Genomic DNA, 67,575 nt, shown 5'->3' on the forward strand with positions numbered 1-67,575 from the left:
GACCAGTGGCTATTCCAGTTTATGCCTGAGCATTCTAAACTGTGCTGTCCAATATGGTAGCCTTTAGCCACATGTGGCTATTTAAAATCAAACTCAAATTTCACTTTTTTGGTCACACTAGCCACATTTAAAGTGCTCAATGCTACATGTGTTAGATGATTGTCAAGAAATATGAAGGGTCGCTTTTTTTTACCACAGTTGCAAACTAACAAGTTAGTCTGACCATTTCATGGATGCTGGCAGAAGACATGAGACTCCTGGGTCAGAGACAAAGAACTTTATTATTTATAGCAATATCAGTAACCAGAGTATCAGTATTTTCTTGCTTCAGTTTCCTGAGCTCCAATTCCCACAGGACAACATGAATGAGGCCAAATGATACCCACACATACAGTGGGTTGCTGTACAAGAAAGGAACCCTGAGTTTAGGAAACCTGGTTCTTTTGCAATGTGCAGTAAGCATCTGCCCTTTGTGCTGGAGGAAGACATTGTCTTCCAAGACTGCTGGTTACATATTAATACAAAAATCCTTGAAAGGTGTCCAGAACAAAGGCAGTGCCTCTGCTTACAAAATGTGTAGAAATGCGGCCGGGCACGGTGGCTCACACTTGTAGTCCCAGCACTTTGGGAGGCTGAGGAGGGTGGATCATTTGAGGTCAGGAGTTCAAGACCAGCCTGACCAACATGGTGAAACCTCGTCTCTACCAAAAATACAAAAATTAGCAGGGCGTGGTGGCGCCCGCACCTGTAATCCCAGCTACTCGGAAGGCTGAGGCAGGAGAATTGCTTGAACTCGGGAGGTGAAGGTTGCAGTGAGTCAAGATTGTGCCACTGCACCCCAGCCTGAATGACAGAGTGAGACTCTGTCTAAAAAAAAAAATAAAAAATGTGCAGAAATGCACGAGACCCATGGGGAATTGTCCCCCAACACAGTGTGAATATGAAACATTGCCATCATTGCAGAAAGTTCTATTGGACAGCAGAGTTCTAGGGAATGTGGAACTCACTTATTTGCTAGGTCCTTTCCATCATTTCTGAATCCTGGCCCAAGGAGTCACAGAAAAATAAGCAAGCACTGCCACTTTGTTACAGGAAAGAGGTTCTGATCCAGACCCCAAGAGAGGGTTCTTGGATTTCACTCAAGAAAGAAAAGCAAAGTGCAAAGCAAAAGCAAGTTTACTTAAAAAGTTAAAAGAATGGCTACTCCACAGACAGAGCAGCCCTGAGGGCTGCTGGTTGCCCATTTTTATGGTTATTTCTTGATAATATGCTAAACAAGGGGTGGATTATTCATGTCTCCTCTTTTTAGACCATATAGAGTAATTTCCTGACATCGCCATGGCATTTGTAAACTGTCATGGAGCTAACGGGAGTGTAGCAGTGAGGATGACCAGAGGTCACTCTTGTGGCCATCTTGGTTTTGGCGGGTTTTGACCAACTTCTTTACTGCAACCTGTTTTATCAGGTCTTTATGACCTGTATCTTGTGCCAACCTCCTATCTCATCCTGTGACTTAGAATGCCTTAACCATCTGGGAATGCAGCCCAGTAGGTCTCAGCCTCATTTTACCCAGTGCCTATTTGAGGCGGAGTTGCTCTGGTTCAAACACCTCTGACAACTTTGCATGCTCATGTGTAAATTTCAAGGTGTTTTCCTTGAGGCGGATGTTCATCACATTATTATCACTGTCTTTCTGAACTCAGCCATGAAAGGCTGCGTCTGATTTCACCTGCTCTGTCCTCATAATGACACTGTGAGAAGAGGAGGTCGGAGTAATCCAGGAGGGGCAAAGGGCTCTGGCAAAGGCCCAGAGGTGGGGTGAGCAGGGCATGGCTGGAGGGGCTGGGGGGCACACAGGTGAAACGACCAGGACACTCTTAAGTGGTCAAACACTCTAGCAAAGCGAACCTTTACAGGCATCAGGATCACAGAGGAGTTTGAGAGAGAGATTGCTGAGCCCCACCCCCAAGGGCTTCTGATTCACGAGGTCTGTGGTGGGGCCTGAGAATTTGCATTTCTAATAAGTTCATAGGGGTTGCTGCGCTGCTGCTGCTGATCTGGGGACCACATCGTGAGAACCGCTGCTCTAGTGTGATAGATGCACTTTGGCCAGCATGCTAGTGACACGTGGATGGACAATTCTTTTATTTGTTTTAATGCATATTGGAAAAATGCAACTAGCACATCAAACTAGTTATATTTTTAAACAATAAGTAGATTTAAGAATATATTTACATATACATGTAGCTGTATGTAGTATGAAGACTGGCGAAGATGGTGATGGTGCTACGGGAACGATTGAGGTTTGGGCAGTGCTGACGCAGGAAAGGGCCAAGAATGGGATTCAGATAGGCTCCAGTCAAATTCCATTTCCACTGTGTGATGGCAGATCCAGCCTCTCAGCTTCCTTGTTTATAAAATGGCATTACTACGTTTCCATGAGTGTTTCTCAGGATGTGTGAGGATCAACTAACTAACAACTAACTAGCTCCTTGCCCTCCTTTCCATCCTTCCCTAGGAGGAGGGCACAATCCCTGCCCCTGGACTGTTCTCATTCTAGGCGACAGGCTCTGTCACCTTTAAATGCCAAGAAATTGGGAGGGGCTATTAGAATCCCAGGTCCCCACCCTTACGACAGAAACCACCCCTCCCTCTGGCTGAAGCCTGAGGATTCCGGAAGGGGAAGCAGGCTTGGACTGGGGAGCAGAGGGTCCCGCAACCGTCCCCCCGGATGGGCAGGCACAGACCCTGGGCCCCCAGCTCGCCTACCTCCCCGGGCTCAGGCTGCACAGTGCAGTCCTGTGGGGCAGCAGTGCCTTTTCTAATCTTCCTGTCTTAGGTTAATATCAAAGCTGCTTGGTGAATCCTGAGCCTGTGCCCATGTGAGGTGGGTGGAACTGGGTCTGGCCTAGAGAATCCATCCAGGACCAAATACACGTTCCTTTTTCAGGGGCAGTAGGCCCCGTCACAGGGCCTAGTCTTAATGGTAGTGGGGCAGCAGCCAAGAAAACAAATGACTTAACAAGGAAAATTAAAATATTCTTGGGATCGTCAGCATGGAGAAACCTCTCTGGAGGCGCCCTCCAGGAAGCTCATACTCCAAGCAACTGGTCTTGCTCCTGTCCAAAGGACTACTAATGGGAGGGGTGACAATGGGAGACAGGCAGCGTTTTAAGTGAACCCCTAAATCCATGTTTTTGGTGGAGCCGTCTAGATTCTAGTGGTGTTTCCATCCCAGCATTCATTCCACAGGGCTTTCTGCTCCCTGCCCTCCTCATTTTAATGATCTCAGACAGACATAAAAATGGCTGAGCTCAGCATAAGTGACTGAGACATGACCATTGCCTCAGGGTCCCTGTGGACCCCAGCTGGGTACCATGCCGCCCTAGGTTCTACTTTGACAGGATAAAGTGAACTCATATATTCAGTTGTTTTAAGTGAGCTAACGCTAGGCAGTGCCAGAGGACGAAGACATAAATCTTTCCTAGAGCTCAGAGTCACTGCCAAACACCTTGGATAAAACTTTCTGCTTGTTCAAGATGGTTTTTCCTCCCCTCTAAAAATGAGGAGGGGAAAAGTACTAAAAAATCTAAGGGGCTAGGGGGAGGGTGTTAGCAGATTCTGGGACTGACAAACTTGTCAACGCTTTGGCCTCATAAAAATTCTTTTTGTAAGAAAGGCAAACTTTTAAATTGATTTTTTCTTACTGCTCTTAGTGGGTGCCGAAGGTGTCACTGGTCACCTGGTCTGCCTGTGTGTTACCTCTGGCTGGGGAATGAAGGCTTTTCTTATATCTCCGCAGGCTGCATTTGCATCAGAGGTGGGACAGCTTGTTACATATCACCCTTGGCTGTGATCATAGCCTCCGATGCTTCTCAACTGGAGCAAACTCAAGCAGGCTGTTTGAAAACATTTTGAAAACCTCCCAGCCAGAAAGAAACCTTGTTCTAGCAGTGCAGAGCAGCTCAGGGAAGAGGCAATGAGTGGTGTGCCCCACATGGCCTCCATGTGGCTGAGAATGAACTGCTTTTTTCCCTTTCGCTGATTTTCTTTGCAGTTTTTATTCTTTGCAGACACTTTATAGCAACAGACATGTGAAAGAAAGTCACCCACACCCTTATCAGCCCTATAATTTGTCAAATGGCTTTGTGTTTCTAAGTTTCTTGCCTATACACATACCTTTTATTTTTATTTTTTTATTTTCTGAGACCGAGTCTCACTCTGTTGCCCAAGTTGGAGTGCAGTGGCGTGACCTTGGCTCACTGCAACATCTGCCTCCCGGGATCAAGCAATTCTTGTGCCTCGGCCTCCCAAGTAGATGGGACTACAGGTATGTGCCACCATGCCCAGCTAATTTTTGTATTTTAGTAGACAAGGGGTTTCACCATGTTGGCCAGGGTGGTCTCGAACTCCTGACCTCAGGTGATCCACCTGACTCAGCCTCCCAAAGTGTTGGGATTACAGGCATGAGCCACTGCGCCTGGCCTGTACACATACTTTTAAAGCATAACTGTGACCAGGATTCTAGCACCGCTAACTCCGCTGTCCCTTTTTTCAGCCAAGAATCCTCACTTCGATCCGTGTTCTAAAACTTTCCTCTCAAAGTGTGGTCAGGAAACTAGTAGCAGCACCACCCCAGACCTACTAAACCAGAAATCTGCAGGTTAATGAGATCCCCAGCAGATCATATTTATGTTAAAGTTTGAGATAGAGTGCTCTCAAACAGAGATCCCCAACCTTTCTGGCACCAGGGACTGGTTTTGTGGAAGACAATTTTTCCACGGACAGGGGTGTGGGGGGAGTGGCTTCGGGATGATTCATGTGCATTACATTTATTGTGCACTTTTAATTTCTATTATTACATTGTAATATATAATGAAATAATTATACAACTCATCATAATGTAGAATCAGTGGGAGCCCTGAGCTTGTTTTTTTGCAACTAGATGGTCCTATCTTGGGGTGATGGGAGACAGCGACAGACCATCAGCATTAGATTCTCATAAGGAGCACGCAACCTAGATCCCTCGCATGCACAGTTCACGATAGGGTTTTGTGCTCCTATGGGAATCGAATGGCGCTGCTGATCTGACAGGAGGCAGAGCTCAGGTGGTAATGTGAGTGATGGGGAATGGCTGTAAATACAGATGACGCTTCACTCGTTCACCTGCCACAAACCTCCTGCTGGGCAGCCCAGTACCAGTCAGTGACCTGGGGGTTGGGAACCCCTGCTGTAAAACACATTAGCTAAGACGAAACTCTACTATGAATTGGGGTTACACGATTTCCTCCTTCCCTCCCTCTTGCCATAGCTGTGGAACATCTGGGGGGTGCTAGGCACTGGGTTGGGTGCTGGGCCTGACAGACAGCCAGGTCCATTACAAATGGTCTCTACCTTCAAGCCATGTAGGCCCGTCAGAGGCTGAAGCATGATAGCTCTGTGGTGTCAGGGAGGAATAGGATTGTAGAGCTGGAAGAGTCCTGGGGAGGTGGGGCCCGGGCAGGTGATATGGCTTTGTCCACAGCCACAGAGCAGCTTCATGGGCAGGCAGGACTCGAGCCCAAGCTTCCTCCCCTCATGTGCACTCACTCTGCCAGCAGAATTTGGACCCCCGGCAGACAAGTTGGCATAAGGGGATGCACAGAAATGGAATGCCCAAGCTTGCTGCCAGGTCCTCCTCCATCAGGCACGCCCCTGGAGACCACCTCAGCGCCAACCCTCCCTGCCTCTCCCCTCGGCTGGCACAGCCTCTTGCTCAGGTGTCTAAGGGGCTTTGCTCCTAGCATATCTCCTGACCTTTTTGAGACAAGAAAGATCTAGCATTTGATTCAAAACTGTAAAGAAATCTATTCTCCACAAAGTAATGTATGGACTGAATACATTACTTCTGCCAAATGGATGCCATCAAATAAAATATCAGAGGAACTTTTGGAAATTGGTTAAATGGATCTAAAACTAATCTTGAGGAATAAACTGGTAATGACATTTTTTCAAATACGAGAGATTATGAAAATAGCCAAGAGGGGGGAACAAGTCCTTAAAATAAAACACATTGTATAACAATAATATATAAAACTGCGGTGTTGGCCCAAGAATAAACTGGAATTAAGTAGATACCCAGAATCTTGTTTTATGTGTCGAGGTATATAGAAATTTAATATGATAAGGAAGATATAAGAATAGGAAATAGAGGTTTCTCAGTGTACACCTCACACCAGAACAAATTACAGATGGACTAAAGCTGAGTATCTTTTTAAAGATAAAAATCACAATAACTAAAAATAAAATTAAACATGTTTTCTAGAGCAGTGCTAATATTCTAGAACCAGTAGACAATCAATTATTGATATATTTCATTACAAACAATTAAATAATTTTGTGTGAAACAACTATAACACATTTTAAAATGCAGTCAGACTGAGACAGACAATATGTTGTCAGTAAAATAGAAGGTTCGTGTCTTTATTTGGATAAATAAATTCACACATGTATTTCACACAACTTGACAAGGACAACACTAACATCCCACAAGATAAATGGGCAAAGAACACTACAGATGCTTTTCAAATGATGAACACTTTAAAAAATATAATCTTGGCCGGGCGCGGCGGCTCACGCTTATAATCCCAGCACTTTGGGAGGCCGAGGCGGGCGGATCACGGGGTCAGGAGATCGAGACCACGGTGAAACCCCATCTCTACTAAAAATACAAAAAATTAGCCGGGGGTGGCAGCGGGCACCTGTAGTCCCAGCTACTCAGAGAGGCTGAGGCAGGAGAACGGCGTGAATCCGGGAGGCGGAGCTTGCAGTGAGCCGATATCGCGCCACTGCACTCCAGCCTGGGTGACAGAGTGAGACTCCGTCTCAAAAAAAAAAAAAAAAAAAAATATATATATATACATATATATTCTTTGTATTATATATAAATATATAGATATATTCTTTGTGCTAAGAGAAACATAAACCAAAAAAGTTACCAAGCAATTTTAAAATGAAAATATCCCTTGCTGGTAAGCCGAGGTGAATTTGGTGTGCAACTATATATTGATATAGCCAGTCTATTGAATGCAATGTAGCTCTAACAAAATCTGTTAAATGCTGTTAAAATGCTTCTAGTTTTTGACCTGGTACTCGCACTTAACGTCTCTAATCTTAAGAAATAATTTGGAATATTGGGCGAGAAGATATTTGCTGCAGCATGATTTATAATTAAAGCTTTGGAAAAATGGACATCCCATAAATGTTCAACAAAGTCAGCTATATGCATATTCACTAGATAGGACAATCTGGTCAATTATTATTTTGAAAATATAATCCCAAAGACTGTGTGGCAACATGAAAAGAAAAACACTTGAATGTTTCAAATAAAAAGATATAATACTATAATTAACCACAGATGTTTATATTAAGAACAGGACTGTATCAAGCTGATAATTTTTATGATAAAGTCATTGGATTGTTGATATTTTGCTCTACTTTGCCGTTTCATTGTTTTTATAATATGAACATTAAATTAAAAATAATCCACATTCAGCATAAGCTTGGTATAAAGAGATGGTCACATGGGGAAGGAACCAATGCATCTGAACGCTAAGACAGGGTGCAATTAGAAGTTAATCACCCCATTTTCATTTGTGGAAAACAATCTTCTTTTGTGCAAAGCTTCTCAGACTCATGTTCCTCTACCTGTGTAGCTATTCTGTGTAGGGTCATGGAAACATGGTATCTTAGAATGGACAGAGGCTCTGAGATCATTTTATTCTAAACTCCTGGTAATTCAAGAACCAGAACTACAGCATCTATTACAAGTAACTATTCATCTTCTGATTTATTGAATGCTCTCATGAATGGGGAGTTCACCACCTCACAAAGCTGCCTGCTCAGTCTGTGCCTTCTAAATCATGCCTGAGGCCATTATACATGACTATACCTCCGAATATAACAGAAAGCAGAGATTTCAAGCCATGATCACACACTAAGGAACTGGAGTGAGGCAGTACCATTCTTTCTAGCAATAGAAAAATATTAAGCTCAAAATAGGAGACCATCCTCATTTATGAAAATTATATTCTAGAAACTAGAATAGAGAAACCCATGGTTATTCTACTGAATAGAAATAATTATGGGCAAAGGTTAATTCCCAAAGAAAAATGCTGCAGATAGTTGCTATGCTTCTCTAGAGACTTACGAAAACTTTCAGTTCTTCTGAATACAAGAGGGAGAGAGCCCCTCTTCAGAGCTCATCTTTACTGTATCAGAGCCTCTGGCTGTTTCTAACCTCAGCAGAAGTGGAAGGCTGATAAACTGGTAAAGGAGGGCCAGGCAGTTCCAGACATGGGCCCGTGGGCCCTGCCGTGGGTTTGCCAAACGCAGTGGGACATCTCTCAGCCAAGAATCATCCCAGTTCAGGTGTGTTTTCTGTATTTCACTAGAAGAATCTTAAAGTTTAATGTTTAAAGGGGGATGGAAAATCCACATTAAAAATGAAGAATGGTGCTTCAGCCCCACCCACATTTAAAACTGATAGTTTGCAAAGCAGTAAGAGAAACCAGCCAATGGCCCAAACAGCATCTCTCCAGGCAGACACCAGGCAACACAGTGAGGGGCAGTGAAGGAGGGTGCGGGAAGTCCAGGCCCATCCTTCTGAGGGACTCAGGTGGCACAGGAGGGTGGCAAGGGATAAGGCAGAACCCCGAGGGTGAAAACATCAACCTGGGGATGTGAGCAGCAGAACCGGAAGAGGAGTCAGCAGACAGAAATGAGAAGGGGAGGCTGGATGCCACGGCTGACGCCTGTAATCCCAGCACTTTGGGAAGCCAAGGCATGTGGATGACCTGAGGTCAGGAGTTTGAGACCATCCTGACCAATATGGTGAAACCCCATCTCTACTAAAATAACATACAAAAATAAGCCAGGCGTGGTGGCATGTGCCTGTAGCCCCAGCTACTCGGGAGGCTGAGACAGGAGAATTGCTTGAACCAGGGAGGCAGAGGTTGCAGTGAGTCGAGATCATGCCACTGCACTCCAGCCTGGGCAACGCAGTGAGACTCCATCTCAAAAAAAAAAAAAAAAAAAAGAAGGGGAAATGTCAAATTCTCTCAGCCACGGATTAGCAAAAGTATAGAAAATGTTGGGGTTGAGTGCCTCTTGGATTCTTTCTAGGGCAAAAAGTTGGTATTCCCTGTAGCATAGAACAAGACTGTGATGATTTCATCGTCTGTGGGTTAATATGATATGAGGGTCTTGGATATACATCATTATTCCCCAGAAGTAATGGAAAGTTGAAGTGAGAGGGTTAGGATTGAAGAGGATCTGACCTTTCTGTTACTCTCTTGGGAAAAGCAGTTATGTGCCAGATGGCTGGGCTCCTGAAGACCCTCCTGCAAAGCTGAGCATGATGGGCTGTCTGTACAATGTGGGTGAGAACATAGTAACGCCCCCCGCTTCAGAGAGCAAAGTGCAGGCCCATCCCAACAGCTGGACTGTCTCTGCATGGGTTCTCTTTCTAATCTAGGTCCTGACTTGAATCAAAAGGAAGGAGACTGAGCCTCTCAGAGGACCAGGAACCAAGCCAAGGCTTGACAAAACCAGCCTCTCTCTCTCTGGTGTCTGGAAAGGTACTGCTCACCACCCACCACCCCCATCACTCCTCTAAGATTTTCCACTGTTGGTCATATGTGCAGACACTGCCAGCAGCTTTCATGGTGACCAAGCTTTGCTGAGGAGGATCAACACTTTCTCATGACCAAAAGCAATAATGTCTCTTGAGAAGCAGCTGTCACACATCCTACCAGACTATGACCAACTTATTTGCCTTTCCTATTATTAATGGTTGCCTTAGATCCAGCACCTAACATCATAGCAGCCGTGTTCCAGGTGAGGTGTTCACTCACCCACTGGAAATCACAGTCCTGCTCTACGTAATCATGAATTTCAATATGCTAACAGTATTAAGCTGGCCAAGATAAACTTAATAGATTTGGTTTAGTATTTGGTGCCAAGAAACATACAGCTGATTAACCCAGCTTACAGTTGCACTGAGATCACCTGGTGTTTCCTTGCCTCTCTATCTACTTTGTCCTCAGGCAGGCATTGAGAGAGATGACCTTGGCCAGGCCATGCAGGAAGACAGGAAAATTGCTTACAGCTCTGACAAGGAGCTGCACCCTGCAAAAAATAGCCTTTGGATTGTTGACTCACCAAACCAGCCAGTTTGTGTTAATGCAGCTGTGATACAGGATGGCTCTGCTGCCTCCTAGGTGGCGAGACAAAGGGACGTGAGGAGGGGGCAAAGGGGAACGCGGAAAAATACCTGGTGCATGCAGACCCGCAGGAACAGCTGCCAAACAAAAATTACTGAGGACATTTGTGAGGGTAACTGGCGGAGATCTTACCAGAGATTTGAACTGGAAAGGGAAGTGGTAAGGTTTTATTTAGGACACCCCAAGGCTGAGCTGAGCACGGTGAAAAGTCCAACTCGATTCTCGAATAGTAAGAGAACAAAGTGTCTGGAAACACTTCCCATGCTCATTCATCCTGTGCCATATAATGGGGGTTCAAAACTAGGATGGAAAACCTAAAAAAAAAAAATTATTAGTGAATAAGGAAGTGGCAAAAGAAAAAAAATTAACTCAACAAAGACAAAAGTTCCTTGGGCACCTAGAATGCACTGGGCACTGTGTTAGGGGTATTGAGTAGACAAGAGTGATCACCAGCTTCCAGTCCAGAGAGGAGGGCAGATGTAGGACAAGGAGAACCAGGATGGACACCGAGCAGCGGGAGTTCCGCGTCTTACAAGTTCTGTCCCCAAGGGCCTCTCTGCCTGAGGGTCTCCCCAGGGATGGCCGTCTTCATTACCACTGCTCTACCTGCGCCTGCGGCTCCCTTATGGAAGTGGGTATTTCTGGGCCCTGCCCTCGGAGAGTCTGGTTTCATCTGCATGGGGAAGGAAATCTGTATTTTTTTCCCCGGGCTCTCCAGGTAATTATGATGAGCTGGGTCTGGAACACTTCCTCTCATAGACTCAGGTTAGAAAGTTGCTGGGTGGCACAAAGTCCATGCTGAGAAGGCACAGTTGAATACATCCTGCTCTCCTGTAGGAGATCCTGAGTGTCCTCTCCTCTGGGAGCCGGCCTAGATGGTGTTAGGGTCCCTCCTCTGTGCTACACTAGTGACCTGGGCCCGCTTGCTTTAGCACAGTCTGTTATCATGCTGGCTTATTCTAGGTCTCTGTCATTAGGCTCTGAATTCCAACATGGCTGTTGTATCTCACTCACCTCCTTTTCCCTGGTGTTTAGCATAAAGGGTATACAATAAATATCTGTTGCTAAATGAGGCAGCGTGGTTTTTTTTTGAGATAGAGTCTCACTCTGTTGCCCAGGCTGGAGTGCAGTGGCACGATCTCGGCTCACTGCAATTTTGGCCTCCCGGGTTCAAGTGGTTCTCCTGCCTCAGCCTCCTGAGTAGCTGGGATTACAGGTGTGCACACCACCACGCCCAGCTAATTTTTGTATTTTTAGTAGAGAAGGGGTTTCACCATGTTGGTAAGGCTGGTCTTGAACTCCTGACCTCGTGATCTGCCCTCCTTGGCCTCCCAAAGTGCTAGGATTACAGGTGTGAGCCACCGTGCCCAGCCACATGATGATATTTATGTATTTCTGAGCCCTGCTCTCTGGGAGAAAACATGGGCAGGGTGACATGGAAGAGGAATATCAAAATCGATATGCCAGGAACCACCATCCCACTGATGACAGGGCCACTCACTGCAGCCGCTGGTGCAGTTTGGTGCCGTGACAGAGCTGGTATTGGCGCTCTGGCTACAAGGTCTGCTCCAGCTTTCTGGGAGACTCTCCATTTACCCGTTTTCTCAAGCTCACTACACTTTACTTTTGAGTAGGAAATATGAAAAATTAAAAAGTATCTTAATGGGACTTGTGGGAAAATGTCCAGGATTCTCAGACATACCTTTAAATTCTTAAAAGCAAAAAACTTTTGCTCTCTAAAATGTTACTTCTTTAATAGGGTATGTGGGTTTTTTTTTACCCTCCCCTGACTGCTTTTAAGAAATGCCCATAATACAGCCACACTTCTAGAGACTATGAAATAACTGATGAGGGAGTAAGTCTTCTCTAATTTGAAGAGAAGCAAAATAGAAAAATATTCTGAAGTTCTGTATGTCCCTTGAAACATTAAAGAAGCAAAATACTCTTTCTTTCAAATGGTTTCACTTTTTAAAAGTTTTAATCTGTACTTTCACTCAAGAACATGCATGTGCATGCATGGGGGAGTTTAAGGCGGGGAGCAGGGAAAGGCGTAAATGGCTGGAAAGGGCACCTGTGAGTGAGGTCTGAAGACATGGGGCTTTTTCCTACCCGCTCAGCTTCCAAAATCAGCGAAGCTCTACTGCCCTCTCGTGACACAGTAAGATGCTCCCAAGAGGCATGATCTGCTCAGATTGTATAAACCAAATCCAAAAACACCCCCATAGCCCACATTGAGACATTACATGTACAAAGATTAGAATAAGAAATAATCTTGCTTTTTTTTTATTCAAAAGGATCACAAGCTTCACATCAATTTGGTTTCAAAAAGACCTCATGTCTTAAAACGAAGTACCGTGACATTTATTTTGCCATCTGTGACAGTTTCACGTTGAAAAAGCCTCAACATAAAAGAATTACCTTCAAAACCCACTGAGACATTCTCACATAAACTAGGATACTGCATAAACAATAAAGTTCTTTCTTCAATAGTCAATCTTTTCAATTTCATCCATGTCTTCAGCATTGAGTTGCTTAATACTGCTGTCTAAAAGAACAAAAGAGAACAGAACTAGTCTTACGTCAGGGTCTAAATGGAACTTCATTCCATCCATCTTTCTGAAGACAGTGATACCTTGTATAGAAAGCCTTGGTATAGGAACATAAGGAAGGAAGGGTGCCAAAATCACTGACCAATACTAACTCAAACAGCATCAAATGCACCAGACCATGGAATGTATATATCTAGATACGCTGGGGCAGAGAAGGCCAGAGTGGAAGTGACGAGAGCCTGGGAGGGACTGAGGCTCCTCTACTGCAGTCACTTCCTGAGACCAGGGCCTTAGGAGCTCACCATAGCAACAGCGGCCTTAACGCATCTTCCTCGCCCTGTCCTCCCCAGTTAGCCTAACACAGGGGCACTTAACCTACTTCCCCGAAAGGTTGGTGGATGTGCTACACTCAGTCTGCCAACCTGTGAAAATTATATTCCAAATGGCATGTGTGTGCCTATGTGCACTTCCCTGGGGACAGTACTTATTGCTTTCTACAAGGTTAAGTACCACTGTCCTGGAAGGTGTTCCTTCTCCCCTGCTCCCCAGCCACATCCATGGGCTTTGGGGCATGGGACAATTTGAGCCATGGGACCTTTTGAGTTTCCATCAGAGAAATCTGCCAATCCAGAGTTCCAGCAGGCCATCATCAGAGCCTGCCTTGTTTAGATGGGGGGCTGGAGGAAAGGTCACGGACTTCAGAATTTAGGACTTTCCTGTTTGGGAGGGTGGGCAAGAGGAGGGAAAAAGGGTAAGTAAAAGAGGAGAACTGAAGAGAATCTTAAAGGATGTTAAACTTTGCTTAGGGGATTTCTTTATAAGATATTAAAATCTGCTCCTGTAATCTGCTCTGCCTTCACAAGATGTGAAATTCTGACTCTAGAATGAGTTATAACACGTAAATCTGAGCTCATATTTTTTTTTTTGAGATGCAGTCTCGCTCTTTCGCTAGGCTGGAGTGCAGTTGTGCGACCTCAGCTCACTGCAACCACCGCCTCAAGGGTTCAAGCGATTCTCCTGCCTCAGCCTCCCCAGCAGCTGAGACTACAGGCATGTGCCACCACGCCCAGCTGATTTTTGTATTTTTAGCAGAGATGGGGTTTTACCATGTTGGCCAGGATGGTCTGGATTTCCTGACCTCGTGATCCGATCACCTTGGCCTCCCAAAGTGCTGGGATTACAGGTGTGAGCCACCGCACCCGGCCTGAGCTCATATTAATTCTACTTGATCAAAATAATTTTTAATTACCATATAAGCATTATTTAATCATCTGTCTCATATTAGAACCCTGGTCCTGGTGAATTAGAAGCCTTCCAGCTCATGCATTCTGCTTCCACTACTCTCATGAGCCCCTGGACTCCAGCTCTCCAGCACACATCATCACTGTCAGACTGGCAGGTCTATAGTTCATATTGTGAGGGTGGTGCTACTTACTAAAGTGATCCTGGATTTTCATGAGCGAGGGCAGCTTATCCACTTCAATCATGTTGAAGGCAAGGCCTTTTTTCCCAAAGCGCCCTGTCCGCCCTATGCGGTGGAGGTAGGTCTCATAGTCTGGCTCCTCTCCTGGTTTTACAGGGAGATCAAAGTTCACAACAATTGTGACCTGCTTCACATCAATCCCTAGAAGAAGAAAAACACTGTAGGGTCCTGCAATGCTTTCCTCAGTACACAGGCCATTCAGCTACCATGTCTGCCAAGGGAATTCCTATTTATAGAGAAAATTTAGAAATCCAACCTGGGCTTATGTAACTGAGACAGGTACTTTGGTTAGGAAGTTTGCTTGCATGCTGTGATGTCTATGATAAGAGTGTCCATAGAGAATGCTACAGAAATGTAAATATACACAAGGGGTGTGTGTGTGTGTGTATGTGTGTGTGTGTGTGTGTGTGGTGGAGAGGTGCCCTCACCAAGCCCACAGAGCCACCCTCTCCTCTCTGCTCCTGCTGTGCCAAGTCCCCAGCAGGCCCTGTAGTCTCATACCCGCTACCCATCATGGGGCTCTGGCTCTGCTCCGTTTCATGGCTACTGTTCTGGTCAGGTCTTTTTAAGCCCTTGCCTCAGTGGTTACAACAACTTCCAGACTGGTTTCTCACCACTCTCTTCCCTACTCCTCTCATCTCTCCTATGATGGTCACCACAGCAATGTCCAGCACACTTAGGTTCAAAACCCACTGCCCAAATTGTACAGGAAAAGTACAAGCAATTCAAGACCTCAAACCACCTAAAGTCTCATCTCTTTCTCTCCTGACTCTCAAATACAACACTCCAGTCAAGGTCTGGCCATTTCCTGAACAAATGTAGATTCCCATTCAACTGAACTGCTACCCTTCCTGCAAAACTTCTTTTTTTTTTTTTTTTTTTTTGAGACGGAGTCTTGCTCTGCAACCCAGGTTGGAGTGCAGTGGCACGATCTTGGCTCACTGCAACCTCTGCCTCCCGGGTTCAAGCGATTCTCCCGTCTCAGCCCCCTGAGTAGCTGGGATTACAAGTGCCCGTCACCATGGCTGGCTAATTTTTGTATTTTTAGTAGAGACTGGGTTTCACCATGTTGGTCAGGCTGGTCCTGAACTCCTGACCTTAAGCAATCCACCCACCTCGGCCTCCCAAAGTGTTGGGATTACAGGTGTGAGCCACCGCACCTACCCCTGCAAAACCGCTTTCAGATTGAAGGCTGCCTCGGAAGACTTCTGCACTTCCCCTCCCCACTGTACCTTCCTTCTCAACATTAACAAGCTGTCCGGGTCAGGATCCTTGTACTCCTTGCACTGTGCCTTGACCTGGAGCTCTCTGTGCCTTCCTTCCTCTAGGGTCTAGAGTTACACTGTCCAATATGATAAACGTTAGCACCATGTGGCTATATTTAAATTAAATAAAATTAAAAATTCAGTTCCTCAATCACACTAGCCACATTTCAAGTGCTCAAGAGCTGATATGGTGAGCGGAAAAATTCAGTTCCTCAATCACACTAACCACATTTCAAGTGCTCAAGAGCTGACATGGCTAGTGGCTACCAACTGAAGAGCACAGAATAGAACATTTCCATCACTGCAGAAAGCTCTATTGAATAGTGCCAGTGTAGAGAGGCAAGAGCCTAGGCTGTGAGCTCCTAAGGGATAGGGACATCATCTTTTTTTCAGGATGCCCTTCCCAAGAGCAGAGCTCAGCATCCACTCCTAGCATGGCAGGTTGTCAGTTCTGTGTGCTAAACTAAGAATGAACTAGGAAATGTGGTTTGAGTATGGGGTCCAAGCGATGATTTAGGAGGGACGAAGAAAGCAGGAAGGCCCTTCTCTTGAAAAAACAAAGGATTTTTTTCACCAGTAGTCAACACTTTTAAAAATAGAAACTCCAGAGAGATGCTCAACTTCATTAGTTATCAGAGAAGTGCAACTTAAAACCACAATGAGATTCCAGTATACAGCCACTAGAATGGGTAAAATTAAGAGTGACATTAGCAATTGCTGGCAAGAATGCAGAGCAACTGGAAGAGTTTTACAGCTTCTTATAAAGCTAAACGTACACTCATCATAGGACCCAACAACCCCACTCTTAGATATTTACCCAAGAGAAATGAAAGCATATCTCTAAATAAAGACCTGCACATGAATTTTTATTACTGCCTTGTTAAATATAGCCACAAACTGAAAGCGATCCAAATGTCCATCAACTGGTGAACAGATGAACTATCAATAGAATACTATCAGCAATTAAAAGGAAATGAACTGCTGGTGCATGTAACAATACTAATTAAATTCATTAGTATTATTATGAGCATTATGTCAGGTGGAGGAAGTTACACAAAGGCTATATATTGTATGATCTGATTCCGTGTCTCCAAAAATATGGAGACAGAAATCTGATCAGAGTTGCCAGGGGCCATGGGATGGAAAGGGAGACTGGCTGAAAAGGAGTGTGAGGAAACTGGGGAGATGGAGATGCTCTGTATTTTGATGACAGTGATAGCTGCATGATTGCATGTTTGTTGAAACTCACGAAACTGTACACTTAAAAAGAATGCATTTTATCATATGCAAATTAGAACTCAAGACCTGACTTTAAACACACACCTCGAGCACAAACATTGGTTGTTATGAGAACCTTCTCTTTCCCATCCCGAAACCTCTGAATGATGGAAGCTCGCTGCTCCACGGTCAGCTCCCCGCTTAACAAAGACACCTGGTGGCCATCCTCTATCATCTCCACGGTCAACCACTTAGCGTTTCGACGAGTCTATGTAAAAAAGCAAAAGCCACCACAGCACCCCAAGATTAAGCAAAGCAGCCTAGCTGTGCTTGTGACACCATGCATGCAGGGCGGCGGTGGGAGAGGGCTGCAGAGGAGTTGAGCTTCACCTCTCCCTCAGTCCTCGAGGGCCTTAAAATATGGCAGGGCATCCTCCCTCCATCTGTGTTTCTAAGGCTCACATCCTCTCCACCAGTCAGACCTCTGGCTTTCTCACACATGACATGGAGAGAAATGTGCTACATCTGCCTCACATGTGCTATGATGACAAAATGATGTCATGTAACAATGGCAACAACAGACACTCTAAGAGTACTTACTTCCCATGTGCCAGGCATCTGGCTGAAATCTTTATGTGCATTATGGTAAGGGTCATGTGTTTTCACAACAAATGAGTGAAGTAGCAACCTAATTTCATTAAAAAAATTAAAAACAGGCCAGGTGCGGTGGCTCACACCTGTAATCCCAGCACTTTGGGAGGCCAAGGCGGGTGGATCACCTGAAGTTGGGAGTTCGAGACCAGCCTGGCCAGCATGGTGAAACCCCGTCTCTACTTAAAAAATACAAAAATTAGCCATGTGTGGTGGCAGGCGCTTGTAATCTCAGCTACTCGGGAAGCTGAGGCAGCAGAATTGCTTGAACCCAGGAAGCGAAGATTGCAGTGAGCTGAGATCATGCCATTGCACTCCAGCCTGGGCAACAGAGCGAGACTCTGTCACAAAAAAATAAAAAATAAAAAAATAAAAAATAAAATTAAAAATTAAAAACAGACAAAACTCCCAAAGCTTAAAAATGTTATGTAACTTGCCCAAGGTTGCATGGTTAGCCAGCAGCAGAGCTGAGCTTTCTTTTATTGTACAAATAAGTTTTTGGTGCTGTCCGTGTGCCAGACAGGTGCTGGTCTAGTGCAGTGGATACGGCAGTGAATGAGAGAGGGGAGACCCTGCCTGTCATGAAGCTTAGAGTGTTTACGGGGTAGTGAGAAAATAAAACAGATGAACATGAGAATGTCAGAAAGCAAAAACAAACATAAAAATGGGGTGCTGTTCATAGTGAGTAACATCCTTCACCTGATAAAGGGTGTCTGTACAAGGTACAGTAAACATAAGCTGAAATGGGGAAGTGCTGGAAGCAGTCCCTCTAAAAGAGGCCCTGTGTTTAACATCACTTTGAAGATCCTATTCCATTACTTAACCTTTTTACATTTCACCCGTAAAATACAGGTAATTTCTGTTTAGAGCTGTTCTGAAGATTAAACTGGAGACACACAAGAAGTGCTGAACATGGTGCCTGGCTCTAGGGCACTTATTATCATCCCCCACCTCGGCCTGTAGGCATATCTGGGCTCGATGAAGACACATCCACAGAGTGTACCTGGCAGAAGATGATGGCCTGACCAATGGTGATGCTGCCATAAATGTTGCACAGAGCTTGGTATTTGTCTTTCCTGTGCTCACACAGCACGTAATATTGCCGGATGTTGTTCAGTGTCAGCTCCTCTTTGCGTAACTTGATAACATTAGGGTCAGGGATGATTCGCTCAGCAAAGTGCCACACAGAGTCCTCAAAGGTTGCTGAAAAGAGGAGCATTTGGCATTCGGAGGGTAGAGCTCTGTGACAGAGGAGAGAAGGCTGTCACCGAGCTGCCATCCCGTCACTCTTCTTCAAGCACTTCATGCCACTGCCATCAGCCACTGCACGCACCCCTGTTCCACGTGAGGTGCTGCCTGCAACGACCAGCTGTATCTCCAGGCAGATAGCCAAGGTCCTGCCCCTCCTTGCCACCAAGAATTTAGAAAAGTATATAAACAGAATGTGGAGCGTAGGGCAAAGTTTAGGTATATATTGTGGAGGGTCTGAGGTTTCTCATGCCAATTTCCTCCTTAGGAGAGGCAGACTCAGCCACAAGAAGGGTAGACTAGATGCTCTTTATAATCTCACACAAAGGTAAATGGAGATGAAGGAAACAGAGCCAGTTATTTGACAGCAGGCATTATATATCTTGGGAGGGAAAGAACAGCCACAACTAACTTGATTCAGAATGGGAAGAACTAGATACAAATTAAAGGGGAGCAACAGGGGAAAGTACAGTGACCAAAATGTACGCATTCTGAACCCAGAATGAATACAGGGCTGACTCACATAAAGTTAAAAAACAGGTGAAATAAATTTGTGGAGTTAGCAGTTAGGATAGAGGCTAATCCTTGGGAAAAGAGAGGGACCAGTGAGCAGAAAGGGGTTATTAAGGAAATTCTAGGGTGCTGGTAAAATTTTATTCCTTCATCTGCGCTGCTGTTACAAGAGCATGGCTTCTTGTGATAAATCACTCAGTGGTACACTTAACATTGGTGTATTTCTCTGTATATATTTCATACATCAATAAAACGTTAACTTTTTAAAACAAAATAAATGAGACCAGAGGCAAATCGGCTCTTTTGAGAGACAGAGAACTTTGAAGAATAAACTGTTAGTGCTAAAAGGGAGTGAAAGACCATATAGTCCAGTGATTCTCAAACTCAATTTTAAGCCTAGGGTCTCGATCATCAAACAACTATAATAGACCTCTGGTCAGTGATGTCAGACTGTCTACCTGTGTTATCTTCTCAGCTGCTCAAATCCCACTAATGTGATCATAAAGAGATAAAAAGAATCCACGAAAAACGTGGAGAATGGGAGAGGAGAAACTGCTGGATAAGTTATCTAAATACATTTTTGGAAGATGGAAGGGGTGGTAAATGAGAAAGTGGATGAAGCTACACCATGAGCACTGCAGAACAGAGTGTTGATGAAAACGCAGCTAACTGTTCCCTCAGAACCACTGGGAGGTCTAGGATCTGCGAGCTCCAGGAACCAGAGAATCAGGGGGAAAGAACTGAAAACGGCATATGTTAGAAAACATGAGGAAAACTCTGCATTCCACATGCTAGAGCCTCTTGGCCACCTGCTGGGTCACAATCCTGCATCTGGAGAAAGATGGCACAAGGATTTATATCCTAAGGCTTGGGCCATTTTACTGGGATAAATATTGTGGAGCAGTAGTCTAGTTTGAAGCTTAGTGAAAGTTTAAGAGTTCGGATTGTTATTCACAAAGAAAAAATTTAAACAATACATAAGGAAAGAAAACCATGGCTGTTCTGTAGAACACACTGGATTTTGAAGACTTAGTATGAAAAAATAATGTAAAATATCTCTAATAATTTTTATATTGATTACTTGTTGAAGGGATATTTTGATACAATGGGTTAAACAACATATGTATTTATTAATTTCATCTCTTTCTTTTTGGATGTGGCTATTAGAAAATTTAAAATTATACATGTGGCTTGTATTAAGTTTCTGTTGGACACCACTGGTTTAACCTGTTTTAAGCAAATGGAAGGAAGACTGTAACAATGGAGGGCTGACCAACCAACATAAATGCTCTATCTAATTATTACTTAATATTCTCTTGAGTATAAAATAAAAGAGACTTTCTTAGAAAGCCCTTTTTGGGGCCAGGCATGGTGGCTCACACCTGTGATCCCAGCACTTTGGGAGCCTGAGGCGGGTGGATCACTTGAGGCCAGGAACTTGAGACCTGGCCTTGAACTTAATGTCACCCTGATATCCAGGCTTTTGTTTATTACCGTTTTTTGGTCATAAACAAACTAGCCAACATGGAGAAACCCCATCTTTACTAAAAGTATAAAAATTAGCCGGGTGTGGTGGCGCGTGCCTGTAATCCCAGTTACAGCTACTCTTGAGGCTGCGGCAGGAGAACTGCTTGAACCCAGGAGGCAAAGGTTGCAGTAAGCCAAGGTGGTGCCACTGCACTCCAGCCTGGGTGACAGAGTGAGACTCTGTCTCAAAAAAAAAAAAAAAAAAAGCCCTTTTTCACTACTAAATATTTCCTGGAGTTTTGAATTTTTCATTTGCAATTATATAAAACAAACCAACTTATTGGTAAGAGGATAAGAGGATGACAAGAAGGGAACCTCCTTTGATCTCTGCCCAAAATTATTTTAAATAGGAAGGCTGAGGCAGAAAATATGTATAAGGAGCAGGTGGATCCCCCTACTTTAGGTAGTTAGGCCTGTGGAAGCAGAAGATTAGATGTTTATTCTGTGCAGAAATTCCAGATTTGGGGATACAAGCCTTAGTAGAAAGTGGGGGCAAAACATTTGGCTGAAAAGAGGAGATCGAGTGAAAATATGCATACTAAATGGGACGGCCCTCTCAGCCTATTCCCCCGCCTTGCTCCCAGAATGTCAGCAACCAAAGGTCTAGCCCCCAGAAAAGAGAACAGAGACATTACATAGTCCTAAAGACCTCCAGATGACAATCATCACACAGTAGGGCTTCCAAAGTTACAGCCCCAGCCATGCACACAGAACTGTCCATTGGAATTTTAGCTTCTCACCCTAGATCATGAAAGGCTAGCCAAGTGTCACCACATATGAAGAGGAACGTTCTGCTATGAAAGAGGCTGTAGCAAACAAAAAGGAAACTTGGATAATTCACAATGTTAAAACAGAAAAAATTTTAAAATACTAGAATTAATGTTCTCAGAGAGACAAGATACTGCATCTGTAACGCAAGAAGAGGAAGCTCTATAAAAAAAATCAGAGACCACCACCAGTGTGATTGAGACAGACAGAAGCGGAATGCTCAACGACCCTGTTATTTTAATGACAACTGGAAGGAAACACACAACAAAATAATAACCCTGTGTATGATTATTTCTTCTATTTTATATCATTTTTTTTTGGATTGTTATGATTGTGCCCCAGATGGGCTCTCTAAAAAGTTGGTCACTCTGGGGAAAGAGATAACTGAAAAAATTTTCCCAGAACTGGCAGGCCCAGGTTTTGAGAATGAAAGGGTGCAGTATGTGTTTAGTATGATGAATGAAAAAAGACCTGAACCAAAGTATGTCACTGAAAAGTTTCAGAATACCATAAAGAAGACTCCAAAGGCTTCTAGCGAGAGAAAAAAAAAGGTCATAAACAAAAGCTTGGAGATCAGCGTGATATTAAACTTTTCAGTAACAACAGTGGAAGCTGAGGATATTAATTATAAAGTTATTTTTAAAAACTTTTCTGTTTTCAATATTTCTCTGAATTTAGAGACAGAATGACATAGGATTCCTATCTGGGCAAACTATTAGTCAAAAGATCAAATTTACAGGTACAATAAGGACATTTTCAGACATGTAAGGGCTGAAAAATGAATCTCTTTTATATTATTTTTCAGGAAGGCATTAGAAAATATACTCCAGCATACTGAGGAAGTACTCCAAGAAAAACGACCCAAGATATAGGAGATTTAAAATTTAAGTGAGCAAAGGAAAGACCCATGATGACAGCTGTACAGCAGATCTACCAGACTGAAGCTGGAGAGAGGGAACTTGGAATATTGGCAGGAAAAAACAGATATGGATGGTTTTTTTTTTTTTTTTTTTTTTTTGAGATGGAGTCTTGCTCTGTCACCCAGGCTGGAGTGCAGTGGCATGATCTCGGCTCACTGCAAGCTCTGCCTCCTGGGTTCATGCCATTCTCCTGCCTCAGCCTCCTGAGTAGCTGGGACTACAGGCGCCCACCACCACACCCAGCTAGTTTTTTTGTATTTTTAGTAGAGATGGGGTTTCACCGTGTTAGCCAGGATGGTCTCGATCTCCTGGCCTTCTGATCTACCCATCTCAGCCTCCCAAAGTGCTGGGACTCCTGGCGTGAGCCACCGTGCCCAGCTGAGAAATGGATGGATTTTTAAATTTTATTTTACTATTTGGAGATACCACAGACATATGATACATATGATAGAATAGTTAAGGGAAAATCAAAGATCCTTACACAGTGATACTAACAAAATGAAAAAAAAAAGCAAAAGCAATGATTACTTCTAGAAGAAAAAGCTTTACAAGAAAAACAGCCCTTTATATTAGTGCCATCTGTATCTGTGGGCTCTGCATCTGTGGATTCAAACAACTGTGGATCAAAAATATTTGGAAAAAAATTGTGCTCGTACTGAATGTATACGGACTTTTTTCTTGCCATTATAAATAATCTAGAAATGATTTAAAGTACACAAGAGGATGTGTATAAGTTATATGCAAATACTACAACATTTTACATCAGGGACTTGAACATCCACAGATTTTGGTATGTGCAGGGGGTCCTGGAACCAATCCCTTGTGGATATGGAGGGGCAACTGTAATTATAATAATATGCTGTTTGGCTCAGCAGTGAACAATACTTACACTGTCACATGATATCAATACTGACAGTTACTGTAACCTAATTCATGACATAATTACAGAGAGGTGATGGGGGGACAGGAAAGGTAGAATGGGTGGTGTTTTCAAACAACTCAATTCCCACTTCCTATAATGGGAAATCAGTTGACAATGACTATACATTAGGAAACAGCAGTATGAAAATATTATTTAAAGCTATGAAGGTTAATATCAGAAAAGAGAAGTATTCTCTTCAGGTTGGAGCAAGGGTTTACTGTTTTTCATTACAAGTCTTTCAATACTAATTGAATTTAACATTGAGTATGTAATACTTCATTAAAAAATACGTGATACAGATTCCTAAATCCCACTTACAGAAACTGTCATTCAGTAAGTCTGAGGCTGGGTCCGGTAATCTGTAGTTTTAAATCCCTCAGGTGATCCTGATAGAGAGGCCTAGGAAAATGACAGGGCTTTTTACAAACTAGAGGGAAAGTCAGGACTAGATTACCAGTCTCCTGATCCCACATGACTGTGTCCTCTACTTTATCTCAATTATCCATTGTATTCTCACCAGGCTTTAACAGATCCTCTTTAGAATTTTGGCCAAAATATAGAACATATTGGCAAATTTGGTGCAGATGCATATATATTAATAGAGTCCATCTGTAAGCTGTGTTGCAGAGTAAAGCACTCAGGCAAGATTACAAACTGAAGAAGCTGGAAAACTATAGCAGTCTGAGGGGCCCTTGAACTGGTGAAAATAATGTAAAAACCCACATTTATTTTAGAGGTGAAGGTGGTGAGGAGTTAAGCAATAAAGATAATGTGGAGGAGTAAACAAATGAAATTCCCCATCTGGACAGAAGGCTGAGGAAGAGAGGAGGACTCTGAAGATTACCTTTGAATACGAATACTATGATCTGAGAATCCTTGGGTGTCAATCATCACATCTGCTTCATCCAGGACAAACACACGAATCTTAGTCAAATCAATCAATTTTAGTTTAAAACACCAATCTAGGACAGTCCCAGGAGTGCCAATTATAATCTGTTTAGTGATGTCGGTGCCTCTGGGAACTGGGGAGAAAAGGGTTTTAAGCATTCTTTCAGATGCAAACAACTCCAACGGGTCACAGTCCAGGGCAGCGCAATATAAAGCTCATAAGCAAAAATATAGTTTGTAATAATTTTCCAAGTGGAAACCCTGAGGGTCATTGTGGTTTTTGATTCTGCAGAATTTTTAGGATAAATTTCTGACTTTTTTTAACTGTGAAAAATGGCACTTCCCCAAACAGAAAACAACCAAAATGTCCATCAATAGGTTACATTAAACAAATCATGAAATATTGGGCAGCTAGTCAAAGGAACAAACAGTATGAAAAAAAAGTCCTCCCATTTTTGTAAACACTCAATGAAAACAAATATAAATATGGGCATTTGTATGTGCTTGTATGAGCTCAAAAAAAAAAAAATGCAAAAAACAAAGGCTTGCCTGTTTACTATGTGATCTTTGGGACTGCGTTTCTGGAAGGCAATGAAGAGCAACTTTCACTTTTAATCTTTTTGTCTTTTAAAGTTTTTTCCCCATTATAAGCTTATAATAGTTTAATGAAAAATCCAAAAATAAAAGCTGTCCTGCACAAAACCACCAAGTGTCGCAGCAAGGACAAAGGCATCCTCTTGCAGGATGCGGAAATGATGTGGCTAACATTTAGTGGGTCCTTACTACGAGCCAGGCATTGTGCACAATGCTTTACCGACGTCATCTCAATTCTAATAACAACTCTATGACATGAGTGGTATTATTTCCCCCATTTAGAGATGAGAATGCCAAGAAGTTATATAAAATCCTTATTAGTGGTGAAGCCAGGATTTGAAAAATCAGCCAGGACTGGCTTACTGGTACATACTTCGATTCCCTCGAATGGCATACATCACGTGAACATCCACACAGAATTTTCCCATCTGCTCAACCACGCGGCCAGTTTGCAGAGCCAATTCATAAGTAGGAGCAAGGCAGAGGCACTGTGGGATAGAGACAGAAGAGGGGAGGAGAAAGGTTCTTACAGGCATCTTTCAAATTTCAACTACAGTAAAAATTTGTACAGGGAGAGGCACAGAAAGGAAATTGAAGGTTTTGGTTGAATGAAATATTTTTGATTGGATACAGTTTAATAGTTGACAGATTTGAGGTGAATGTTGAGTATGAGAAGGGGAAGGGGCCGAGGAATGGAGAAACAGCTACCTTTTACATATTCCTCTCTAAAGGGTTATTTAGAAACACAAGTTACTAGTCACCCTTTGTGGAGTTGGGGAGGCATAGAAGGGGGGAAGAATGGGATGCGGGGAAGCTGGGAATCAATGAATGCAAGGCAAATTACAGTTTGAGCTCTACCCCATAGCCTCTCATTTGCTATTAAAAGTCTGTCTATTTTTGAGGCTGGGCACGGTGGCTCACACCTGTAATCCCAGCACTTTGGGAGGCTGAGGTGGGCGGATCACCTGAAGTCAGGAGTTCGAGGCCAGCTTGGCCAAAATGGCAAAACCCCATCTTTACTAAAAATACAAAAAAATTAGCCATGCATGATGGCAGGCGCCTGTAATCCCAGCTACTCGGGAGGCTGAGGCAGGAGACTCACTTAAACCAGGGCGGGGGCAGAGGTTGCAGTGAGCCACGATCATGCCACTGCACTCCAGCCTGGGTGACAGGGTGAGACTCCATGTCAAAAAAAAAAAAAAAAAAAAAGACTGCCTATTTCGGGAACACTCCTTGCTTGATCCAATCTGTTTATATTATCTGTTATCTTTACAATACATAATATGATATGTATAACATAATATATAATAGGTAGAATATTCCCCCAAACTCTGTTATTCCATACTCCATAAAAATGGTGGTTGCTGATGAATAAAGATGCTGATGGAAAAAACTGGTGATATCTAATGCACTTATATGTGTCAATTAGGAATCTGTGATAGGGAAACATAGCCAAAGGGCTAAAAATATCTTTCACACACATTTTTCAAAATATGCTCAAACATAACTTATCCTACATAATTTTTATTGATAATATCAAACCCTAAACATAAATTTCACTGAACTTGTCTAAAATGCGTAAGATTTCCTATGCCTTACCTATAGCTGACCTGGCTGATCAGAGTGGAAGGTTACTGAGAGAGCTTTGGTATTCCCCACAGCACTTAATGCATATGGGTACTCAGCTTGTCAAGCAAATAGGGAGAGATGACCAGATACTTTTCATGAGTGGAGACTACACTAGGAGAATGGTAAACCGGACACCAGTGCCAGTCTTGACTCAGCCACTCTCTGGGGACCTCAAGAAAGACACTTCCCTCTCCAAGCATCACCCTCCTCCTCTGCTAGAGTGAGGTGGACTACATGACCTTCTGGTCCTGTAGTTAGATGGCTATAATTATTGCATGCTTAATTTATGCCAGGCACTGTGCTAAAAATGTAAATTACTTCATTAAATCCATATGATGACTTTATTCAATGTTTAATGAGTGGTTTCTACAAGCCAGGCACTATGCTAGGTATTAGGATTTAAAGGTGAACAGATCAACTATGATACATTCCTTTACAGATGCTATCTTTACAGACAAGCATTAACAGATTCAGATTTATTAACTTGCCTAAGATATTCAGTTAGTTAGTGGGAGGCTAGCATTGAAACCACTCAAGACTATAAAGCCTGTCCTCTCCATCACTGTCCCATACTGCTGCCCAGTGCTCTATGATATTATGAAAACATGTCTTTTCTAAATATTTTATCATGGTAGTAACCATATCATTGCACAGGAATATAGCCTATTACTAAATTAGCACTGGTAGTGCAAGCATTCCCAGTCTTCTCTCAGCCTTCCCTTACCTGTGGGAACAATTCCAAGGCATTAACTCTGCTTAACATTGCCAGCACAAATGCCGCTGTCTTTCCTGTTCCAGACTGACTCTGTGCTATGAGGTTCTGGGGTCTGTAGAAAAGAGAAGACCACTGGGCATAAACTGAATACAAGAGAGTGGACATAAACTGAAAATAAGAAACTAAACATAACCAAGTTGGAATACCACTACCCTGGAAACTCACGGATGTGCCAGCATCATAGGGAGAGCCATCTCTTGGATTTTGGATGGCCTATTAAATCCCATTGCATAGACTCCTTTTAGTAACTCTTCCTTTCTGTCAAAAAAAAAAATCAAATATTTACAGCTTATAGTTGGTCAGTAGCATCAGAAATACATACCTGAAAGGTGCATTCTAAATTAAGTCACTTTGCAGCTGAGCTTTAAAACTAGTATTTGGAGATGGATCATTCATACCTCAACTTCCAAACATAAACAATCACACCTGTAGAGCTGGACCACTAAAATAATAAGCTACGCCATAAGCCTAGGCGAAGGACAGTGGTAAAGGCCTTAAGCCAAAGCTTCTGTTGAACAAAGCAAAAAAGGAAAAACTCATCGGATAAAAAGAATATATCCGTTTGCCAAGAGAGTTATATTTTCTGCCTAAGCAGAAAACTAAGTGACATTTACTGTTTAGTTCCTTTTCACGAATGATATTGACGTTTTTAACAGTAATTTTCAGAGAAGACAAATTTTTATTTAGGTGATTCTTATATTCTTTCTAGGAGTAGAAGACACAATATTACTTCATCCTTCTGAGGCAATATTTTAAAATGCAGCTTTCCTGAGGGTCTTAAGAAAAATGCTAGAATGAGGATAAATCAAGTGGACTACAACACTTCAACATTTTTTTTTTTTTTTTTTGAGACGGAGTCTTGCTCTGTCGCCCAGGCTGCAGTGCAGTGGCGTGACCTCGGCTCACTGCAAGCTCCACCTCCTGGGTTCACGCCATTCTCCTGCCTCAGCCTCCCGAGTAGGTAGGACTACAGGCGCCCGCCACCACGCCTGGCTAATTTTTTGTATTTTTAGTAGAGATGGGGTTTCACTGTGTTAGCTAGGATGGTCTTGATCTCCTGACCTCGTGATCCGCACCCCTTGGCCTCCCAAAGTGCTGGGATTATAGGCGTGAGCCACCGCGCCCAGCCAACACTTCAACTTTTAATGACATGCACACTTGTGTGGACTTAATTGGTAGAGGACTGGCAGCCCATCTTAAATCATGGGTAGGCTTCTTCTACCATTTAGAAAATGTCTGGGAACTAGGATTTTGGATTTTTACCCTTTACATAAGTAGGTTTCGGTGCTTTTCTCTTTCTGTAAAAATACATTTTTTAGCATCAAATGATAAATCCCTAGGGAATGCAAACCAATTTGGGAAAGTTATTCAGTTTAATATCATTTGAAACAAAATATAATCAGGAAAGTAAAAGCTTGTAACTTATCTACAGTGGGTGAAGGAGGATGTCTGGGTCATCAGAATCTGGGTTCTGATATGGAGAGAGGCAATCTGGCTGTGCCTAGCTTAGCTATCTATCCCCCTGAGCACTGCAGGATGAAAATATCTTACTATCAAAAATGTTCTCAATTTGCCAGGCAACTTGGGTATCCTAATGTTCTTCTTTAGAATATCCCCTTTTTTTTTTTTTTTTTTTGAGACGGAGTCTCACTCTGTCACCCAGGCTGGAGTGCAATGGTGTGATCTCAGCTCACTGCAACCTCTGCCTCCTGGGTTCGGGTGATTCTCCTGCCTCAGCCTCCTGAATAGCTGGGATTACAGGTGTGCATCACCATGCCCGGCTACTTTTTGTATTTTTAGTAGAGACGGGGTTTCCCCATGTCGGCCAGGCTGGTCTCAAGCTCCTGACCCTCGGGTGATCTGCCCTCCTCAGTTCCCAAGTGTTGGGATTATAGGAATGAGCCACTGTGCCTGGCCTGAGCTATATTTTGATTGCATGGAAAATGTACAAACCTCACTTTAATACTGAATATTAAAAATTAACTGGGCGTGGTGGTACATGCCTGTAGTCCCAGCTACTCGGGAGGCTGAGGCAGGAGAATCGCTTGAACCTGTAAGGTAGAGCAGTGAGCCGAGATCGTATCACTGCACTCCAGCCTGGGGGACAGTGTGAGACTCTGTCTCAAATAACAAAAACAACATACTGAATATCAGAAAACAAAGAGGAGATCCTGATGGTTTTTATTATAAGCAGATGCGTTTGTTCTGTGGTTCAGCATTTTTCCCATATTAAAAGAGTAAAAATACTCACAGCCGCAGCTCTTCAAATGTCTTTACTGAATAAAGTGGAGAGCTGGGATCCTTCTGTAAAACTTCCACACGGTGACTGGATTCTACTAAGGATTGACGGATTAACTTGTTTAAGAGTGAATTAGCTGCCAAATCCACTAGAAAAGCAAAAATAAAAAAGAGGACATCAAGCTTCCTGAATGACATCAAATAAGTTGCTCTTTCTCTTTCAGTGGTTGTATACCAAGCAATTGCACCTATGCTCATTTTTCCTCTAAAAGAGGGTTCCAGAAAGAATGATATAGCACTGAGAATCCGTTCTTTATGAGGATTCAGTTTCTTATGCTCTGTTACTTCACCATCCTCTAACTTCAAAGTAGCCTAAGTCCATCTCCATGAGACCAAATCCTTGACAGCTGGAAATTCTGAACCCAATCCCTGCATATTCCATTTCAACTTCCTTTAAATAAATACACCTTATTCCTAATTTAGTGTGTCTCCTGATAATCACTATAAGAAAATAGAAGCAAAGACACGCCTTTTCCAATTGAGATTATATTATTCACTCACACTATTAAAGTTATAAATGGAAACAATGCTAGTAGATAGATGCAAATGAATTAATCTCCTACCTACATCTTCTTCATCATCTTCTTTGGTGTTATTAATAGAACCATCTGGAAAGGATGGAAGAGAAACAATACAAGTAAAGACAAATGCTGAGCAGAAATGTAAAGCATACTATTCAATTTTTTCTTCCTGACTCTTCAGTGTCTACTGGCAAGAATAGTCATTTCATGGAGGAATGGACGAAACGATTGGGAAGGTAATGGAGAGTGTTCAATGTCACACTAATGAACCCGCAGTGTTTCACTTGGCAGGGACGTGATGAAAGCAAAGCAATACTTTTTAATCATGGAGGTCGCTCTGCTTTGCCCTAACAGCACTCACCTATGTTTCGGACTGCAGTACTCTTAATACCCCGAAGGTTCTTCCGGGGGTGGCTGAGGTTTGAAAACTATTGAGAGACACAAATTTCAACCAATATTAGGATGCAAGCCCTCAAACAGCCCAGTGCTTCCCTACCACAGGGGCCGGGAGGGATTCAGGGAAGGACACCCGGGTGTTGTTTCCTTTGCAATATTAGGTAGCAGCAGATTCCTTTCAAGGTTGGGTTTCCTGTACGAATCATCCTAAAACTGGAGATTTTCTGTATTCCCTGTAGGTGAAGTTTCTCTTTCCTAGGCCTCTAGTTTAGAGTTGGGCAGTACTTGGGGCTCAAGGCACCAACAAGCGGAGGGTGGCTAGGAAAGTGAGCTGGCAAATGGATGGAAGCGAGGTGAGGCTTAACGCGCAAATGGGCAGAGTAGAAAACTCGGGGTCTAGCTGGGACTACCAGCTGCGTTCCCACCCTGGATTTCCAGGGGTAGTCATTTTTGCCCTTTCTAACCAAAGGTCTTGCCTCTCGTGGGGGTGGGGACGGGGTCTCCCGCTGTGGCCCTCTTCCAAACCCTTCCCGCATCTCCCCTCCAGCATCTGACGCCCCACTTCGAACGCTCGCGGGCTCTCCCTCCCCTCCCGGCCGATCTCCCTCTGAGAGGGGGAGCTCCACCCCCGCGGCTGTGCCCCCCCCGAGTCGGTGGCGGTTACGTGGCTGTTCAGCCGCTCGCTCTCCGCCGCCCCTGCGTCGCCTCCCCACAGTAACGACGCCATGGCTGCGATTGCTGCTCCCGCCCCCAGCACGTGCTTCCACCACAGGCGCGAGGCGGTGCTGGCCCCATCTGCTGGCCAATGGGCTTCCTCAGGGGGCAGGCGTCCGCGCCGGCGACCACCGCGGTGCGGCACGCAGGCGCTGGAAGGCTGGGTGGCGCGCGGAAGGGGCGGAGGGCATAGAGCGCAGCGGAGGGCATAGAGCGCAGCGGAGGGCATAGAGCGCAGCGGAGGGCAGAGACGTGGGCGGAGGGCAGAGAGCGGGACGGAGGGCAGAGAGCAGGGCGAAAGGGCGCGAACCGGAGGGCAGAGGGGGCAGCCTCCGCAGAGTGGACAGCGCCCCGCCCCCGCCCCGCGGCCCGCCGCGCACACAGGCCTCCAGGCGGGAGCTCTCCGGACTCCCAGCTGCGCTTTACGCCCCGTGTCCGTTTCCCTGGAAATTTCTGCCTCCACATCACAAGATGTCAGAAAGGTTAGCGAATTGGTTAGGACAGTGGAGACAAAAATCTGATGAATTTGATATGACGAATGACCTCGAATGCCACAGTTGCGGAAAGGAAGCAGAACTGTTCAAGCTCTAACTGCTGTTCCTGCCCTAGATACCTGTGATGTTCCACATAGGCTTTTTAAAGCTTTTATTCGGAAATGTGGTCTCTTGTTAAAAACATTTCCTTTCGGTATAACCTCTACATGCGTTTGCATAATCCGGATCCCTGGATCCCTAGTACTAATGATTTAATGACTGCTCAATTTGGGCGAAAGAACCAAATTCCACTCCCCCCCGCCCCCCAGTTTTCTAATTGTAATTTTGAGATTTTGATCAGCATTTCTGGAATTGGGGGCAAAAATACAAAAACCCACAGGAAACTGCAGTCATGATCTCTCCGTGGTGCTGAAGCAATGCTCCCCGCTCTGTTCGGTCACTCTCAGGGCACCTAGTCGTTTGTTTTGAGATTATCATATTCATTTCAGCTTTCAATTTGAATTATAATAGTAAATGTTTTCGTCTCTTAATGGTAACTTTCTTTTCATTTAACTAGGTATAAAATCGAGCCAAGATCTTCAATCTTTTAGTTTTCTTATAAGGCTAGCAGACATTTGAAAAATTACTTTTTTTCTATTATTTTAGAGTAGCACTAGAATTCCTCCTTCTATTGCTGTCCTGCCACAGGCCCAGATTCTTCCCTGTGGGTGGAGAAACAGTAGCTGGACTAGAAAACCTGAGGTAGATTCTAGCACCAAGCTCGGTTCTCAGAACTACATTTCCCACAAACTTGGACTACACCTCCCATGAGGGCTCGGGCGCGTGCGCAGAAGACGCACAGTGACAGCTTCCTGTCTCGGAAACGCGGCGCGGCCGGCTGCGGGAAAGTAAGTGTGGGCTTTTTGGAGTGGGTTACTTTCTGGGTTCCACAGGGGAAGGGACAAATGGACACACTACTGAACGGTTGTCTGTTGTCTTCTTTTTGCCCTCTTTCACATACTTTGGTCTTTTCAGGAAAGCACTACTGTATGGAAATGAGACCTCGCTTAAGACCGTGTATTTTTCTTTTGTGCCTGGTACTTCCTGGAGCTCCCGGCGGAAACTCGCCGCAGTAGGGGCGTCTTTAATTCCGTTGTGACGGGAGCTTCAGTGGTCCTTGTACTGTGGAGTACAAAAGTGCTCTGCTGCCCCACTTAGAATTGGGTGCTCATAAAACAGTAGAAGTTGAGAACCCAGGAGTATGTGGGAGGCTGTGGCAGCAATTTTCAAATTATTTTGGGGATCGCCTTACATATAGACCACGATTGCTTTCTAGTGATCATAGTGCGTGTCTGCTAATCCTTTGGACAGTACTCCCTCTTCTTCCCTTTGGATTAATATAAAGTTTAGCAAGAGGAATGTTATTTATGTGTTAACCCACTGGTTCCTGAGATTAGGACTTTTTTTTTTTTTTTGAGACTGTCGCCCAGGCTGAGTGCAGTGGCGTGATCACTGCTCACTGCAGCCTCTACCTTCTGGGCTCAAGCGATCCTTCCACCTCAGCCTCCAAGTAGCTGGGACTGCAGGCGCGCGCCATCTTGGCAGCCTAGTTTTTAATTTTTTGTAGAGACGGTCTCGCTGTGTTGCCCAGGTTGGTCTCGAACTCCTGGCTTCAAGCGATCCCCCTCCCCCCCCCCCCCCACCCCCCGTCTTGGCCTCTCAAAATGTTGGGATGACAGGCGTGAGCCACGGCGCCTGGCCCAATGTATGGAACATCTGGTGATGGCTGTTTTAGTTTGTAATTGGTGCTTAGGGGACACACGAATTCCCTCTTTGTGGTCACTTCGCAGCCCTGGCCAGGGTGTTACCTTAAACGTCTGCTTGGGAACTACTGCACTTCACCCTGAATTAGGGTAAGATATGCTGGAAAAAGCACTGTAGTGTACCAAGCCGTTTTTGCCACAAATCTGCCTTATGACCAACTAGACTCACTCCCTGGCCTAGTTCTTTATTTAGCACGGGAGTTGAACTAGGTAACTTTGGAGACTTTGGTAATGTTGGACTTTGAGATCCAAATAATCACTGGAGTGTTTTGCATGTTAAAATCACCATGTAATTTTGACCTCATGAAAAGTTGAGGTGTAAATACAAATTACCTTTAATCCCACTACTCAAGAGTTAGGTTTTGATCTTTCCCTGTGTGTACTGAGATCATCCTGTATAGTTTATGATACATTCATGTCACTTAATTTTCACCTTCCCATATTACTTTCCCAAGATTCCCAATGACTAATATTCTAATATCTTTAAAGACATTTACTATTCCACTGTTGGTGGACAGTTTGCAGTTTCTACTTATTTGCGGTGAGTATATCCTACATGTACCTGAGTCGTTGATTACTTCTTTTCCAGACAAATGCCTAACAAATAGAACTGGGTGAATGTGTGAATTATGTGGCTTTAAATGTTACAGGGAAAATGATTTTCACAGATAGTAACGGTCAAGGTCATTCATCTTTATGTTAGAGCTTTTTCTCTGTCAACAAGCAAACTGTGCCATCATTCTTCTGGCCTCTGGTGTTAAAACTGACAACTTTCAGATTTTAGATGGTCCCTGTTGGGTCAGAAATATCAAGAACAGATAAATTACAATTTAAGGTGAGCAGAATTCCTATTTTGATCTGCACCCAGACAGGCTAGCTTCATATTGGTATTTATGTTTGCATCTGATTCCAGATGTTAGTAGTTTGAATTTCTACTGGAGTAGGAATAGCCTTCCAAATGATGCATAATTCCTACAAAAATCTCAGGGGCAAATTATAAAAAGCATGGTATTCCAGAAATAACGGCTGGCAGGCAAAATATTAATGAAATAATTCTGAAATAAAACAAGTTTGAATCCTGTATGTTACATGGTACTGTTTTGGGGCATTTATTAAAAAGTATTTTAAATAAAGCTACTTGGATTTGTTGTACACCTTTTAGTAATGAGGCTATCTATGTTGTTAACCTCTCCCATCCTTTAGGACTATGTAAAAGGCAGGTTTTTGTTCCTTCTTTTGAGCTCTCATCATAGCCCAGGTTCAAGATCATCTTAGGCAAGTATTTCATGAAATAATGTTCAAGTTCATGAATTTCCAAAATTCTTTAATTGGTAAGTGTAATGCCCAGCAACTTAAAAAACACACATTAAAGCACAGCAACTCATATTGATAGGTAAAAAAGGTTACAGGACACAAAGGGCCCTTACTAATTGGACAAAATAGAAAGACCAGGTCTGTTGTTCTTTCTCTGGTATGATTTATCTTGCAGTTGCTGGATTTGAGTGGCAATTTGGAAGTATTATCTGATACCAATGTGATACATAGCTAGGAAAGACTAATGATAGGTGAAGTCCTTACCGTAAAATGTTTCTAAGAGCTTTTCAAGACAGTTGTTTCTATTTAAAAGGGAAGATATAAAGAGCTAGGTTATCTCAAACAATCATGTGAAAGAAGTTTAAAAAGATTTAAGAAGGAGAAAGAGGGAAGGGAAACTTCCTGGGTATGACACCATTTGCAAGGTCACAACGAACACCCCAACGGAGTGCAGACCTTTTCTTCTCTGTTGGTACTAGATAATTGTTTGGGACATATATGTGCTGAGGTTTGGATTGGGGTTCTGCTCGACAAAGCATCTGCTCTCGGACACCCCAGCGTAATTCCTTCCTATGATCTTCACCAGGTAAACGTATTGAGTCCCAGTCCCGTTTGTACTCAAAATACCGGGCTACCCGGTCTGTCTTGCCCCGGTTTCGGCTTAACTGGTCCAGCTTTGGGAGAATAAAGGACTTGGGTTTACTGGCAACAATCAGGTCTTGTTCGTAAGCTGGAGAGCCCATTCCTTCTCTTTGTAGAGAGCAAATGAGTTGATCTTGAGAAATTCCTTGGTATTCATGTGGTAGGTTAAATTTTTGTGAAACATCAAATGAAGATTCCTTGTCTTCCTGGAACTGTATATTCATCAGCCTTTGTCTTAAGTCCCAGAGATCCTGATCATTTTCTGTACCAGATTCTGATTCACTGATAATCGACTCATCTGTTACTAATACTTCCCCATCTGGCTTTCTGCGCAGCACCTTTCTCTTCATCACTGGCTTTCGGAGTCTTTGGGAGGCCTCAGAGACTGTTTCTGAAGGGACATTACTTTCCACATGTGGGTACTGTAGTTGCACAGGAAGAGTAGGTCGCTTCCCTGGGGCTACTGAAGCTTTACTGTAGGGATCATATTGGATAGATTGGGCTTCTCTCCTGACATCTCCTGCACCCTGCCCTGCACAGATGTGGGTAAAAGCTGTAGCAGCTGCCAACATTCGTTCTTCTGGATCCATATTAGCCCATATTTGTCCATCAGGTAGAAGTTCTTCCATTGCTTCCTCTACACTGTAGGACCTTCTGCAAGAGATAACATTGGTCAGTTTTCTGATAATAAATTCCCAGTTCATAAATTGCTCATTCTCTTATCTCCCTTTCATAGCAGTCAAATGGAGAAAGAATGGCTAAGGCAATCATAAATTCAATACAGGGTAGTATCAGAACAGTTTAGAGGGGCATTAACTCAGTTCTAGGGAATCTTATTACCTGCTTTCATTTCCACTCTTTCTCCTGCTTTCTAGTCTTGCCACCTTCAGGTCCTAAAACAGGACAGTATAGTTCTGGCATAAGAAAAACTTGAAACTACATGATATGGGGCATACTGCTTAATGTACATGATGTAACAGGTACTTAGGGCGTACTTTATGTGCCTGCCATTACATTGTTCTATGTGCTTTACATTTATTAATTCATGTAATTTTTAGCTGTGGGATTATCTGCTTTTCACAGATGAATAACACGAGGCACAGAGAAGTTAAATAACTTGCCCAAGGTTACTCAGCTAGTAAGTAGTGGAGCTGAAATTCTAACTCAAGCAGTTTGGCTTCAGACTGAGTCCCTGCGTTTAACCATAAAAGAGTGATTTTATCTAAAAAAAAAAAAAAAAAAAATCACAAAAGCAGTGTTGTGTTTTCACACACACATATAATGTGTATATATATGCATACATATAATTTCTATGCTTTAATGATTTTTTTTTTGAGATGGAGTCTTGCTGTCACCTAGGCTGGAGTGCAGTGGCGCGATCTTGGCTCACTGCAACCTCCACCTCCTGGGTTCAAGTGATTATCCTGCCTAAGACTCTGGAGTAACTGGACTACTACGGGTGTGGGCCACCACGCCTGGCTAATTTTTGAATTTTTAGTAGAGATGGGGTTTTACCATGTTAGCCAGGCTGGTCTCAAACTCCTGACCTCAGGCAACCCGCCCGCCTCGGCCTCCCATTACAGGGGTGAGCCACCGCGCCTGGCTGTCTTAGTAGTTTTAATGCATCTTCAGTTGCCAGCTAAATCTGTTTATTCTAGTGTCTGAAATAACTTAGTACCCACATCAATCAGCCACATACCCAATGCTAGTTTCCTGACTGGATGTGAGATAGGTATCTACTGTCCACTATTTCCTGTGTACCCACTATTTTTCTTTTTAAACTGAAAACCTAATACATGCACATGATAATTTTAAGCAAGGATTTTCCCTCCCCCACCAAGTTTTACTCTCAAAGGCAATTTCTTATGATTTATCTAGAAATTTTCCATATTCACATGTACATTTTTTTTTAATACCATAAAGGACAACACTACATAACTCTTCTGAACCTTAAAGATAATCTTGGTTATCCAGCTGTATCAGCACAGGCCAACCTTCATTTTATGTTGCGCGGAATTCCAATGTATGAATGTATCATAAATTTAGTCAGCCATTCCCTTACTGTTGTAATTTAGGTTTATAGGTTTACTGATGCTAAAACGAGTATCTTGCAAGTTTTTATCTATTTGTGCAAGCATATGAATGGATTAAATTTCTAGACATGGGAGAGGTGGGCCAAAAGGTATGTGTATATTCAATTTTGACAGCTGTTGCCAAAATGTTTACCTCCAAAGAAGCTGTACTGACCATACATTAATAAAGCTTGTTTCTCTATTCCCTCTCCAAAGTGGTATACTATCAAACTTTGTCTTTGCAGTCACTTCCTTGAAAAATAGTTCATATCCTTTTGCATTTATTTCAGCTGAGTAAAATTGAGCATTTAAAATTTTTTTTAAAAATATTTTTATAAGCTTTTTTCTTTTTGTTTGAAATGCTTGGTCTTTGCCCATTTGACTCTCAGGTTGCTGGACTTCTTTTACTTTTTCATTAAAACTGATTTATATATTCATGAAATATATATTAAGGAAGGTCGCACTTTACCGTCACTTATTTTTTTCTTCTCAGTTTGTTGTTTGCCTTTTAGTTTTTGCTGGCAGAAATTTTTACTTTTAGGTCACATCTTTTTTCTACAGTTTCTGGGTTTCTAGACTGTTTTGCTTAGAAAGGTCTTTCCTACTCCAGAATTTAAGAAAAAAGTTATTCCATGTTTTCTTCTAGTACTTTCAGTTTCATTTTTTACAATTTAAACTTTTAATCTATTATAGATACAGAAACTCAGAGTAAAAAACTAAGCTACCTACACTTAGATAACATAGCCTTAGAACAGATGTGGAGATGGTCTTCTCTAACTAAAGTAACCATCAGTCACAGATTGTCTAGGACCATCCCAATTTTAAGGATGTAGTACAGTTGTCCTCAGATTATTGAAATATTACAGGAATTTCTACACTGACATCTACATTACATCAGACTGACTTTTTAAACTATTAGAGGCACGGAAATCTTTTATCAAAATATGCATTTAATTCAGCTTTAAAAAGGGGTCAGAGTGCTTAATTACCTTTTTTTCTCCCATCAAAATTGCTTAAAGTGAGACAATCTTATCTCTAGCTTCTACTTCCAACGTGAAATACAACCATCGGTAAGCTTCTTCAGTTAGGCTAGCTTCTATTGCACCACCTAATATTCATCTAATGAATATTAGATGATGGAACATACAAGTCATTTATTTGAGATAATGGAAAGCAATAGAAACCCAGAGCAGACAGAAGTAGCCCATATAAAGAAATCTTATGACTAGCGAATTGAACAAATACAATGAGAAATCAAATGGAAATGTTTTAGAGAAAAAATATCTGTAACATCAGTCCTCAATCAATTCAGTGAAGATAGAGAAATGAAATCTATAGACATTCTTCCTGAATTTTGACTGCTTTAATGAAACCTTAATAATGACAGCTGAATAATAGTTCTTTTCCTCTGTGAACTGGCCAGACAGGATGGAAAAGAATGCTATCTGTGGATGATCAACCCACAATAAAGCTAATGCTTGTATCCCTGGAAAAGCAAAAGTATATTCTTTGGGCATTAAATTAAATCTTATATACCACTGGAACATCATCAAAGGAACTAGCATTGAAACTGTTGTATCCCTTTGCTCTCTTTTCAGACAGGGCAGACCTGTATGATTTGTTCATTCCTGGGGTTGTCGTATCATGGCTGATAATGACACAGACAGAAACCAGACTGAGAAACTCCTAAAAAGAGTACAAGAACTGGAGCAAGAGGTGCAAAGACTTAAAAAGGAACAGGCCAAAAATAAGGAGGATTCAAACATTAGAGAAAATTCATCAGGAGCTGGAAAAACTAAGCGTGCATTTGATTTCAGTGCTCATGGCCGAAGACATGTAGCCCTAAGAATAGCCTATATGGGCTGGGGATACCAGGGCTTTGCTAGTCAGGAAAACACAAATAATACCATTGAAGAGAAACTGTTTGAAGCTCTAACCAAGACTCGACTAGTAGAAAGCAGACAGACATCCAACTATCACCGATGTGGGAGAACAGATAAAGGAGTTAGTGCCTTTGGACAGGTAAGGGCCAATACACTGTTTCTCAAAGCAAGCAATACTAGGATATTCTAGGTATACACACTGAGTACTGAGATTATTTGTGTCTCTAAAACCCAGTATCTTTGTCTAACTCCACAGGTGATTTCACTTGACCTTCGCTCTCAGTTTCCAAGGGGCAGGGAGTCCGAGGACTTTAATGTAAAAGAGGAAGCTAATGCTGCTGCTGAAGAGATCCGTTATACCCACATTCTCAATCGGGTACTCCCTCCTGACATCCGTATATTGGCCTGGGCCCCTGTAGAACCAAGCTTCAGTGCTAGGTTCAGCTGTCTTGAGCGGACTTACCGCTATTTTTTCCCTCGTGCTGACTTAGATATTGTAACCATGGATTATGCAGCTCAGAAGTATGTTGGCACCCATGATTTCAGGAACTTGTGTAAAATGGATGTAGCCAACGGTGTGGTTAATTTTCAGAGGACTATTCTGTCTGCTCAAGTACAGCTAGTGGGCCAGAGCCCAGGTGAGGGGAGATGGCAAGAACCTTTCCAGTTATGTCAGTTTGAAGTGACTGGCCAGGCATTCCTTTATCATCAAGTCCGATGTATGATGGCTATCCTCTTTCTGATTGGCCAAGGAATGGAGAAGCCAGAGCTTATTGATGAGCTGCTGAACATAGAGAAAAATCCCCAGAAGCCTCAATATAGGTGAGTTAAAAACAAAAAATAGGCCGGGCGCAGTGGCTCACGCTTGTAATCCCAGCACTTTGGGAGGCCGAGGCGGGCGGATCACGAGGTCAGGAGATCGAGACCACGTCTCGAGACATGAAACCCCGTCTCTACTAAAAATACAAAAAATTAGCTGGGCGTGGTGGCGGGCGCCTGTAGTCCCAGCTACTCGGAGAGGCTGAGGCAGGAGAATGGCGTGAACCCGGGAGGTGGAGCTTGCAGTGAGCCAAGATCGCGCCACTGCACTCCAGCCTGGGCGACAGAGCGAGACACCGTCTCAAAAAACAAAAACAAAAACAAAAAATAAATGGCGCATGCCTGTAGTCCCAGCTACTCAGGAGGCTGAGGCACAAGAATTGCTTGAAGCCAGGAGGCAGAGGTTGCACTGAGCTGAGATTAGACCACTGCATTCCAGCATGGGTGACAGAGGGAGACTGTCTCAAAAAAAAAAAAAAGAAATAGCATATCTTCCTCTCCACCATAACTGTCTAAATAACAAAGTCACTGATTCTGCCTTCATGAAGCTTTAATCTGAATTGTAGAACGTTATGAACATGTAAGAGGGAGCAGTATATTCTAATTTCCTCTCATTGTTCTATCCCATGAGTAAAGAGGCAGGTGTTTTGACCAGGCTCCTTAAGTAAAAACACATTAATTTCTACATCTTTGTTGTTTCTGAATTTATGTTAAGAGGTATTATTGTTAGGATGTGGTAAAATTAAAATGAACAAACTATTCATATTAAATCTTGCTTGTTTTATATCACTGAGTAATCATCCTACTGTACTTCTGAATTTTTCCTAATTTCCTATTTCTGAAATGGTAGGAATGAAAGAATAGTTAAGATACTTCTTTTGGGAACAGGCTGAGATAGATACCAATAATATTACTCACACTATACAAAATTGCAATGCCATTAACAAATTTGGAAAAAATCCCAGCTGTTTTAATTTTATAGCAGTATGATGGAGCCATGTCTCGTTAGCACTGACATTTACCTAACATAGATCACATTGATCTATGATTTGTTGCATTTTTCATTATGGTAATAAAGGTGTTCAAAGTTAGGGATGGTGAGATATTTTCTCAGCTATTAGTCAATATTAACATCAATGGTGGCCCCCTACCCGGCTCCCTTAACGCAACTAACCCTTAGTTTTTAAAGAACTGTTAGATGGCTGCTATGTATTCTCAAACTTTCTTTCCTCTTTTTCTCTAGTATGGCTGTAGAATTTCCTCTGGTCTTATATGACTGTAAGTTTGAAAATGTCAAGTGGATCTATGACCAGGAGGCTCAGGAGTTCAATATCACCCACCTACAACAACTGTGGGCTAATCATGCTGTCAAAACTCACATGTTGTATAGTATGCTACAAGGACTGGACTCTGTTTCAGTACCCTGTGGAATAGGACCACAGATGGATGGAATGACAGAATGGGGAAATGTGAAGTCCTCTGTCATAAAGCAGACCAGTGCCTTTGTAGAAGGAGTGAAGATGCGCACATATAAGCCCCTCATGGACCGTCCTAAATGCCAAGGACTGGAATCCCGGATCCAGCATTTTGTACGTAGGGGACGAATTGAGCGCCCACATTTATTCCATGAGGAAGAAACAAAAGCCAAAAGGGACTGTAATGACACACTAGAGGAAGAGAATACTAATTTGGAGACACCAACAAAGAGGGTCTGTGTTGACACAGAAATTAAAAGCATCATTTAACCACAGACAATTTGCCAGGACCTAGGAACCACCTAATGGTAGGTGGACAGAAAAGGAAAAAAAAAAAATTTACTTGCAAGTACTAGGAATTCAGATGATCAGTCTTAAAAAAGAAAAAAAAGAAAAAAGACGAAAGCCCTATTAAGGAAGTTATTTAATAAAAAATTTCAAATATTCTCTTATCCCGGTCCAAAAGGATTAAGCGATTAAAGCAGCAAAAAGCAGTCGTAAAATGGAGATGTATTTACGTACACCTGGAAACCTGTGCCTTGTATTCAAATTCATTAAAGCCTAATCCTGCAAGTATCTGATTTGTTGTGTTTTTCTCCCCAAAGCAGATAAGATATTCACTACTCATCTGAATTTTCATAAAGTGCTTCATCTGAGTGTCTTATTTTCTAAGACAGAATTTAAGAATATTAAATTCATTTAATTAAAGATTGGATAAATTGGTTTAATGCCAGGCACAAAGTTACCTACCTAGAATAAAGCACAGTACCTTATCTTACAAAGCATATAAATCTAGTGCAGACGTTGGTAAATGTTTTCTGTGAAGGATTAAAGAGTACATGTTTTAGGCTGTGTGAACCACAAATGGCCTCTATTGCATACATGTTTTTACAATCCTTTACAAATGTAAAAAGCACTCTTAGTTCATGGGCCATGGTGTTTGCCAAGCCTTGGGCTAGTGACTATAGGCAAGTTCTTATAGAGGAGATATTGAAGCTAAATCTTGCACAACAAGTGGAAGCCGGTTAAAGTGAGGATAAAGAACCACTTTAAGTGTGTCTAAGGCAGAAGATCCAGTTTGTGTAAAGGGTTAGAGATGACAGCATATGCATTCAGGCAACTGAATTCTTTAATATGGCTTGAGAGTGACAAGAATGTAGTTTAAAAAGGTAAGCAAAGGTCACATTTGCAGAGCAAAGGCATGCCTTAAAAAGCTTAGATTTTGCAGGGCCACTGAAAAAATTTACATGCCCGATAGAATTGTGTGGCAAAAATTTTGCTCTGAGTATTCTGTGGATGGGAAGAGGGCAAGATTGGAGGCATTGTGACCAATTAGGGGGCTGTTGGAGTAATGGAGGCAATAGATGATGAAAATGGCCTAGAAGAGATTTTTAGTGAGGCGAATGGAGAGCAGTAGATGAATTTAAGATTAAGAAAGTAGAAACAACAGGACTCTGAATAAATATGCTGTTCAAAACTAGGGAGGCTTTCTAGATAACTCCTAAGTTTCAGATGTGAGCAAAATGAGTGGCTGGTAGTACCACATACTGAGAGGAAAAATGAGACGGGGCTTTGCTTGTTCTCAAAGTTAATAAGTGATCCTCAAAATATTACTTATGAACACCAGTATTTATTCAAAAGAACTCAGAGTTGTCTTAAATACATTATCCTTTGCAACCATAGAAATAATAAACATCAAAGTTTGAACTCAGACCTTCTTCCTCAATAATAATTTCATTACTGCGGCGAGTGTTAACCACATTTGGAATTTTTACAAATGCTACCTCAGAGGACGAGTAATTTTGCAAACTTAACATTTGAAGGCTTTTTGTTTATTTTACCTATGATGACTGTCTTGACTTATGTAGTCACTAAATTCTTACTCTTCTAGATTGGACAGTATAATCTAGTCAACCTTGAAAGATTTTACTTAAGATCTAAGACCCTGATCCTCTAATTTACAATTCTACCATGTTTATGAGATCCAAAGTTTTACTTACCAACCAATAATTAGTTTTTTCCTACCCGTGTTCAAGACTTCAGGTATACGAATATGTTTTCTATCCTCCAGCTGCTAGTGCAAATAACACATGGGACAATTAAAAACAATACTAATATATAAATCATGAACTAATGCTGCATAATTGCTACAGAAGCCCAGCAGGGGGTGGACCACAGAAATAGACTTCACTGAAACAGTTCCAGATTTAGGAAGTAAAATAGCATACAAAAGGTGAGGTGACCCTGTAGTACTAAAAAGTACATTATAATAGCTGTTATATCCTAGCAGAGAGGGAACCAGAAAATATCCCATTTTAGAGATGGGGAATTAGTGGTACAAATTACTTAAGATTTATTCAAAATTGCCCATTGTATGATCCGAGTCTTCTGGATTTGAATCATTATCACTGCTTTTTGGGACCCAGTCTATCAACACTTCATTATGCCCTGAGTATTCTCAAAATATAATTACTTTGGCCTTTAATTTCGATTTAAAGATCTTCTTTTTCATGTAATCAATGATCATGGTGGAATAACTTAAACATGGATGTGCAAACCAAGGTTTTTCTTTTTTTTTTCAATTTCTTACCTTATGTCAATGTATCTTGATTGGCATTTACATTCAAGTAAAAAAAAAAAAAACCTAGAAAAGAAGAATAGAGTTTAAAAAAATTAACTCTGAAGCAGTGATACATGGAACAAAAGGCACTAACCAAAAGTCATTGTTAGGATACTGTGTAGAAGCAAAGGAATCAGAAGATCAGGGTCTTAGATCTTAAGTAAAATCCCTTCAAGTTTGGCTAGATTATATTATCCAATCTAGAAGAGTAAGAATTTAGTGACTACATTTTTGGTAGTTGCCATAGAAAAAGTCAAGACAGTCATCACAGGTGGAACAAATGGGAAGCCCCCAAATGCAACTTTGCAAAATTACTTGTTCTCTTAGGCAGCGTTTATACAAATTCCGAAGTCTCTGACCCATGGTAAGGATTAAATAAATGTTAGAATGAAGGAACTATTTAGGTTGTGAAATTTAAATGACACTTTTTATATATCTATACATAATAACGATTTGTGAGACTCTGTTTGGACCAGGAAGATTTTTGGCAGTAAAGCCAAAAGTTAGTTTTTTTTTTTTAATGGCATGTGTCCTACTACACAGTGATTAATGTGTTATTTCCTCTGCATTTCAACTGTGTCACACTCCTATTTTTTTCCTTGAACGTATGAAGATGATGTTTGCAAACAATAAATAAAATAGAAACTTTAATAAGGTCCATAGGTAACTGTCAGTTCCTTCTCTTTCTAATATAAAAGATCGAACAATCCTTTCTCTTTAGAGGGAAACTTTCACATAAAAGCTAGAGCAACTTGTATTCTGTAAACACAGACAACATTGACCGAAATACCTAACAATATCTTCTCTTCAAAAATCTTAGTGACTCAGCATCCTAGGGTTAGCTAGTTACAATCAAAAGGATTTCAAGGGTAGAAGGGGCAAAGACTTTAAAATGAGATAAAGGGACTGGGTCAGTAGACTGTTACAGGAAGGCTATTGCAGAGTTGTAACAAATTTCTCTACCTCTGGGAGGTAAGCAAGCAGCTTAAAGAATCATAGTATTAAAACAAAACATCCTACCACAAAGGCAAACAATACCATAATGAAGGCAAAAGAGACGACAAACTGGCAGAAACACTTGTAACACGTTTAAAAATCAGTAATATGAATTCCTCTTAGAAAGCTATTAAAGGGTACACATATCAGTAAGATAAGGGAGAAAAGACAGATGCTTTGCCAAAGAAATAATAACTAATAAACAGACTGGGCGTAGTGGCTCATGCCTGTAATTCCAGCACTTTGGAGGCTGAGGTGGGAAGATCGCTTGAGGCTGTGAAGGAGTTCAAGACCAGCCTGTGCAGCACAGCAAGATCCCCATCTCTCAAAAAAAAAAAAAAAAAAAAAAAAGATTAGCTAGGCGTGGTGGCATAAGCCTGTAGTCTCAGTACTATGGGGGCTGAAGCAGGAGGACCGCCTGAACCCTGGAGTTTGAGGCTGCATTGAGCTATGATCTGGCCACCGCACTCCAGCCTGGGCACAAAGCCAAAGTCTGTTTCTAAACAGCAACAAAAATTAATAAACAGAAAACATGTTCAATCTCAGTAATGTGTATAAAAGCATTAAGACATCATTTCAGATTGATAAGATTTTTCAATACCCAGTGCTGGCGAGTGTGTGAAGAAATAAAAACAAGCATCCTTATTATGCCTTGTGTGTTGGGGATAATCCGTTTTTCTAGAGGGCAGTTTGGCATTATTATTATTATTATTATTTTTTTTTTGAGACGAGTCTCTCTCTGTCGCCCAGGCTGGAGTGCAGTGGCCTGATCTCAGCTCACTGCAACCTCCGCCTCGCAGGTTCAAGCGATTCTCCTGCCTCGGCCTCCTGAGTAGCTGGGATTACAGGAACCTGCCACCACGCCCGGCTAATTTTTTTTCTATTTTTAGTAGAGACGTGGTTTCACCATGTTGGCCAGGCTGGTTTCAAACTCCCAATCTCAAGTGATCCGCCCGCCTCCGCCTCCCAAAGTGCTTGGGATTACAGGTGTGAGCCACCGCGCCCGGCCCAGTTTGGCATTATGAATCAGAATTTAAACTGTACCACAACTTCTAAGTCATAATCCACTTCCAGGAATTTATTCCAAGGACATAAATTGGACAAGAATGCAAACATGTATACATACAAGTGACCACTACCATCCTATTTTATGATTATGAAGAGACTGGAAACAAATGTACATTAGTAGGGGACTGGTTAAATAATATATGACACAATACAGCCACAGCAAGAAACACCACGCATCCATTAAAAATGGTAATGCATATCGACACTGACAGAGAAATGTGTTCCCAATTTACTACTGACTCAATAATCTATAATCTGCTTAACTCACGTTCTTTTAAATTAACATACTTTATTATATTCGTAACATGCAATTATTTAAAATACATTTTATAAGGAAATCACATAAATATAAGGTATATATTCATTATGAATATATCTGAAGTAAACCTAAACGTGAACAGTGTTTTCTTTGATGGTTATCTGTGACTGATGAAATTTCGAGTATTTTCTTTCTTCTTTATACGTACTAAATGTTGCTCGGATTGCTAAAAACATGTACATACTATGTTTGCATTCTTGTCCGATTTATGTTCTTGGAATAAATTCCTGGAATTGGATTATGACTTAGAAGTTATGGTACAATTTGAATTCTGATTTATGTTTTTCTTTTTTGAGACAGAGTCTTGCTCTGTCGCCCAGGCTGGAGTGCAGTGGCGCGATCTCGGCTCACTGCAACCTCTGCCTCCCGGGTTCAAGAGATTCTCCTGTCTCGGCCTCCCGAGGAGCTGGGACTACAGGCGCCCGCCACCACGCCCGGCCAATTTTTGTATTTTTAGTAGAGACGGGGTTTCACCATATTGGTCGGGTTGGTTTCGAACTCCTGACCTCACGTGATCCGCCCGCCTCGGCCTCCCAAAGTGCTGGGATAACAGGAGTGAGCCACCGCGCCCGGCCTGAATTCTTATTTATAATGCCAAACTGCCCTCTAGAAAAACGGATTATCCCTAGCACACAGGGCATAAAGGTGCTTGCTTTTATTTCTTCACTCAGCAGTATTGGGTACTGAAAAATCTTACCAATGTAAAAAGATATCTTACTGTTTTTCTTTGCCTGCTTAGTGAGATTGTATACTGTTTAGAATAAAAAAGATTTATTTCCATTTCGGGGTGGGCAAACACCTTGGACGGTTCCATGCGGCAGTCCACAAAAGGTGCAGCTAGAAGGCGACAAGACACGCTCCGCCTTTCAATGGCAAAGCTCGCAGTCGCCCCGCCTGGCCGTGGGCGTGGCTAGGACCCAGGTCGCAAGCGGCCTTCGGGACTCCGCTCCAGCCCTGGGGCAGTCCCCAGCCTCCGACTGATCCCAGGGGCGCGGCCCGGGAGCTCAGAGACACCGCCGGGGCAAAGACCGCGGCGGCGGCCAGCGCACACCGTGACCTCCAGGGGCCGCGGCCCGCCGCGCACATCGCCTGCAGCTCACGCTGCCCGGGCCGCCTTCCTCAGGAACGCAGAGGTTGGGGACGGCTCGCCAGGCAGGACCTGGAATCCAGGGAAGGAAGCTGCCACTCTGCACCGTCCCGACGGTGGGAAAAGGAGGGAGGGCTCCCGCCGCAGTGGGCCGGCAGCCACCAGGTCCCCGCGTCCCTCCGCTTCCGGCCTTCGCCCGGCTTACCCGCGTCGCCGAAGTCGGCTCTCTGTACCGCGTCCTGCCAGTCGCCAGCAGAGCACCGCAGATTCTGTTAGCGTTCGCGCAATTTGCGCAGGCGCACTGCCGGCCCACGCGCCGAGCCTGGCGTTAACCGCAGGCCGCTGAGGTTTAAATCCTGCGAGCGAACCGGCACCCTTGGCCCCGTCCGCCCTCCCTCTTATTGGTCCTGAGGGTAAACGTCCTCCAAGTCTGCATCCTGATTGGCGCACATTTTCTCTTGGCCTTCTCCGCCGGCGGGAGCATGCCCGGGATTTCCAATGCGGCCTTAAAAATACCCGAGTCCGCCTAGCTGAGGCGCGCAGGCAGCAGCCGTTGCTGTGACGCCTCTGGTGTACTAAATCTGGAGGGGAGGTTGGGCCCTCCAAGAGAAGAAGACCCTCGAACCTTGGCTAATGGCGACGTTTGCAGAGGCCGCCTAACGTTCTGCCACTTCATTGGAATCAGCCTCCGCCCTTCTCAACTCCTGGCTGCTGCGGGGCCAGTGGTGCCGGCAGACGAGGGCGCTCAGGCACGGTTCGAACAGTCTGGGGTGAGTCCGCCTGTGCACTGTAGACGTGCCCCTGGGGCCTGACAGAGCGGCTGTATGAAACCCCGGCGCACTGAGCTCTTCCTTTCCTCTGCATGCTGTGCAGAGCCCTGGCGTGACCCATGGTCTCCACAGCTCCTCCCACGTTCCTCTAACTGTGCTCGAGCCACTGACTGCCTTGCTCCAACATGCACTTGTTTTCTTTTGGAATGTGCCTGTCTCCTTCACATGGTATTACTCTAAACATTTTTTTTTTTTTTTGAGACGGAGTTTCCCTCTTGTTGTCCAGTTGCCCAGGCTGGAGAGTAGTGGCGCCATCTCAGCTCACTGTAACCTCCGCCTCCCGGGTTTAAGCGGTTCTCCTGCCTCAGCCTCCCGAGCAGCTGGGATTACGGGCGTGCACCACCATGCCCGTATAATTTTGTGTTTTTAGTAGAGATGGGGTTTCACCATGTTGGCCAGGTGATTCTACCCCCTCGGCCTCCCAAAGTGCTGGGATTACAGTTGTGAGCCTCTGCGCCCAGCCACTAATTTTTTTTTAAACCCGACGTTTTAACTCTTTTTGCATCTGTACCTGTAAAAAAAAAAAAGAAAAAAAAAATCTAGTGCTTGGGGATTGCTGAGGATGAGATCTGTAAAAGCAAGAGGAGAGGCCCCCAGGGTTCAATATCCTAGTCAATACCAAGCAAACCTATCTCAATTGGTCCTGAGTCCTGAGCATTGCATTTTCCACCTTAAACAAATAGGTGCTAGTTGTCAAGTTCAACTTACACCATTTCTTAAATCCAGGATTCAGTGGGAGGGGAGAAATGTTTAATCCTTTTCCTCCAAACACTTCATATTATCTCTTACTCTCCCTCTTTGCCTCAGGGCCTTTGTGCTACCTCTAAGGCACTTTGAATTTGTGGGAGGAAGAAAATGGAATGAACAAAGGAGGGAAGATGACAGAAGTAGGTTGTGGAGATTTGAGTGACTGCCCCTACATCTGCAATATCATAACACTCCTTTAGTGCAGCGGTCCCAACCTTTTTGGCACTAGAGACAGGTTTCATGGAAGACAATTTTTCCATGGCTCAGAGAGGGGGTATGGTTTTGGGATGATTCAAGCGCATTACATTTATTGTGCACTTTATTTCTATTATTATTATATTGTAACATATAATTAAATAATTATGCAACTCACTGTAATGTAGAATCAGTGGGAGGCCTGAGCTTGTTTTTCTGCAACTAGATGGTCCCATCTGGGGGTGATGGGAGACAGTGACAGATCATCAGACATTAGATTCTCATAAGGAGCACGCAGCCTAGATCCCTGGCTTGCGCAGTTCACAATAGGGTTCACGCTCTGGTGAGACTCTAACACCCCTGTTCATCCGACGGAAGGCAGAGCTCAGGCAGTAATGCCAGATGGGGAGTGGCTGTAAAAACAGATGAAGCTCCTACGGCTCACCCCTGCCTTGTGGCCTGGTTCCTAGGTACCTGTCCGTGGCCTGGGGGTTGGGGACCTTTGTTTTAGTGCACATATTCTTTTCTTTCCATAGGAGCAAATTTATATGCTCAGGTTTTATCTTATGCCAGCACGACTTTTTCTTTAGCTTTGAATCTCCAATCTGTCTTAGAAAGCAAAGAGTAGATGGAATCATTTTTCTTCCAGCTTTGAACATCAGCATACTCCTTATGGATCCCCCAGTTCGTTTCTTTTTCTTTTTTTAAAATTTTTTTTTGAGACAGAGTCTCTCTCTCTAGCCCAGGCTGGGGTGCAGTGGCACGATCTTGGCTCACTGCAACCTCCACCTCCCAGGTTCAAATGATTTTCATGGCTCAGTCTCTTGAGTAGCTGGGACTACAGGCGTGTGCCACCACGCCCAGCTAATTTTTGTATTTTTAGTAGAGACAGGGTTTCATCATATTGGCCAGGCTAGTCTTGAACTCTGACCTCAAGCAATCCGCCGGCCTCCACCTCCCGAAGTGCTGGGATTTCCAGCGTGAGCCACCGTGTGCAGCCCCAATTAGTTTCTTGTTATCCTTTATATTAAATTTTGATCTTTGAAAACGTTTAATACATAGCAACTTGAAGGATCTACTCCTGAATATTTCATATTTCAAGTGGTATCTTGTGTTCTACCCAACCCTGATTTTTTTGTGGATTACTTAGTCCTCCAATTTTTCTTAGATCTGATTTAATAATGCTTGTGGTTCCCAGAAATCTACTGAACCCAGGTCAAACCTTAAACAAGAAACTTTAACCAAGACCACTTAAAATAACAGTATATAGAGGAAAATCCTACTCTGCAAACCAAATCTCATCTTAAAAATTTGTTACGGAAAATTTCAAACAAATGTTAAAAAACCATACATAATGAAGCCCAGTGAACTCAATACCAGATTCAGCAATGATTAACTTATGACCAGTCTTGTTGCTTCTATATCACTAACCACATACCTTGTCTTGTATTATTTTGAAGCAAATACCAAGTATCTGAAATCTAAATATTTCAGTATGATCTCTGAAAAATTAAAGGACCTTTTAAAAGCATAACATAATGCTATTATCACACCTGAAGTAGTTAATATATTTTCTTACTATCATCAAATATCCAGAGTTCAATTTTCTACTTGTCTTTCTTGTTTTAAAGTTTGCTTAACTGGGTCAGGATCCAGTCAAATCCACATGATATGTCAAATCCATATGTTCTTTAAGTTTCTTTTATTCTTTAAATTTCTCCCTCATTTTTTTCCTTGCAATTTATTTGTTGAAGGAACCAGGTTATTGGTCCTGTACAATCTCCCACAATCTGGATTTTGCTGATTACATCTAAGCGGTGTAGTTGAACATGGCTTCCTTACCTTTTGATTGCAACACAGCTCTCTTCCGTATGCTTTCCCTAATTAGGTGTTGTTGGTTTATCAACTCATTAACTTCTTTATGAACTGAAATATTGCTTTCAACTGGTTATATCATCATGCTTGTTAACCACTCCTTTTTTTTTTTGAGACAGAGTCTTGCTCTTGTCACCCAGGCTGGAGTGCAATGGCACGATCTCGACTCACTGCAGCCTCCGCCTCCCGGGTTCAAGTGATTCTACTGCCTCAGCCTCCTGAGTAGCTGGGATTACAGGTGCGTGCCACCATGCCCAGCTAATTTGGTATTTTTAATAGAGGCAGGGTTTCGCCATGTTGGCCAGGCTGATCTTGAACTCCTAACCTCAGGTGATCTGCCCACCTTGGCCTCCCAAAGTGCTGGCCTCCCAAAGTGTGAGGATTACAGGCGTGAGCCACCGTGCCTGGCCAAGTTAACCACTCCTTTATGATATCTTTGCTTACCTCACCTCTTTGTTGACATTTTCAGACAAACTTTTCAACTATAGTCCTCCCTTATCTGACTAATTACATCCTGTCCCTAATATTTTCAGTTCTTCTCTGTTTAAGTCTTCTCAGTATTGGAGGCAGAACAATAATGGCATAAAGAATAACACAATGAAAATAACCAGCTTTCACTTGACACTGCTGCTCCCTTCTGTCAGCCTTTTTGTCCATCCTCTCTCCCCTATTTTCTTTGCTCAGTTGCTCCTTAAGTCCCTGCATTCTGGATTCTACCCTCATCAGTATATTCAAACTGTGCTTTCAAAGGTCACCAGTGATCTTGGTAGTCAGCTCCAATTGTCTTGCTCAGCCCTCATTCTTTTTTACTTCTTAAAAGTATTTGATAAAAAAGCGGGGCGCATTGGCTCATGCCTGTAATCCCAGCACTTTGGGAGGCCGAGGCGGGCGGATCACGAGGTCAGGAGATCGAGACCATCCTGGCTAACACTGTGAAACCCCGTCTCTACTAAAACTACAAAAAATTAGCCAGGCATGGTGGCTGGCGCCTGTAGTCCCACCTACTTGGGAGGCTGAGGCAGGAGAATGGCATGAACCTGGGAGGCGGAGCTTGCAGTGAGCCGAGGAGATGGCGCCACTGCAGTCCAGCCTGGGTGACAGAGCGAGAGTCTGTCTCCAAAATAAATAAATAAGTAAATAAAATAATAAATACAAAAATTTAAAAAAAGTATTTGATAATCAATTCTGCAAATATTTAATGAACACCCATGGTAAGTACTGTGCTATGTCTTGGTGATTTGATAGTGAATTTAGAAAGACACAATTTCTGCCCTTATGGAGCTTTTGGTCTGATAGGAAAAATTGACATTGATCAAACAATCACAAATTACAGTTGTCCCTCAGTATAATCTGGGTATTGGTTTCAGGGCGCCTGCATATATCAAAAATCTGTGCATACTTAAGTCCTAAAATTAGACCTACAGAACCCACTTATATGAAAAGTTGGCCCTCTGTATACCCAGGTTTCACATCTCTCAAATACTGTATTGTCCATTGCCTTTTGTTGAAAAAAATTCACGTAAAAGTGAACCTGTGAAGTTCAAACTCATGTTGTTCAAGAGGCAACTGTACTATGAAATTACAGTTGTGTTCAATGCTAAGGAAAGGCAAATGGTTCAATGAGAACATTTAATACTAGGGAGATTTGGCATCGTGTCACTGAACCAAGAATTGAAGGATAAGTAGGTGAAAGGACGAGGGAAGTGAAGAGGGTGAAAGGAGTTTGCTAGGTAGCGGGAAAAGCATACTCAAAGGTCTATGAGAATGGAAGAGTCAAGAAACAGACCAGCAGAGAAAATAATGGTAGAGATGAGGCTGAGAGATAGGCAAGGGTCAAATCATGCAGGTCCTGTAGGCCAAGGCAAGAGATTTGACAAGAGCTATAGAAACTGAAGTGTTTTAAGCAGGGTTGAGGCATGACTAATTAGTCAGATAAGGGCTACGTATTCAGATTTGCATTTGAAATTATCTGTTGGCAGCACTGAGGAGAATGGATTTGAAGAGGGGAAGATTATATGTGAAGTCCAAGTGGGAGATGGTTGCATTATTCAAGGTGGAAGACTGTGGTAGCTTAGGCTAGGAGGATAATAGCCAGAGATTTCAAGAAGGGGATAGAGATAGTTAGTTGCTAGACCTCATGATGACTTGAAATGGATTGACTGGGGTTGGGATGTGAAAGAGAGGCAGGTCATGTATTATTCATAGGATTCCTGTTTGTGTAGCTGGATTCTGTTTTCTGAGATAGGGAATACAGGAAGAAAACTGTGTTTTGAGAAAGAGAGTTAGATTTTGGGCATGTAGAATTTGAGATACCCTGGGGGCCTCCAGGTGGAGATAAAAGTAGGTAGAATATAAGCTCATATTATGGTGTCATATTATCTAGGCACAAATACTGCCTCCTCTACTCCCTGGTTTGTGATAAGGACAAGTTACTTAGCCTACTTTTAAGAAGTAAAAAAGAATGAGGACTGAGCATGGAGCTTAGATGAAACATAGGGCCTGGAGATATGGATGTATGACTCATTTGCATATAGGTGGATGTGGTTTAAGTAAAGGGTAAAAACAAAGTCTTCCAGGGAGAAAGTACAGAATGAAGGAAGGCAGCCTGTGTGGTACGAAGTGTGTTCACTGCCCTCTCCTGAAACTCTCATTTGTGGAGCTCTAAGAGTACCCTGTCCTGGCTCTCCTCCCACCTGCCTTCTGCCTCTCAACTATTGCTGCACCCCAAGTATTGACCCTTTCCGTTTTTTTTTTTAAACCTTGGAGAGCTTAATGGTTTTGTTGCTTCCATCATCCATTTTATGTGGAGTAATTTCAAAATCTGTATTTCCAATCCTTACCTCTTTCCTGAGTTTCTAATGTCTACCTTAGCTGTATTCTAGCATTTCCACATAGATGTCTTTTCATCTTCCCAAATGCAACATATCTGAATGTGTTTTGTTTTTTTTTTTTTTTTTTGAGACAGAGTCTCGCTCTGTTGCCTAGGCTGGAGTGCAATGGCATGATCTCAGCTCACTGCAAACTCTGCCTCCTGGGTTCACGCCATTCTCCTGCCTCAGTCTCCCAAGTAGCTGGGACTACAGGTGCCCGCCACTGCGCCTGGCTAATTTTTTTGTATTTTTAGTAGAAACGGGGTTTCACCATGTTAGCCAGGATGGTCTCAATTTCCTGACCTCATGATCCGCCCGCCTTGGCCTCCTAAATATCTGAAATTTTTATTACTCATCTTTCCTCTCTGGAATCACCTTGCGATTCCCCTGTTTCTATCTGTGGTATTAATCACTCCCAACACTTAAACATTTTTTTACTCTTTCTCATCCCCATTTTTCTAATAAACATTACATTATTAAGCCTTATTTCTCTCCTTTCCATTTCCTTTTTACTACTAATTACTAGTTCAGTCCTAATTATTTCATTCTTGGATTCTTTCAGTAACACATTTAATAATATGGGAGGACATGACTATCAAAAGATACAATTACAGCAAATTTAGCTTCAAGTTCAAATTGGCTTTTATTTGTGATTCCAGAATCAAGCAACACCTCATTTTATAAAATAGAATGAGTGTTCAGATGAAGTGAGCAGAGGAGTTTGGCTTCATAGGCAGAAAAGAGTAGAAGAAAGCAGAAATGGAACAGAAAGTAGATTGGTTGGTTCAAAATTTCTTTCCTTATAGTGTTAAAACAGAGAACATCCTCATCATGCTAGCTTAGGTAATCCGTACTCCTTCTGATTGGCTGCTATGAATCTTCTGTTTTTGGAAAACTGGCCTGTTTCAGAGGTAAGTTTGATTATGTGGCACCTAATATGAACGACTTCATTCTGTTTTGTTTGGTTTCTTGGGGCCTCGTGCAGGAGGCTAGTCCAAACAGTGGCCTCCCATACTTTGTTTACATGGCATAGTTAAGAATATAAGCTCATATTATGGTGTCATATTATCTAGGTACAAATTCTGTCTTCTCTGCTCCCTAGTTTGTGATAAGGACAAGTTACTTAGCCTCTCTTTGACTCAATTTTCTCACTTTTAAAATGGGGTAATATGCTTGAGCACGGGAAGTAGAGGCTGTAGTGAGCTATGAGCACATCACTGCACTCTAGCCTGGGTGACATCTCACCCAGGCTAGAAATCTCACCTTTGAAATCTCTTAAATGATAAGAGTGGCTTTTGAATGCTAGTGAGATGACTGGTTGCAGGATGGGGGCTGGTCACCAGAAAGACCAAGGCATGATTAGAGTTGGGACTTTCAGCCCCATCTCCCGGCCACCAGGGAGGGGAGAGAGGCTACAGATTTAGTTGATCACCAATGACCGGTGTAATCAATCATGCCTGTGTAATAAAGTTTCCATAAAAAGTTAAAAGGATAGCTTGTGGGGAGCTTCCGAATAGCTGAACATATAGAGGTTCCTTGAGGGTGGCATGCCCAGAGAGGGCATGGAAGCTTCATACCCCCTCTCACATGCCTTGCCCTATGTACCTCTTCCAGCTGGCTGCTCATCTGTATCCTTTGTAATATCCTCCATAATTAGTGAGTTGATGTAAGTAAAGTGTTTGCCTGAGTTGTGTAAGCTGCTCTAGCAAGTTAACTGAATCTAAGGAGGGGGTTGTAGGGGCTCCCAATTTATTGCTGGTCAGTCAGAAGTATGGGTGACAATCTACTACTTGTGACTGGCATCTGAAGCGGGGGGAATTCTTGTGGGCCTGAGCCCTCAACCTATGGGATCTGACCCTATTTCCAAGTAGATAGAATCACAATTGAACTAGAAGACACCCAGCTGATGTCTACTGCAGAGTTGATTGCTTGGTGTGTGAAGAAATAACTCCCACACATGTGGGGTTGGAAGTGTTGTGTTGACTGGTATGTGAGAGTGGAGGGGAAAAAATGTTCACTAATTCAATTTCCTTTATAGGGTTGTGGTGAGAATTAAATTAAAAAGTGCAGGTTAGCACAGTGTCTACCAAGTAATAATAACGAAATACATTATAGATATTGTATAATATTGTTATTCTTTATTCTTATTAGATTAATAGCTCTCTGCCTTCCCTTATATCTCTCTTGGCTCAATCCTTCCTACACCATTGCCAGATGACTCTTCCTAAAACTTTAATCAAGTTATTCTGCTTAAGTACTTGCAGTGACTTCTCTTTGCCAGAGTAAATTCAGTTTCTCTGGGTTCCTGCACGATCTGGAGATGTCGTGCCTTTTCAGTCTTATTTCCCCTCTACTCAAGTCCTCTACTCTAGCAAGTTTTGTTTCTTCACTGTCCTGAAAGCCACTTGGTTTATTTAACTCTGTGCCATATACTGCCTTCTTTATCTAAATCGTCCTCTCATCTCCTTTCAAATCCTATGGATCTCTTGAATTCTCAGCTCCAACTTACCTCTTCTACCAAGCCATGCCTAACTACCCTTAAGCCATCAGAATCTGACCATCTTTGAAATTTCTGTAGCACTTGCTTTTATTTGTCATTTAACATCTACAACATTTAGATTGAGACTGTTAATATTCTGTTTAATCTTATCTTTTCTTCTTGAGATGCTCATTCCTTTCCAATCTTACTTTCTGATATTTCATAATGTGAACCCTTCACCAATATGTTTACTAAACACTCAAGTGTCAGCTGTGATGATGATGGACAATCAAAAATGTCTCCAGACATCACCAAATGTCCACTGTGGGGTCAACATATCCAGGATTGAGAATCAGCATCTAGTATTCACAACGTCTAGCATTGCTACACGATGATGATGATGAAGAGATGATGTACATTTCCACTGATAGTCATACATGGCCTTCTCTGTTTATGTCTCTTTCCAGCAATCACAAAGGCAGTGTGTTATACAGGAAACAGCAACAAAGGATCAGGAATCAGGAGACTAGAGTTCTGGTCTCAGTAATTTGCTCTCATGATTTGGATAAGTTGGTCAGTCTGTGTTTCAGCTACTTCACCTACAAAATAAATAGTTAAATGAGATATTGTTAATTGTTTCAATTCTAAAATTCTTAAGTCTAGTTTTTAAGGGCCAGCTCGTTTGTTATTCTCAATTATGCTTATTTACATATTAAGCATTTTTACTCATATTTTGCCTTACTGTTATTGCTTTTCCAAGTATATGTGTCTTATTCTCTCAAGAATATTAAGCTTTTTTGGGCAGCATATGTCTTATATTTGTTGTTATTCATAACATCTAGTATTGCCACATGTACAATGAAAATCAAGTTTGGTTGAATTAATTTTGCTTTATTTTCATTTTTGGTAATTTTAGACTTTATCCCTCAGGAGAAGAACATTTAGTTGCTACCTACCTTTAACTTAGTAATTTATTTCACTTAGTTCCTGTCCTGAAATTACTAATAATCAATGAGATTCCTCATTTGGAAGGGACGCATGTTGTAAATGTTGATGCAGAGTGAAAGATATTAATGTTGTAAATAAGGGTTTCTCAACCTCAGCACTATTGACATTTTTGTCTTGATACTTCTTTTTTATTTTTATTTTTTATTTTAATTTTATTTTATTTTATTTTTGAGATGGAGCCTCGCTCAGTCACCCAGGCTGCAGTGCAGTGGTGCGATCTCGGCTCACTGCAAGCTCCACCTCCCGGGTTCACGCCATTCTCCTGCCTCAGCCTCCCGAGTAGCTGGGACTACAGGCGCCCGCCACCATACCCGGCTAATTTTTTGTATTTTTAGTAGAGATGGTGTTTCACTGTGTTAGCCAGGATGGTCTCGATCTCCAGACCTCGTGATCCGCCCGCCTCGTTCTCCCAAAGTGCTGGGATTACAGGCGTGAGCCACCACGCCCGGCCTTGTCTTGATACTTCTTTGTTATGGGGGCTGTTCTGTGCATTTTGGGATGTTTGGCAGCATTCCTGGCCTCTACCCACTAGATGCAGCAGCACTCTTTCAATTGTGACCATCAAAAATGTCTCCTGACATCACCAAAAGTCTACTGTGGGAGTTACAACATCCAGGATTGAAAATCAACTATTTTAAATAAAAGGAAGGCTAGACATGCCAGATTGTGAATGAGGTTTTCTTGTATTTCTTTTCTTTTCTTTTTTTTAATTTTACTTTAAGCTCTGGGATACATGTGCAGAACGTGCAGGTTTGTTACATAGGTATACATGTGCCATGGTGGTTTGCTGCACCTATCAACCCATCATCTAGGTTTTAAGCCCCTCATGCATTAGGTATTTGTCCTAATGCTCTCCCTCCCCTTGCACCCCACCCCCTGACAGGCCCCAGTGTGTGATGTTTCCCTCCCTGTGTCCATGTGTTCTCGTTGTTCAACTCCCACTTCTGAGTGAGAACATGCGGTGTTTTGTTTTCTGTTCCTGTGTTAGTTTGCTGAGGATGATGGTTTCCAGCTTCATTCATGTCCCTGCAAAGGACATGAGGTTTTCTTTACATCATATTTCTTTGTATCTGGCTTACTTCTTAAATTTTTAGAAATAAGAGATCCTCTGTCACTTTACCCAATTATCTCCACAGGTAACATCTTGTAAAACTACAGTACAATACCATAGAAGGATATTAACATTGATAAGGTCAAGATAAAGAACAAGGTTCCCTCATGTTGCCATTTTATATCCACACCCAATGTCTTTCCACCCTGACTTCCTATTTAAATGGAATCATACAGTATAGAACTTCTTGGGATTTTTTTCACTCAAAAAATTATTTAGAGATTCATCCAGGTTGTTGTTCTTTTCCATTGTTGAGCAGTATTCCGTGGCATGGATGTATCACAGTTTGTTTAAACATTTACCCGCTGGGGGACATCTGGATTATTTCCAATTGTTTTTGCAATTGTGAACAGTATTACTATAAACATTCACATACAGGTTTTTGTGTGAGTATGTTTTCATTTCTCTGGAGTAAATGTCCAAGAGTACAATTGCCTGGCTATATGGTAGTTTCGTGTTTAGTTTTAAAAGAAACTGCCAGACTAATTTATTTTCGTGTACATTTTACATTCCCATCAGTGGTGTATGAATGATCCAGTTTTTGTGCATCCTCACCAGCATTTGGTATTGTCAGTTTTTAATTTCAGCCATCCCCTAGGTATGTAGAAACATTTCATTGTGGTTTTAATTTCTATTAAATTCAATGTAGCTAATAGTGTTGAAAATCTTCTCATGCATTTGTCATCTGAATATTCTCTTTAGTGAACTGTTTCATGTCTTTTGCCCATTTGCTAACTGTATTTTTTTTTAATGTTGAATTTTGAGAGTTCTTTACATATTCTAGATACTAGTCTTTTGCCAAATAGGTGGTATGAAAATATTTTCTCTTGGTCTATCGGTTGTACTTTTATGCCCTTAATAGAGCCTTTCACCAAAGTTTTAAGTCCAATTAATTAATTTTTCCTTTTATGGATCATACATTTAGTGGCAAGTCTAAGAACTCTTCACTTAGCTCTAAATCCCCCAAATTTTCTTTTTTTCTAAAAGTTTTATATAGTTTTACATTTTATATATTTAATCCTGCAATCCATCCTGAGTTAATTTTTGTATAAGGTGGATATGGTTTGTTTGTCCCCACCAAAACTCACGTTGAAATTTGATCCCCTCTGTGGGACCTAGTGGGAAGTGTTTGGGTTATGGAGGTGGATCCCTCATGAAATGGCTTTGCATTCTCACTCTGGCAACACAGGAATGGATTAGTTCCCATAAGAGTGGGTTGTTATAAAGCCCAGATGTTCTTCAGGTTTTTTCTCTTTGTATCTGTTCTCTTCTCCTTTGAGCTTTTCTGCCAGGTTATGACACCTTCACCAGAAGCCAGGGTGGCCATGTCCTTGAACTTCCAAGCCTGCAGAACCATGAGCTACATAAACCTCTTTTCTTTCCAAATTATCCAATCTCAGGTATTTAGAGAATGGTTTTACCCTTATAGAACGGTTCTGGTTAACTTCTGGACTTAAAATCTCCTTGCTAATTAAGTACTGTTTTAACTGGGGGTAGAATGGGTGCCTTAAAATAACTTAGGGACCTAATGGCGGTTTTCCTGCTGATGGGACAGTATCAGAATTAAAATTTGGCTTTGGAGGAGATTTTACTTCTAATTGTTGAAGGCAGAGTTTTCCCATTCACAGAAGTGGCATAAAGCCTGGTCTGTAGTATGAGGGTGCGGAATGGACCAATGCTGTGCCTCATGGAGAGGCTTCCTATTCCACTAGGTGGCGATGTTACTTAGAAAGACCATGTGCTTCCCAGAGGAAGGGTAGAGAAATGCTTATTGAGAGAGGCTATTTGCTCCTACAAAATCACAGAAAACAGCCTTACCTTGTGGTATATGCCCAGTTACTATGGCATTCGCTAATCTTTCCTAAGAGGACTATTTCCCTGAACTGTAAAAATTCTCAAACACTGCATACACAGAGTGGATAGGAGACATGGCATTTGCGGATAGGAAATGAGGAAATTTTGCGACAGGACAGCTGGAGATCCTGTTGCCGACACCCAGTCCGGCAGTTGGAGGCTGGGGTCAGTCCAGAAGCCTTAAGATAACACCAGGGTGTAGCCCTGGCCAGAAATCTTAAGTTGCTTCAGGACCTTTTATAGCCCCACGCGACGGCTAGGTCCTCCGTGAAAGGAAAATGCTTCGAGAAGCATGGCCAACGTGCCCAATGACCCGTGAGTATTGAGAAGTTCTCCAAGTTCTCCCAAGCAAGCCTAACATCCGAGACTTCCAGGATGGCGGCCGCCCTATCAGCATTGAGATGGCTGTAGGATGCCCATTGTTTGATTTGAATTTAAGATGGAGGCCGAGAGCCTCCAAATGAAAGGACAGAGTTGAAAGTTAAGTTCTGCGCCTGTACTCACCCCTCTGATGAATATACCTTCTGTTCTGATTCTGATCCTGGGCGAGTCCCCACAGTGAAGTGGTGTTGTTTGTCTGGGGAAATAACTGAGGTTCGTTGTCCCGCGCTAAGGAAAACAAAGATGTGGGCACACACGGAATGGGTTTAAGAGCTGAAAGTTTAATAGGTGAAAGAAACAAGAGGAAAGCCCCCCTGTGTAGAGGGAGGGGGTTTTCGAAGGGATCTCCTGGGTTGTGGTGGGAAGCGGCTGGTTTTATAGAGGGCTTGAGGAGGCAGTATCTGATTTACATAGGGCGCAGGGGTTTGGTTGGACCAAGTGTGCTATTTACATAGTCCACAAAGAGGCTGGCCATCCCACCCTAATCTTTCTTTTATTAGGCAGATGTGGTTTCCACCTGGCCGGTGCCATGACACCGGCACACATGGCGACAAGGAGAAGGGAGAAGAAAACCTCTACGTTGTATATACCTGGCTTTTGGCACAGCTGCCGGGATTCACCTGTGCAAGCTTCCAGCTTGCTTATCTATGCTTGCAGCTTGATTTTTCAGGCTACCTTCTGTTGGAAAAGAAATGATTTGGGGGCTGCTTTCTGTTAAAACAAAAACCTTACCGAGGACTCCTGTACCCTCATTATCTGCCTAAATAATTTCTTAAGCCTATATTATTCCCTTTAAATAAATTTTTTTGTGTGGTGTTTGTCCTATTGTTATTAGGTTATGAGAATTCATTATACATTCAAGAAATATATAATTCATTATATATATTTTTATAAATTAAATATAAGTATATAAATATATAATTTATTACATAGGAAATATATTCAGTCCTTTTTGGGAAGGACTGAATTTTTGGGAAATATTTTCTCTCTGTCTATAGTTTGCCCTTTCTTATGCTTAATAGTATGTTTTTTAGAGCAGAAGGTTTTACTTTAAAAAATTACTAATATTATTTTGACTGATATCTTTGGCTAGAACATTACTGGTGTATAGAAATGGTGCTGATATCTGTACATTAATTTTGTATCCTTAAACTTTAACTGAATTCATTTATCAAATCTAAGAGATTTTTGGTGGAGTCTTTAGGGTTTTCCAAATACAAGATTATATCATCAGTGAACAGGGATAATTTGACTTCCTCTTTTTCAGTTTGGATGTCTTTTATATTTTTCTCTTGTCTGATTGCTTTGGTGAGACTTCCAGTACCATGTTGAATAAGAGTGGTGAAAGTAAGCAACTTTGTCTTGTTCCAGTTCTTAGAGGGAATGCTTTCAACTTTTTCCCATTTGGTATGATGTTGGCTATGAGTTTATTATTTGTGACTCATATTATTTTGATGTACGTTCCTTTGATGCCTAGTTTGGTGAGGGTTGTTATGATAAAGGGATGCTTAATTTTATCAAATGCTTTTTCAGCATCTATTAGATGATCATATGATTTTTGTTCTTAATTCTGTTTATGTGATGTATCTTATTTGTTGATTTGCATATGTTGAACCATTCATGCATTTCTGGTATAAAAGTCACTTGATCGTGGTGTATTATCTTTTCAGTGTGTTGTTGAATTTGGTTTGCTGATGTTAAATACAGTGAATTCTAAATTTCTCTTCAAACAATCAGTATGTCAGTATGTTCAGTTCTTTGTTCTCCATTTTAAAGTTTCACTTCCTCATTCTCTTCATCTCCTTGCCCCTAGTTTCAGTAAACAACCTTTTATACCAGTTCTAATCAGTAGTTCACATCTGTTCCCCTGCTCACCTGCTCTGCCCTGAGTCACCCCTGGTCACCTGCTCTGTCCTGAGTCACCCCTGGTCACCTGCTCTGACCTGAGTCACCTTTAGTCACCTGTTCTGCAACCATCCTTCCCGCCAAAACTGCTCACCCCACCACTCTGGTTCATACCCCTGCTCTCTTTAAAATAGCCAGTCAGAATTAGCTTAGACTGTGTGATTCAACCCTAGCCAATAGGGGAATGGCACAGCAGTAGGGGCTACCTGCATCAGGGATAAGACCCCCTTCTCCTTCTTTGCTCAGGTGTGCTCTTGCCATTGCTCCATCTGTGAAATACACCCTTCTATAGAAGTAAATTGCCTTGCTGAGAAAATTTATGCTCGAGTGCTATTTCTTTTGCAGCACTGAAATACAAATACAAATTTGAGGGCTCATCCAGGATTCCCATTCTCTTCTGGGGAGGGTCTAGATCTCTCCCGTGAGGAGGCATGCCCGCTGCCTTGTTGCAGTGGCCTCAGGGGTAAAGAATCAAGACCCACCCAGTGTGACAAATAAACCCAGACTCTCAGCAACGCAGAAAGAAACCAGCTGGCGACTTGGGGGAAAGGATCCTCACATACCGCTGCGACCAGGTAACTCTGTGCACATACCAAGGTAAGAAATGTCACAAGGACAACAAAATACTTCCTTGGTGGTGGGGATATTCTGGGGGTTGAAAGTGTGCGTGAATGCAAGGAGCCTCCAGCAGGTGGGGCTAAAGGATAGGCGAGACATCTCTAATATGAGCGATTGAGTCTAATAGCCCCAGCAAGCCTCCAGAGAAGGATAGGCGAGACATCTCTAATACAAGAGATTGAGCCTAACCAGGACCCAATGTGGGAAATACCCCAAGCAAGACAGGAAGCAAGAAGGATAAAGATGGTAATAAGGATATCCCCTTGATAGCCCCCTAGGTCTCATGTTAAAATACTGGAAGGATAATGAAAGGACTAAACATAAGAAAAAACAACAAATGATAAAATATTGTTGTTTTATTTGGACTCAGGACCCCATCCTCAAACCCTCAATCTTCTGGCCAAAGTTTGGGTGGAATGGGAGTGTAATGTGCTAGCTTCTAATTCAATATGTTAATGATAAAAGTCCAGTTTCTCAAGAAGAACAGGTCTTTGTTGGAGGCAGGGACCTGTCCTTCTTTTTTCCTTAAAAACAACTAGGGAAGAGCCCAATCTTGCACCTCAAAATGAAAAGTCAGAGGAGCCAGTTCCCATGCCTAAAGACTCCAGTGCGTGGGACCCCCTAGACCATCTGCCCCTGCTCAGTGTCCCCAATCTTTCCCCTCAGGCAGCCGCTGCTGCCTCAGATTCCATTCCAAATCCTTCCTCTGTTTACGTTATCCCTCCTTCTTATAACCCCGACTCTTGGGAATTACCATCCCAAGAGCCGGTTGCCTCCCAACCTAAATACCCCTCTCTAAAAGGACTCCAGCATGAAGTAGAACAATGTAAAAAAGATAATCAGAATTTCCCATTTCCCTCCGCACCTAAGGAGTCAGCCTTGACTCTCTTTCCCTTAAAAGAGGTACCAAAAAGAGGGGGAGCCATTGGCTTTGTAAATGCTCCCTTAACCAGTTCAGAAGTCCAGAATTTAAAAAAGGAGCTTAAGCCACCACTAGATGACCCTTACGGAGTGTCAGATCAAATTGATCAATTCTTAGGACCTCAGTTATACACTTGGGTCAAGTTAATATCCATCTTGGGCATCCTCTTTTCAGGGGAAGAAAGGAGTATGATTCATAGGGCTGCTATGGTAGTTTGGGAACATGAGCATCCTCCTGGTCAAAACGTTCCTGCCGGGGAACAGAAATTCCCTGCCCAAGACCCCTGGTGGGACAATAACAATGCAGATCACCGGGAAAACATGCAGGACCTAAGAGAGATGATAATAAAAGGAATTTGAGAATCAGTGCCCTGAACCCAAAATCTTATTAAAGCATTTGATATACAACAGGAAAAAGATAAAGGGCCTATGAGATTCCTAGACAGACTGAAGGAGCAAATGAGACAATATGCAGGCTTCAATTTGGATGATCCCCTTGGGCAAGGAATGTTAAAACTCCAATTTGTCATTAAAAGTTGGTCAGACATTTCAAAAATACAAAAGATAGAAAATTGGGTAGACCGGCCCCTTAGTGAACTTCTCAGGGAAGTTCAAAAGATGTATCTGAGGAGAGACAAAGAAAAGCAGAAACAAAAGACAAATCTTATGTTATCCACCTTCCAACAGATGGCTCCAAACCCATGTACTTCTAAACAGAACTTCCAGGGAGCCAGAAACTATAAAGGGTCCAAACCCTCCTTTAAAGGACCCCAGCCTCCATCTGGAGGACTAAGACCAAGGGGTTTATCAGGCCCCCTGCTCTGTGCTGAGTGGGGGAGCAAGGTCAAAGAATCCCAGAACTGAGAGGGAGGAAGCGTAAGATAGGTGCTACCAATGCAGAAGAACAGGTCACTTCAAGGGAGAATGTCCCGAACTAAGAAAGGAGAAAGAAGCCCTTCCACTCATGACTTTCTAGGAAGAATAGGGGGGTGAGGGGCTCTGTTTCTTTTATCTTGAGTCCCACCAGGAGCCTTTGATAAATTTGGAGGTGGGACCTAAACGTGAGCTTGTCACCTTTTTAGTCGATTTAGGAGCTGCTCACTCCTCTGTTTGTCCATCTCCTCGATGGACAGTCTTGCCGCAAGACAGACTCCCTTAATCTTTTTGGCCAAATTTTAGAACAAGTATTAGAAAAATTGGTCATCCTGAAGCAAATATGCTTGCTCCAGTACATGGATGATATTCTTATATCTGGTGAAGATATAAAGAAGGTAACTGACTTCTCTACAGATATTCTTAACCATCTGCAGTTCAAGGGGCTATGAGTCTCAAAAGGAAAGCTTCAGTATGTAGAGCCTGACGTTAAATATTTAGGCCACTTAATATGTGCAGCAAGTGAAGGATAGGGCCTGAATGAGTTGAGTGAATCGTGTCCCTACCCTTGCCTCAAACTAAACAAAAACTCAGGAAATTTTTAGGGTTAGTTGGATACTGCTGCTTATGCATTGACACATATGCACTATACAGTAAACTGTTATATCAAAAACTTGCCCAGGAGAAGCCTGACCATCTCCTGTGGACTCTTGAGGAAGTTGATCAGGTCGAAGAGCTGAAAAAAAGGCTCATAACCACCCCTGTTTTTAGCGTTACCTTCACTAGAGAAGCCATTTCACCTTTTTGTCAATGTGAACAACGGAGTAGCATTAGGAGTGCTTACTCAAGAACACAGAGGCTGTCTGCAGCCCGTGGCCTTTCTGCCAAAAGTCAGATCTGGTTACTTGTGGATGGCCTCAATGCATCCAATCCATTGCTGCTACAGCAGTATTAGTTGAAGAAAGTAGAAAGTTAACCTTTGGAGGAAAATTGACAGTACGCCTCACCAAGTTAGAACTGCCTTAAACCAGAAGGCAGGGAGATGGCTTACTGACTCAAGAATCTTAATGTATGAGGCCGTTCTGTTAGAAAAAGATGATTTAACATTAACCACTGATAATTCACTTAACCCAGCAGGTTTCCTAACAGGGGATCCAAATCTAAAGAGAGAGCACACATGTTTAGATTTAATTACCATACAAAAGTCTGACCAGACCTAGGAGAAACTCCCTTCAGGACAGGATGACACTTGTTTATAGATGGTTCCTCCCAGGTGATTGAGGGAAAAAGACACAATGGGCATTCAGTAATTGATGGAGAAACTCTTGTAGAAATAGAATCAGGAAAATTGCCTAATAAGTGGTCTGCTCAAACATGTGAGCTGTTTGCACTCAGCCAAGCCTTAAAGTACTTACAGAACCAGGAAGAAACCATCTATTCCAATTCTAACTACGCCTTTGGAGTGGCTCATACATTTGGAAAAATTTGGACTGAATGAGGTCTCATTAATAGTGAAGGTCAAGACCTTGTTCACAAGGAGCTAATTACCCAAGTATTGAATAACCTTCAGTTGCTGGAAGACATAGCTATTGTCCATGTTCCCAGACACCAGAAAGGCCTTTCTTTTGGAAGTCAAAGAAATAACCTAGCAGATCACATGCCAAACAGGCTGCTGTCTCCTCTAAAATGCCTACTTTCCACTTAACTCCCTACCTTCCTTCTACCGTAATCCCCATTTTCTCTTCCACTGAAAAAGAAAAACTAATAAAAATAGGCACTAAAGAGAATCAGACAGAAAATGGATATTGCTAGACCAGAGAGAAATGATGAGGGAAATCTTATCCCAATTACATCAAGGGACCCACTGGGGACCCCAGGCCACGTGTGATGCAGTTCTCAGAGGTTATGGGTGTATAGGAATTTGTACCCTGGCCAAACAAGTTACAGATAGTTGCTTGGTATGTAAGAAAACTAATAAACAAACTTTGGCAATTGAGATAGGATATAAAGATGCGAATGCCTGGTTGGAATGGATCAAGCATTCTGTCCACACTTTTTTTAAATTTTATTATTATTATACTTTAAGTTTTAGGGTACATGTGCACAATGTGCAGGTTTGTTACATATGTATACAGGTGCCATGTTGGTGTGCTGCACCCATTAACTTGTCATTTAG

At 42.5% G+C, this 67,575-nt stretch overlaps 3 protein-coding genes across 9 annotated transcripts; 1 reads left to right on the plus strand and 2 right to left on the minus strand.

Annotated features, from left to right (window-relative positions):
* Positions 1 to 12,516: 12,516 nt before the first annotated feature.
* On the minus strand, positions 12,517 to 31,294 carry DDX25 (DEAD-box helicase 25). The gene is made up of 12 exons (XM_003253365.4): positions 31,092 to 31,294; positions 30,393 to 30,459; positions 30,074 to 30,118; positions 29,464 to 29,599; positions 27,378 to 27,470; positions 27,162 to 27,264; positions 25,182 to 25,296; positions 24,171 to 24,348; positions 18,432 to 18,669; positions 16,883 to 17,045; positions 14,247 to 14,435; positions 12,517 to 12,807 (listed from the first exon to the last, which is right to left on the minus strand). The coding sequence occupies exons 1-12, from the start codon at positions 31,152 to 31,154 to the stop codon at positions 12,746 to 12,748; spliced, it is 1,452 nt and encodes a 483-aa protein (XP_003253413.1). The 5' UTR covers positions 31,155 to 31,294; the 3' UTR covers positions 12,517 to 12,745.
* A 210-nt stretch (positions 31,295 to 31,504) lies between these two features.
* On the plus strand, positions 31,505 to 42,218 carry PUS3 (pseudouridine synthase 3). The gene is made up of 5 exons (XM_003253363.2): positions 31,505 to 31,623; positions 32,323 to 32,522; positions 39,064 to 39,487; positions 39,605 to 40,170; positions 41,411 to 42,218. Exons 3-5 carry the CDS (start codon positions 39,110 to 39,112, stop codon positions 41,910 to 41,912), a joined length of 1,446 nt encoding a protein of 481 aa, XP_003253411.1. The 5' UTR covers positions 31,505 to 31,623; positions 32,323 to 32,522; positions 39,064 to 39,109; the 3' UTR covers positions 41,913 to 42,218.
* HYLS1 (HYLS1 centriolar and ciliogenesis associated) lies at positions 34,745 to 48,739 on the minus strand. 7 transcript variants are annotated; one of them, XM_030829104.1, is made up of 4 exons: positions 47,938 to 48,739; positions 44,233 to 44,286; positions 43,643 to 43,713; positions 34,745 to 36,047 (listed from the first exon to the last, which is right to left on the minus strand). In XM_030829104.1, exon 4 carries the CDS (start codon positions 36,020 to 36,022, stop codon positions 35,123 to 35,125), a length of 900 nt encoding a protein of 299 aa, XP_030684964.1. In that variant the 5' UTR covers positions 36,023 to 36,047; positions 43,643 to 43,713; positions 44,233 to 44,286; positions 47,938 to 48,739; the 3' UTR covers positions 34,745 to 35,122. The 7 variants fall into 7 exon arrangements, with proteins under 7 accessions (XP_030684964.1, XP_030684962.1, XP_030684963.1 ...); XM_030829102.1 differs by having other exon boundaries at positions 34,745 to 36,286; positions 47,938 to 48,738; XM_030829103.1 differs by having other exon boundaries at positions 34,745 to 36,286; positions 43,643 to 43,716; positions 47,938 to 48,738.
* Positions 48,740 to 67,575: the final 18,836 nt, after the last annotated feature.

This window comes from Nomascus leucogenys, chromosome 15 (genome assembly GCF_006542625.1).
Source record: "Nomascus leucogenys isolate Asia chromosome 15, Asia_NLE_v1, whole genome shotgun sequence".
Classification (NCBI taxonomy): Eukaryota; Metazoa; Chordata; class Mammalia; order Primates; family Hylobatidae; genus Nomascus; species Nomascus leucogenys.

What these genes read in the sequence shown, in the direction of transcription:
- PUS3 (XM_003253363.2), top strand. Translation starts at nt 39,110, where the DNA reads ATGGCTGATAATGACACAGACAGAAACCAGACTGAGAAACTCCTAAAA. An exon ending in GAGTTAGTGCCTTTGGACAG is followed by an intron (nt 39,488 to 39,604) that starts GTAAGGGCCAAT and finishes CTAACTCCACAG; the next exon opens with GTGATTTCACTTGACCTTCG. An exon ending in CCCCAGAAGCCTCAATATAG is followed by an intron (nt 40,171 to 41,410) that starts GTGAGTTAAAAA and finishes CTTTTTCTCTAG; the next exon opens with TATGGCTGTAGAATTTCCTC.
- DDX25 (XM_003253365.4), bottom strand. Translation starts at nt 31,154, where the DNA reads ATGGCGTCGTTACTGTGGGGAGGCGACGCAGGGGCGGCGGAGAGCGAG. An exon ending in ACATTTGAAGAGCTGCGGCT is followed by an intron (nt 27,471 to 29,463) that starts GTGAGTATTTTT and finishes TTTTTTTGACAG; the next exon opens with AAAGGAAGAGTTACTAAAAG. An exon ending in AGGCCATCATCTTCTGCCAG is followed by an intron (nt 17,046 to 18,431) that starts GTACACTCTGTG and finishes TTTTTTACATAG; the next exon opens with ACTCGTCGAAACGCTAAGTG.
- HYLS1 (XM_030829102.1), bottom strand. Translation starts at nt 36,097, where the DNA reads ATGAACTGGGAATTTATTATCAGAAAACTGACCAATGTTATCTCTTGC.